The sequence below is a fragment of the Cannabis sativa genome, chromosome 6 (genome assembly GCF_029168945.1).
Source record: "Cannabis sativa cultivar Pink pepper isolate KNU-18-1 chromosome 6, ASM2916894v1, whole genome shotgun sequence".
NCBI classification, from domain to species: domain Eukaryota; kingdom Viridiplantae; phylum Streptophyta; class Magnoliopsida; order Rosales; family Cannabaceae; genus Cannabis; species Cannabis sativa.
In genome coordinates, this window is record NC_083606.1 from 31,615,937 (window position 1) to 31,688,025 (window position 72,089).

General features: G+C 31.8%; 1 protein-coding gene across 1 annotated transcript; it reads left to right on the forward strand.

Moving 5' to 3' along the window:
- Positions 1-2,497: 2,497 nt before the first annotated feature.
- LOC115725748 (plant UBX domain-containing protein 10-like) lies at positions 2,498-53,160 on the forward strand. Its single transcript, XM_061118075.1, has 3 exons — positions 2,498-2,518; positions 2,920-3,041; positions 50,889-53,160. The coding sequence occupies exons 1-3, from the start codon at positions 2,498-2,500 to the stop codon at positions 51,238-51,240; spliced, it is 495 nt and encodes a 164-aa protein (XP_060974058.1). The 3' UTR covers positions 51,241-53,160.
- The last annotated feature ends 18,929 nt before the right edge of the window (positions 53,161-72,089 follow it).

Genomic DNA, 72,089 nt, shown 5'->3' on the forward strand with positions numbered 1-72,089 from the left:
GATATTTTAAAAGTGATAACAATAATCTTATGAGATTTATTATCACCAAAAGAATTATGGATCATATGTGCATGAGGGGGAGACATATTCATGTTGCACTCTTTTTCCCTTAGCTCAGGTTTTGTCCCACTAGGTTTTCCTTGCAAGGTTTTTAACGAGGAAACTTGCAAATAGTTATCAATATGAAATATATATTGTACTCTTTTTTCCCTTAGCTCAGATTTTGTCCCACTGGGTTTTTCTGGCAAGGTTTTTAACGAGGCAACTATAAATCATGTTAACATACTTGCATTTTATGAAGCAAGTAGAGAATGTGTGTGAGTGAGATCATTGACATAGCATATTTGGGAAACATATGAATTGCACTCAATAAAGAAGTATCAACCCAAGTAATTCTCTATGGATAATACTGCTTGCATCGCTCAACTAAAAGGATGGTACATTGAAGGAGATAGAGTTAGAACACATTTCACGAAATTCTTCTTTATACGCTTCAAGAAAATACATATTGGTGTTCAACATATTTAATTAAGTGTCAATCTTGTAAACTTATTCACAAAGTTATTACCAACATCAATATTTGAGAAGACGGCAGATAAGATCGAAATTCGTCGATTAGAAGATCTCCACAAATGCTTAAATGAGGGGAGTTAGTTTACATTATACTCTTTTTCCTTTGATCAAGTTTTCAGCAAGATTTTTAATAAGGCAGTTATTATGGACATCCAAGGGGGAGTGTTATAAATATTAATAATTATGTGGATGTCCAAATCTTTTATTTATTACCATTAATTCTAATTAATATTCATCTTTTTCTTAGTTTCCCTTTTTCTTAGTTTCTTAATATCTCACTCTTGTATTTGTATAAATAGGGGTTCACCCCATTGCAATAAACAACTCAGAAATTCTCGTTCACTTTCTATTTCTCTTTCATCTTCTTCTTTCCTCTCATCTACTTTATATTATTTTATAACAGTAAAAGATTATTATTTTAAATTTCTGAACAAAATTATTAAAATGTGGGAACAACCCAAATTGGAGGTCGACTATTCATCTTGCTGAGTGCATCTGAATCTTCAATAAAATGTAATTTGAAACTATTAGTTTCAAGATCATATATACCTAAATCTGAAATCATATGAGGGGGCGGTGCAAAAAAACACATCCCGTCAAGATCATGGGTGAAATATATACAATTTGGTTGAATTCCATTAAACTTGGTAGCCAAAACGGATACAGAAGAATTATCACCGAGGAACAAGGCCATAATCCCTAAACTTCTAATATGAATCCACTTATTAGAGTCAAAAGTATACCTCCAAACTTTAAAGAACTTAGTTGTTCGACCCTTCTTGGTCACTTTGTGAAAATACTCCATACACCTTTCAATCATTATGATATTTCCACACAACTCCACCAAATATCTCTTAATAGATATATGTCCAAGTCCTTCGTACATCCATGGAAACTCATGACCAAGTTCTCTTATTGTTGAGTCGACGCAAGAGTCACTAAGATCAAAAGATCTCAATGTACCTTCTCTTGTTACAGCATAACATAAATCTTTATAAAACAAAATATCATCGGAATTAAAATACTCTGTTGGTTGTATTTTAGTCCAAGTTAGGTCATGGCCATTATTGTTTCCAATTCCAAGTCTAATAAAAGCTAACTCCTTCATATCGCTAAATATTACAACAAGCATGCATTCTTTATCTGGATTTGCTAGTGGATCGTCACTGAGTAAAGCCTTGTAAATACAGTAGCAATATACATTTTTTTGGATCAATAACCAAATCGAAGATGTCATCATCATCAGAATCATCCTCATACTCTAAAGAGAAGAAGGCAGGAAGTTGAATAATACATGTATGATTTGCATTATTATTGCCTTGAACCATAGAATAAGGCTTGTACAATGTTACTGTCCAATCTTTGTTTATAGTTATCACCCAACCTTTTGAAGAGCCACCAAAACGTTTATCATATGGTACGAAATTTATTGTTGGTAATATTATAAATATTCCATGAAAAATTATATAATGTTTTGTTTTGTTTAACTTGATTATCTTTCATTATGCAATGTCATTCTGAACAAACAGCTCCAAATCGCAAATAATCAATCGATGACTCTATTCTTTCCAAAATTAACACTAAGATATCTTTTGGTATGTTTACCCAATCAACCAACAACCATGGTAGAATGTATATGTAGTCGGTCTTTCTTTATTCTAAATTTATAATCCTAGCTTGCATGAATTAATAGAAGAGAGAGATAATTAGTGAAAAGAATAAGTGAAAGTATGAAAAAAAAATAAATCTAATCCTATTTCAATTCTTTTTTTTTCCTACTCCAATTCTAATTCTATAAAGTTTATAAATTTGAATTAAATTATTTAAAAATAATATTTATATAATAACACATCACAAATAATTGAAATTAGGATTTTTTTAGATTAATTATAAAATAGTCTAAAAAAATATGTGAGGAGATAAAATGTCGGGAGATTTTTTTTCAGTAAAAAATCTCAAGTACTATTTTATTTTGGAGAAAATTCTTTGTATGTTATATTATAAGGATCTAAAATCAAATTTTATAGTGAAAAACAAAAAAATTCAACACGTGAACTTTCAACAAATTTAAATTTTAAATGAATAATAAATAGATCAAAAACTTTGCCATTTTTTTTAAATAAAACTCTAAGATTATATTTATATTTGTTCAAGAAAAAGAGAAAAGAAAACAATACATAATAAAAGATAATTAAATTAATAATGTTCATTGTTCAAAAAAAAAAAAAAGAATTAAATTAAAGATTAATTGTATTTTGCAAAATATTTAAGGGAGTTTTCACTTTTGTATTTTTAATCTAATTTATTTTCAAAAATACGTTAATATTAAAAACTAACCACAATTAGATTATATTTTGCAAAACATACTTGGTTTGGCTTCTACTCTTCTGCTTTTTCCTTCTTCTCCAGAGTTCTCACAATAGGAAAAAAAATAAAGAGATCGAGCAAACCTCTGACACCGAGTTCAGGTAATTTTCTTTCCTTTCTCTGCATGTATTTTTTTTTTCGTTTCTTATTAATAGATTTGTGCTTTTGAAATGGGGATTGGGAAAGAGATAAGGTGCAACTCTTACTCTCGTTTCTCTTGTCTCAACAATAAATATGACATTTTTTAATATCTTCTTTCAATTTTTTTTTTTTAATTTGATTTATGAGTTTCAATTCCAATTTAGTCATGTATAGTTATTTTTAGTTTTAATTTCAAGGTAAAATAGATTAATTTAGGGCTGCAATTGTGGAGAATGTTAGGAGAATAAAGTTAATTCTACAAGGGTTTTGAACAATCCAAGTAGTGTTGTGGCTATGTCAACAATGTGGTTAATCCCAAAAAGCTTAGCTCAAGCTTTTACAAGGGTTTCTGAACACTATTTGAATGGCTTAGCTGAAGCTTTTACTGGAATTGGCCAAACAGAGTTTTACTATTCTGAAATTCCAAAAAGCATGTCAAGCATTGCAACTTCTCTTTTTGGATTAGGTCTGGCTCTGGCTAGTCTTTCTACGTATTGATGCTTAATTCATTTTTCTTAAATAGTCTTTTTGCAATAAGCCAAAAAATCATACATTGATGTGCTGTCCCTAAATGAGCATTCTGTGTTGCTTGTTGAGTTTGTTTGAGAATTTGATTGTAAAGCTGTGTGATTTAGTCATTGGTGCTAATATATAAGGATCTCAGTAAACAATCTTATGGTCATTGGTGCTTTAGCACAATGTTTTTGTGCCGAAGTTGAACTTCAGCAGGATATTTCCTAGTAATATAGTCACCATGAGTGAAGTGAGGCTAGTTTTGATGAGCTTAGTTTACCATTACTGTTAGAGTTGTTGTTTTATGATAAATATGGTCACTCTATGTCAAAGTAGGATGGCAGAAATCACTGAACAACCTTTCAGACCTCGTGAGAAGTTAATCGAGAAGTAAAAGTACTTTCAAAATCCACAAGTACACACACCTTAAAGGATCAATGGATAAGATCATGTCTGGCAATTCCAGTCGCAGTCTTGCTTTGGCAAGTACATTGTTGTATCTTATCGTAAGTTGTGTAATTTATGTGTAACGCCCTAATGCTAAGGCAGGCTACAGTACTTTGTCAATTATAGTGTTGTCTTTGCTAATCAAAGAATTTTCTTAAAAAACGTGTCAAATTAAAATTTTTATATTAATTAATAAAATTTATAATATACAAAACTCTTTACAAGTTCCGGGATCCCGTTTTCAAAATTTTAAAACTTAATATTCCATAATACATATTATCCAGGTCGCACAGCGACTACAAAATATAACCCCAGATGTCCCGAGACCGAACACTCCAGGTCGAGCTGCTTTGACATGTACAACCTCATCCAGCTCAGATTCACTCTTGTTCAGCTTTCGCCTTTCCTTTACCTACACATGGAAGCAAAACTGTCAGTCAACAGACTCAGTAAGAAAAGCATATAAAATATCATATAATTTATGACTTGTATTTAGGCGCCCATGCACCTATTTACAAGGCTCAACGGATGATTAAGAACGTTCAATACTAGGGTATAGCCACTATACCACATACACTACGTACCTCACCATACGAGTGTTGGTAGGGTTTGTTTAATACCCTGAGTACCACTGAGTGATATACCACACACACTCAGTACTTTCCTGTACTTGTGCTGGTTGTTGGAATTATTTTACTAGGATCTTAGATCTACTCACAAGTATGTTGATTAACAACCTAAATATGAACTTCTAAAACGAAATTAATTAAACACATATAAAGTATGAGAAACCTTACATTGGGTGCAGCGGAATAACATGTCTCCTCCCACTCAGATCTCTAACCCTTGATTCCTTTCTGTCGCAGAGTATAATCAAGATCTGAGCCCGAATGTCCTTCTTTGTTGACTCTGAATTCTACACAGCCTTCCTCACTATGATTGAGGTATTACTTGATGTGTGTGGGCACTACTCTATCACTTAGAGGGATTTCGAAAACAGAGAAGAAAAAGAGAGAGAGAGAGAGAGAGAGAGAGAGAGAGAGAGAGAGAGAGAGAGAGAGAGAGAGAGAGAAGATTGACCAGTGCTCATGGTGGCTCGTGGTCGCATGTCTGTCTTCAGACAAGAAGAGAGAGAGAGAGAGAGAGAGAGAGAGAGAGAGAGAGAGAGAGAGAGAGAGAGAGAGAGAGAGAGAGAGAGATGAATGACGGTGGTGCTCGTGGTCATGATCAACCGTGGTGGAGCTTGAACAGGCTTTCATCTATGGTGGAGCTCGTGAAAGAGAAAGCGAGAAAGAGAGAGCGAGAGATGAGAGACTAGTGGTGGAGCTCGTGGACCGTTGTCTATGTCAAAGAGAGAGGACAACGGGGAGCGGAGGTCGGAGAGAGAGAGAGAGAGAGAGAGAGAGAGAGAGAGAGAGAGAGAGAGAGAGAGAGAGAGAGAGAGAGAGAGAGAGAGAGAGAGAGAGAGAGAGAGAGAGAGAGAGAGAGTGGCGGCTCAGGAGTGTTTATGTGAAAGAAAAGAATGCAGTAATGTGTCTCTGAATCCTGGAGCGTTTACCTTCTATTTATAGAATACCACATAGGGTTAGGATTGAATTACTTGGCATTAAAAATTGAAAAAATAAATGATAAAAAGGGAAGTAAAGTGGCCGGCCATAGCAATGTGGAAACAAGCCTTTCACTTTTGCAACTTTCCTATTTTATCATTTCTAGTTTCCCATTCTCCAAAATTGCCAATTTTCTCATTCAATCACATAAATGTCAAATCTAATTATTTAATAACTATTATTAATTATTAAATAATATATTGTCATTTATTATATTTATTAATAAAACTAATTAAAGTTTTCTAATTAATAAATATACCCTATAAACTCTCTATTTACTGTTTTGCCTGTAATAAGTGATAAATTCACAAATTGACATAGTCTAACTTGAGAATTATAATTGATTAATTAAAACCAATTAAATAAGTCTTAAAAGTAATATTGTCTCAACTAGTGTGGGGACCATGGTTCTATATATCCGAGCTTCCAATAAGCAGATCAAGAATTTACATCTTAAATTCACTGACTTATTAATTTTTCGTTGAATCCACGCATAGAACTTAGAATTGCACTCTCAACTATATAGAACGCTCTATATGTTCCACCATATAGACACGTCATTAATTATCCATTGTTATAATCCTAATTTGATCAATGATCCTCTATATAGATGATTTACACTGCAAAGGGATTAAATTACGGTAACACCCTACAATGTATTTTATCCTTAAAACACTTAACCCTGTATAAATGATATTTCAGCTAAGTGAAATGAGTACTCCACCATTTATTTTCGTTTGGTTAAGCTCGAAGGAAATCATCCTTTACTTTCTATTCGCCAGATAGAAGCTATAGATTCCATATTTATGTTAGCGCTCCCACTCAATTGCACTACTGTGTTCCCAAAATGTACGTATTACCCTAATCCAAAAGTAGGCTTAACTAACAAATCAAAGAACACGAATAATACTCTTGAGATTGAACCTAATCATATCAGGATTAAGATCATTTGATCTAGGATCAACTAAGTGATATTGAATTGAATAGATATTACGGTAAGTTTAATAAATCTATATCAAAATCAATATCGGTCCATTCTAATGCATAATCCATGCATCCAACCCAAGCTTTACTTTAACCAATGCTCTGGAAAGAACATAGCATTTCTCTAAATGCAAGTAAACTCTGTTGTAGATTGTCATATCAGTAAAACCCTAGTGTTTTGATAAATCTAGGAATCTTTAATCACATAGTCATGTTTACTTTCCACTGTGTTGACAACACAATAAACATGATCAAGTATGTGAAAAGGGTTTGAATGAATTTATAAATCAAATAGATAAACAATTGATAAGGTGAACCAAAACATACACAAATGAATGAAAAATACTTCTGTTATTTTATTGTTATTGAATAATCTGGATTACATTGAAACAGAGTTTTATTTAGGGCATAAAACCCAACAATCTCCCACTTGCACTAATATAAAACTAATCAGTACATCTCAATTAATCCTAAATTCTGACGGTGTTTTTCAAATGCGGTCATTGCCAAGACTTTTGTGAATGGATCAGCTAAGTTGTCTTGTGTGTCCACTTTTTCCACTAGTACATCCACTCTTGCCACATATTCTCTAATAATGTGATATTTTCTTTCTATATGTTTGCTTCTCTTGTGGCTTCGAGGTTCCTTACTGTTGGCTATTGCTCTATTGTTATCACAAAGTAGGACTAGACGCTTTTCCATTCTAGACACTACACCGAGACTTGTGAAGAATTTTCTCAGCCAGACAACCTCTTTAGCAGCTTCTGCTACAGCTATGTATTCTGCCTCCATAGTAGAATCTGAAATCGCGGTCTGTTTTACACTTCTCCAAACCACTGCTCCACGCCAAGAGTAAACACCATCCCAGATGTAGATTTCCTATCTTCAAGACATGCCTAGAAATCTGAGTTTGTATAGCCTATGGGATTTAGAGCACCACCCTTATAGACTAACACGTAATCTCTTGTACTCTTCAAGTATTTTAGAATATACTTAACAGCATTCCAATGTTCCTATCCTGGATTTGATTGATACCTGCTCACGATTCCAATTGCATAGTAGATGTCAGGTCTAGTGCATAACATTGCATACATTTGACTTCCAACTGCAGAAGCATAAGAAACTTTTGCCATGTCCTCTATCTCTTGAGGATCAGTAGAACACTGTTCCTTAGATAGACGGATACCATATCTAGAAGGTGTAGGAATTTATTTTACCAGGATCTTAGATCTACTCACAAGTATGTTTATTAACATCCTAAATAAGAACTTTCTAAAACGATAAATTAAACACATATAAAGTTTAAGAAACCTTACATTGGTTGCAGCGGAATATAATGACTCCTTCCGTTCAGATATCTAGCCCTTGATTCCTTTCTGTAGCAGAGCATTATCAATATCTGAACCTGGATCTCTTTCTCTGAATCTTTGATGCTGAAACTCCTTTGCTGATGATCTTTCTTCACGATCTTCCTCACTATGATTGAGGTATCACTTGATGTGTGTGGGCACTACTCATACACTAAGGTAGTTCGAAATATTGAAGAAGAAGAGAGGGAGTGGTCAGCCAGATAGGGAGAGAGAAGGCTCAGTTTTTTCTGATTCAGAAAGTCTGAAGAAAAGTGTAATTTTCCTGAAGCCTTCACTATCTATTTATAGCATTTCACTAGGGTTAGATTTGAATTATATGGCATTAAAATAATGAAAAAATCAACTTGAAATAGCTACAAAGGTGGTCGGCCATACACTTAGTGGATTGGGCATTGCTTTTTTGCAATTTTGCAATTTTAACACCTTTTGTATCTGATTTTCTCAAAAATGCCAATTTCCTAATTCAACCATTTAAATGCCAATTCTAACTATTTAATAACTATAAATAATTATTAAATAATATTGTCATTTATCATATTTATTAATTGAACCATACAAAGTATCATAATTAACAAATATGCCCCTATAAACTCTTTCTTTACAATTTCGCCCTTACTTAGTGAAAATTTCACAAATAGACAGTCTAATTTGAGAATTATAATTGATTAATCAAAACCAATTACATGAGTCTTACAAGCAATATTATCTCAACTAGTGGGGGGACCATGGGTCTATATAACCGAGCTTCCAATAAGTAGATCAAGAATTTAGCACTAAAATTCACTAATTTATTAATTCTTCGTTGAATCCACGCATAGAACTTAGAATTGCACTCTCAGTATATAGAATGCTCTATATGTTCCACCATATAGACACATCATTAGTTATCCATTGTTACAATCCTAATTTGATCAATTATCCTCTATATGAATGATCTACACAGTAAAGGGATTAAATTACCGTAACACCCTACTATGTATTTTATCCTTAAAACACTTGACCCCGTATAAATGATATTTCAGCTTATGTGAAATGAGATCTCCACCATTTATTTTTGTTTGGTCAAGCTCGAAGGTGATCATCCTTTGCTTACTATTCGCCAGATAGAAGCTATAGATTCCATGTTTATGCTAGCGCTCCCACTCAATTGCACTACCGTGTTCCCAAAAAGTACGTATCACCCTGACCTAAAAGTAGGCTTAACTAACAATTCAAGGAACACGAATAGCCTTTCAAGATTGAGCCTAATCATAACAGGATTAAGATCATTTGATCTAGGATCAACTAGGCGATATTGACTTGAATAGATTTTACGGTAAGTTTAATTAAATCTAAGTCAAAGTTCAATATCGGTCCCTTCCGATGCATACTCCATGCATCCAACCTGAGCTTTACTTTAACCAATGTTCTGGAAAGAACATAGTATTTCTCCAAATACAAGTAAACTCTTGTTGTAGATTATCATATCAGTAAAACCCTGTGTCTGATAAATCTAGGAAACTTTATTCACATAGTCATGTTTACTTTCCAATGTGTTGACGGCACAATAAACAGGATCAAGTATGTGAAAAGGGTTTCAGATGAATTTATACATTATGTACATATAATCATGAAATAAATCATGTGAACCATGCAACATTAAATGTTATTTCTGATCTATATTAATAAGTAAATCTGATTATATTGAAATGAGTTTTATTTAGGGCATAAAACCCAACAAACTCCCACTTGCACTAATATAAAACAAAAAGTGCGTTTCAAATAATCTCAATACCTTGATATACAAATCAAGTGTAGTAGTAGTAAACTCCTCGTAATAGGATCTGAAAGGTTGAATTAAACACAACCTTTTCTCCACCATTACTCTTCCTTTAATCACAAAATCATTGATAATGTGAAATTCCTCTCTATATGTCTACTCTCTTGGGAAACTGGATTCTATATCTTTGGCAACTACTTTTGGTTAATCAAAAAATTAACACTAGTAGTTTAAGGCAATTTGGAATGATGCCAAAGATGTATAGAACTTTCCTTAGACTGAATAAGTATATTTCCTGCAACCTTAACATTCAGTCCCTCTCTGGTAGACCTAGAGACTTCAGATAGGTTTTTACACTTCTCCAAAATCACTATTCCACCCCCAGAGTAACAACCATCTTATCAGAAATATTTACTAGCACATAGGCAAATTTTGAAATCTTATATGGTGTAGTCTAAGAGTTTTAAACACACTCTTATAGACTAACATATAGTTCCTCTTCTTAATCTTAGGATTTACTTGATTGTCTTCCAATGTTCTTCTCCTGGATTAATCTGATACCTACTCATTACTCCCACTCAACAGCAGGTGTCTGGTCTAAGGCATACAAAAGCATATCTAAGACCTCTCACTGTTGATATAAGAAATTCTTTCATGGCTTTATCTTTTCTGGAATAGTTAAGACTTTTCCTTAGATAAATAAAATCTATACCTAAGAAGTTGTGAAGCTTCTATAGATTGCCATTAGAAAGAAAATGCTTCAGCATCTTACTAAAGTAAGTTGCTTGCATTAGAGTAAGTAATTACCAGGTATACCACAAGCCATAGGTTTAGATAAACTCAAACCTATAATACTAGGAACAGGAAGTTTGTTAAGTCCATAGAATAGACTTATTAACTAAAATTTCCTTTTATGTCCTTGTAATAGAAAACTTTAGGTTACTCCATGTAAATGGATTAAACCATAGTTCTATTGGCTTTCTTCTTAGTTTCTTATCTTGACAATCCATTACTTGTTTAAACTCACAATGGATTTTAATCACTAGTGTCTCCCAAGTCATAAGAAGGTGAGTTCCTAGAAACTCTCCCACTACGACAAGGCACCGTGAATTATGTCTAAGAAAACTAAATGGTATTGATCTCTTCGGTTGTGACAAGACAACAGAGGCAGTGGGATCATCATATGTTATATAAGATGATAGAACACTTTTGGAATCAAGAATTAAATATCTCATTTATTTGCTACTTGTTTTTCAGACTTAGTCATTTTCTTAGAAAAGTAGTATTTGTTTGAACAAACACATTCTTATCTATTGACAATGGGATGGTCCACCCCTAATCACTTAGAATAGCTAACAAACCATGGTTAACAGTTCTAGCTTTTCTTAAGATTTTGATTAGGTCATCCATGAATCTAGTAATGATTTACATTAAGTATACAACCATTACATCAATCTGAAATTGTATTACCATAGAAGGAATTAGGCAACGACTAGTAACTAATCATCAACATGCAACTCGAAATTTCTGGGGAGGTAAGTTAGGATATAATTTAAAAATCAATTTAATGATCTTTGAACTGCATATCTACTAACTATTTCTCCACCCCTATCAGTTCGCAAGATCTTTAACCACTTACCTTAATGGTTTTAACCATTGCTAGAAATTAATGAAATTTTTCAAACATTTCAAATTTCTTTGCTAAAAGGTATAATCTAGAGTTATCGTTTTAAGAATACAACGAAAAAACTCATATCCACCCCTGAATGTACATCCATCTGCGAATGAGATGAACTACTTTCAGTGGATATAAGCATATTAACTCTTTGCAGAGATTGATCTTGTCAAATCCACTATGAACAAGATACAAATGCCATAGATTAAAAGAATGGTAGTGTCTATTGATGACATAGGTTTAGTTACATCAAAGAGTTCTTAGAATACTGCAAGTGGATCCTGGTCACAGAATACCTAACTCATATTCCATACAGTTTTAATCCATTAATAGAAGATAGATATTAAACACTTGAGAAAGTGTAACTGTATTGTATCTGGAATTAGAAATATAAGAAAATTTCTGTTTGGATTCTAAAATTAAAGTCAAAGACTTAAATTCAACCAAATATAATGAGTAATTCTTTCTTGGACCACCACTACTAATACAAACTCTAAGTCAGATTTACCCATACAAGTAGGAGATTTCTAAGATTGAGGATTTATATCAATTGGGAATAGAATTTCGGGATTATAATCATATGTGTCATTTAATTTCTTAAGAGAAAATATAATGACATGAAATGATTTATAGACCATTCATCCAATGATATGTTTTTAAAGCTAATTCGAAATGAATAAGCTAAGAGGAATTAGGATAATATCGTTTATAAATAAGAATCCAACGATGCTTCGATTAGCGAAAGTCAAAGTAATCTTATTTATACAATCTTCTTGTTTCATATCGTAAAAATACTAGTCTAAGGTGTCATCAATTGATGAACAGCTAGATGTCGCATATACAATATTTATCTTTCGAGATCTTACACTGTTATGTATGTCTAATGGTGAAAATCCATTAGGGATTTATCTCATTAGAAAAACAAATATGTTAGACCAACAATGAAGATTCGAAATTAAACTACAACTTAATAACAGAAAATAACATGGTTCAATATAAATTCATACACAATTCAGAAATTATAAACATATAGCAAGTAGGAATGACAAGTGAAAATACTAAAACTTACAATCCTAAATAATTTCCAAGGTTTTTCAACAAACTGATACAGTGTCCCGTTTAGGCGAGAGTCAAAGCATCATCCATTGAATAGAGTTGTCAGCTCATCTAAAATGATAACCATTCTAGCAACCTTTTATTCGATCAAGATTGGAATTCAGCGTTGTCCCGTTTAGGCGAGAGTTAAGGCGATTCTATCTTATGAGCTTCCACCATTGTTTCATAATTTGCAAGTCAAGTATGGTCGCCACCATTAGGGTGATCCATACCATACAAAACACTTACAAACTACTTATCATGCGAGGTTAAACGGTGCGAAATTGCTAATGAACGTTCCTCCATTAGGGAGGATTACTCACTAAAACAAACGCGGTGTAAAACCCACAATGGAGATCGAATATCTTAATAATAATCAAGCTCATTATTTAAAGTGAGTTGTATTTTCTTTGATTCTCTTTATTTAATTTATTTATTTTAAATATATATTTATTTAATTAAAATTTCCAATTTAGAATGTAAAATTCTAAATATAAATTTTAATTTAATATTTAAATTTTACTTAGATGGATATGAAAATAACATGAATTATTTCCATCTTAGTAATAATTTCCAATAAATATTTAGAAAAATATTCAATTTAAGTTGTTACAAAATTAATATAAATTAATTTACAACTCAAATTTAATTTTCTATAAATATATATTGCATTTCGAAAAATTAAAGTATTTAAGAATACAATTTTCGAAAATGCATGTAAAATAAAAAATTAATCCTGGAAAAATTATTCTAATTTAATGTTGGCCCAAAATTAATTAATAAAATTAATTTACAACAAAAAATATAATTTTCCTATTTAATTAAATATATAAGAAAAATTTCAAATATTTAAATATGATGATGAAAATCAACTTAAATATTAATTTTCTATTTAATTAAATAATTCAAGCAAAAATATCATCTATCTAGATTTTCCTTTGACTAATTAATTCAATTTCTAATAATATACTTTAATTCAATTTATTTTAAATTAATCAATAAATGAAAAAACCATTGATTTAAGTTGATCCAAGAATTAATTAAAATAAATAATTAATTTACAACTTAATCTATTTTTCAAGATAAAATTCGAAATTCTAGCATTTAAGAAATGCAATTTCGAAAATTGATTAATAAAATAAAGAAAAAATATATTTTGAAAATTATTTAAATTTAGTTGAAAAAATGAATTTCAACTAAAAATAATTTTCTATTTAATTAAATGTCATGAAAAAGAAATATTTAAGTATGATCATAAAAATCAACTTAGATATTTAATTTTCAAATTAATTAAATGTATTAAATTCAAGAAATAAATAATTAAGTGTAGAGAAGGCTTAATTATTAGTCTCTAGTTTAATACTAGGAAAAATATACTCAAAATAAATTGTACCAAAATTAATTATTTAAATAATTAATTTCACAATTTATAATATTTTCCTATTTAATATTAGAAATAATAAGTAGTCTAGAAATAACTATCTAGAAAATATCTTATTCAACTAAGTATCTTTTCCACAAAATTTGAAAAAATATCTAATTTAAGTTGTATTAGAAAAAATCTAGAACTTAAATATTTTTCAAATTTAAATTTAATTAAATATCAAAAATTAAGTTGTAACCACTTAATTTGAAAATATTCCATTTTAAGTTAATATTCGAAAAGATATTAACTTAAAAAATATCTAAAGAATCTTAATAACCAATGACTAAAATTCCTCAACTTAATTTTGAAATTTGAAATTCAAAAGATATTCAGATTTAAGTTGGTTAGTTGTAGATAACTAAATATAACTTAAATAAGAATATTTAATGAAAAATTTAAATTAAGTTCCAGAAAGAATCTAGATGGTTATAATTCTATATTTAATTAAATACAAGAAAATACATATAGTTTAGCTTAGAATAAAAAATTCTTTAAACTATAATTTTTCTTAAATTAATTTCAAAATAAATGAAATTAATTATGTTGCTAATCAATTTTATTAGGTTAAACTAGTGTAATTAACCTAGTACAGTTGTTCAAATCAGGCAAATGGGCCTTCCCAATTGGGGTGGTTCATGTGAGGGGGTGCTGGGTTCAGTATGTCGTACCCACTTCTATGGCTCCCAACTCTCACACAACGCCCAAAAGAGAGGAATTTAACCTTAATAAGAACAACTGTTATTAATTGAATAAGCCCAATAACTAAATGGGCCTAAATAAATTCTATCAAGAACTATGATAATTTATTTTAGCAACAACAACCTATATGCATCTATAATAAAATTAAACATATAGGCTCACACAGGCACACTTTGGATGAGTCCTATCATGTTGCTAGGTCATACACAGATGAAAGAAGATTGTAAATATACCTGTTACAAATTATTATCTTGACCAAGGTAGCCATCAGATCATTAGATCTGGAAAAAAGTAACCATGACTATTTGCAATCAAGTAATAATAGGTTTTGAAAACTTACAAACAAGCTAAAACACGTACTCCTGCAACAAGGTTAGCTGGATAGTTGGATGTAGGGTTTATTTAATTTAAAATTAAATAATTAATTAAAAAAAAATTTCGAAAATTTTAAAAAAAAATTGAAAAATTCGAAATTAAAAAAAAAATTTAAATTTAAAATTAAACCTACAATTTTGAAAAATTAGGTTTCAACCAACCTAAATATCATTTCAAAATTTGCTAACTACTTTTAAAAATTTAAATGTTATTTTATAAATAAAAATTAGAAAAGATAAGTTAAATATCTTTTTTCAAATTTTAAATTTAATTTAAATAAATAGAATAACAAAATTTAAAAGTTAGCAAAATATCTTACATCTATTTAAAATTACATGATTATAATTATCTTATTTTAAATTTAAATAAGGTCAAAATATCTAAAAAAGATTTAATTTAAAAATATATATAAAATCTGACCTTAAATTTAAAAATAAGATAAGATATAATCAAATTTAAAAATAAGATAGATTTTTAAGCAAGAAGATAGATACTAATTCTATTCAAATTCAAGTTACACTAATATCTTGAATTAAATTTAAAAAATATTAAATTAATTCACAATGATAATTAGAATTGAATTAGGAATAGTAATAGTATAAATACAAAACTATACCAAAAATCGGAAGTTAATTCCATGAAAAATCGAAGAAAAACGAAAAAATTGTGAACTCAGATTTACGTATTTGCGATCGCAGGAAAATTTCAGCACAACCCCGATTTTTTCAAATCTTCAAAAATTCATAACTAATTCAAATAAAATCGAAATTGAGTTCTGTAAAAGGCTAACTTGCTTAATTTTTCCCATACTATCCAATAAAAATAATTCCAGAAACAAAATCGCAATTAGTTTTCACGAAAATTTACAAACATCAATCAATCATCAAATAACACTCAATACAACATGATACCATCCAAAGAACATACAAACAATCGTTTTAAAGTCCAAATTTCTTGCAAGTAAATCAATTACCATGGCTCTGAGGCCAGTTGTAGAAATTTATTTTACGAGGATCTTAGATCTACTCACAAGTATGTTTATTAACATCCTAAATAAGAACTTTCTAAAACGATAAATTAAACACATATAAAGTTTAAGAAACCTTACATTGGTTGCAGCGGAATATAATGACTCCTTCCGTTCAGATATCTAGCCCTTGATTCCTTTCTGTAGCAGAGCATTATCAATATCTGAACCTGGATCTCTTTCTCTGAATCTTTGATGCTGAAACTCCTTTGCTGATGATCTTTCTTCACGATCTTCCTCACTATGATTGAGGTATCACTTGATGTGTGTGGGCACTACTCATACACTAAGGTAGTTCGAAATATTGAAGAAGAAGAGAGGGAGTGGTCAGCCAGATAGGGAGAGAGAAGGCTCAGTTTTTTCTGATTCAGAAAGTCTGAAGAAAAGTGTAATTTTCCTGAAGCCTTCACTATCTATTTATAGCATTTCACTAGGGTTAGATTTGAATTATATGGCATTAAAATAATGAAAAAATCAACTTGAAATAGCTACAAAGGTGGCCGGCCATACACTTAGTGGATTGGGCATTGCTTTTTGCAATTTTGCAATTTTAACACCTTTTGTATCTGATTTTCTCAAAAATGCCAATTTCCTAATTCAACCATTTAAATGCCAATTCTAACTATTTAATAACTATAAATAATTATTAAATAATATTGTCATTTATCATATTTATTAATTGAACCATACAAAGTATCATAATTAACAAATATGCCCCTATAAACTCTTTCTTTACAATTTCGCCCTTACTTAGTTAAAATTTCACAAATAGACATAGTCTAATTTGAGAATTATAATTGATTAATCAAAACAAATTACATGAGTCTTACAAGCAATATTATCTCAACTAGTGGGGGGACCATGGGTCTATATAACCGAGCTTCCAATAAGTAGATCAAGAATTTAGCACTAAAATTCACTAATTTATTAATTTTTCGTTGAATCCACGCATAGAACTTAGAATTGCACTCTCAGTATATAGAATGCTCTATATGTTCCACCATATAGACACATCATTAGTTATCCATTGTTACAATCCTAATTTGATCAATTATCCTCTATATGAATGATCTACACAGTAAAGGGATTAAATTACCGTAACACCCTACTATGTATTTTATCCTTAAAACACTTGACCCCGTATAAATGATATTTCAGCTTATGTGAAATGAGATCTCCACCATTTATTTTCGTTTGGTCAAGCTCGAAGGTAATCATCCTTTGCTTACTATTCGCCAAATAGAAGCTATAGATTCCATGTTTATGCTAGCGCTCCCACTCAATTGCACTACCGTGTTCCCAAAAAGTACGTATCACCCTGACCTAAAAGTAGGCTTAACTAACAATTCAAGGAACACGAATAGCCTTTCAAGATTGAGCCTAATCATAACAGGATTAAGATCATTTGATCTAGGATCAACTAGGCGATATTGACTTGAATAGATTTTACGGTAAGTTTAATTAAATCTAAGTCAAAGTTCAATATCGGTCCCTTCCGATGCATACTCCATGCATCCAACCTGTGCTTTACTTTAACCAATGTTCTGGAAAGAACATAGTATTTCTCCAAATACAAGTAAACTCTTGTTGTAGATTATCATATCAGTAAAACCCTGTGTCTGATAAATCTAGGAAACTTTATTCACATAGTCATGTTTACTTTCCAATGTGTTGACGGCACAATAAACAGGATCAAGTATGTGAAAAGGGTTTCAGATGAATTTATACATTATGTACATATAATCATGAAATAAACCATGTGAACCATGCAACATTAAATGTTATTTCTGATCTATATTAATAAGTAAATCTGATTATATTGAAATGAGTTTTATTTAGGGCATAAAACCCAACAGAAGGCATATTTTCCCCGTTGGTGTTGGTCGTGGAGAATCTCTCTAAAACTTTGTCAATGTAAGTTGTTTGAGAGAGAGAGTAAGGGATCTGTTCTTCCAGTTTCTGATAATCTGAATACCGAGAACATAGGCAGCCTCACCCAAATCTTTCATATCGAATTGAGTGTCTAGCCATTCCTTGATGTGAGTCATTTTCTTGATATTGTTGCCAATGATCAAAATGTCGTCAACATAAAGGACCAGGAATACTACTACTTGGTCTTCCTTGAGTTGGTAAACACAAGGTTCATCTTCATTTTGATGAAAGTCGTAGGTTTTTATGATTTCATCAAACCTTTTATTCCATGATCGAGAAGCTTGCTTAAGTCCATGTTGGAAATTATTTTACCAGGATCTTAGATCTACTCACAAGTATGTTGTTTAACACCCTAAATATGAACTTTCTAAAACGATAAAATAAACACATATAAAGTTAAGAAAACCTTACATTGATGCAGCGGAATTAATGTCTCTTTCCACTCAGATATCTAACCTTTGTATCCTTTCTGTCGCAGAGTATTATCAAGATCTGAGCCAGAATGTCCTTTTCTTGTATGTGATCCTTCACAGTCTTCCAATCTATGATTGAGTTACCACTTGCTGTGTGTGGGCACTTACTCTATCACTAAGGTTCGAAATTTATGAAGAGAAAAGAGAGAGAGAGGTTCGGCCAAGGAATAGAAAAGGGAAGGCTCAGTTTTGTGAAGAGAGAAGTTTCTGTCAGAAGATGTTGTGAAAAGCATTGTATTTTAACTGAGCCATCACTTTCTATTTATAGGCAACTATTAGGTTTAGGTTAGGAATTATTTGGCATTAAAATAATGAAAATATCAATTTGAAAATCCACATAAAGTGGCTGACCATGGTGTGTGTAATGGGCCCCACTTGGTTTTGCAGTTTTCACAAATTTTATTTCTATTTTCTCAAAAACGCCAATTTTCCTATTCTAACCATTTAAATGCCAAAACTAATTATTTAATAACTAAAATAGATTATTAAATAATATTGTCATTTAATTTAATTATTAATTAGACATATAAAGTCCATTAATAAATAAATAAACCTAGAATGTCTTTTCTTTACAATTTCGCCCCTGCTTAGTGAAAAATCACAAATTAGACATAGTCTAACTTTAGAATTATAATTGATTAATCACAAATCAATTATTGAGTCTTACAAGCAGTATGTTCTCAACTAGAATGGGGACCATGGATTTATATGCTGAGCTTCCAATAAGTGAACCGAATTTACTAAGTAAATTCCTACTTATTAATTCTTCGTTGAATCCACTCTTAGAACTTAGAATTACACTCTCAGACTAATATAGACCATATTATATGTTCCATGATATAGATATGCTATCTCATTTAACCATTGTTATAATCTTATTGTGATTAAAGATCCTCTATATAGATGATTTACATCGAGATGGGATAATTTTACCATTCTCACCCCTCAATGTATTTTGCCCCTTAAAACACTTAGCTACCTGTAAATGGTGTTTAGTGATCTAAGAATTAGTCACTTAAACAAGAGCTCATCCATTTACTTTTATTTGCTAAGCTCGAAGGGAATCATCACTTGACTTTTATACACCAGTAGAAGCTATAGATTCCATATTTATGTTCAGCACTCCCACTCAATCATACTATCGTGTTCCCAAAATATACGTATCACCCTGACCCAAAAGTAGGCTTAACTAATAAATCAAAGAACATGAATAGTACTCCTGAGTTGAGCCTAAGCATATTAGGATTTAGATTCTTTTAATCTTAAGATCAACTACTGATATTGACTTGGAAAGATATAACAGTAAGTTTATAATATCTTAACTAAGTTGCAATATCGGTCCAGTCCAATGTATATTCCATACATTCGAAACTAGTATACTTTACTAATGTCTTGGAAAGAACATAACACTTACTCCAAGTGTAAGTACATATCATCGCTGATTATCACATTAGTGTAAATCCAAAACACTGATGAAACAGAGACTTAGTCTTTTGATTCATATGATCACAATCACATTCCACTGTGTTGACGATACTGTAATTGTGAGTAAACATATGATCTGTAATTAACTGATTTTGTGTGTAAATGTAATAAACATATTAAACCATTAGCATAAAAAATTCATGCAAACATAAATCACTTCAAATTTCTTATATTGATAACTAATCAGATTGTTAAGGGTTTTATTTAGGGCACAAAAACCAACAAACTCCCACTTGCACTAACATAAAACAAACTGCGCAAATAAGTTAATATGATGTCTTGATCATAAGATCAAGTGTAGTATATTTGAATCCACCAAAACTTTTGGAAACTAGTTCATAAATACATTTATGAAACATCCTTTACTATATGCTTTACTCATCAAGGGATACTGAAATCTTTACTGTTTCAAAGTACATCTGAATGAACAGAAGACATATCTCTCATATTTTAAAATATGGAATTGAGATAATACAGCGTAGACTTTTCTTCAGTATTATAACTTTCTGGTAATTTCGAATTTACAAAGTTATAATTCTTCTCTGGTAGAGCTTGAATTATTATACAATAATTCCTCCACCCCCAAAGTAACCACCATCTCATAGTTTTCGAATGAGTTGGTGAGATACAAGGATGACTGATATACATTTACTCAATATCTAACATATAGATCACTTTCATAAATCTTTCTTGAATATCTTCTAATGTTCCTTGTTTGATTACACCTCAGATAGCTCCCACTCAATAGCAGATGTCTGGTTAAATGATACTTTTAACCTCTTTATTGTTTGAAGAGTTATCTAGTTGTGACTTATTAGTCTGAAACTTTAAGTTAAGACTAAGTCATCAACATAGCAGACTAGTATTTGAAGTGAAAAATACATGCCAGAGATTAAGTAATCAAAATTAAGATACCATAAAATGTTATGAGAATTAAGAATTCTTGGTTCAAGTCATTCGAATAGACTGAACTAGAGTTCTATTATCTAATTCTCATAATTCTGATAAGTTATATCTATCCACATGAATGATTAGATTTGCTTTTCAGTAGTGTTCTTAAGTTCCTATCACAAGTATCAACCTAATGAAGATGGGTAAAGAATTTTAAAATTCTCCCACTCAATTAAGGTAGTGTGAAACATTATCAAAGAACTTTTATAGGTATCAATTTTTACTACAACAGTAAAACAAATTGGAACATACAATCAAGATCAAGGATTTATAATGATAATAGGTAAGTCATTATATTACTTCCATGTTTAAAGAAACTATGTGTTACATATGGTATTATGGAGTAAACTCCACCCCTAAGTATATACATATAGGGTATTGTGGATAAATTCCACCCCTAAGTATATAGAGATTATGATCCACCCCTAAAGGTTGTAAATATCATGATTCTCTAAGTGTAATAGAGTTTATGTGGAGTTGAATACTATCCAGAGTTCATTAGATATAAAAGATCGTTGAACTGCATAGTTTTCTTAACTTTTCTCCACCCCTATCAGATCAAAAGATCCTTTTATTAAACAAATTCTTAATAATTGTATTAGAATTAACAATTATTAATAAACATAGAAATAATTTCTAGTGTTTATTTAATATAACTCTATGAAGAGTTGTAAATATTATAGAATTTGCATCAATAATAAAAAAACTTACACATACAAACATATAAATATAATGTGGTAATTGTTGTTTAAGATCAAGTAAATGAAGCTCCATCTCATAAATTGCAATGGTTTGAATTCGAAAATAATATAAACTTTATTAATAAAAATGTATTGCAACAATATGAGAAAAACAGGGATAAATATCCCTAACTAAAATTCGAAATCCAAATTGTCTTTAAACTAAAACAATTAATTCAAAAATAGATAAAAGAGCTTCATCTTCATCTTGGACGACTTCACCCTTTGTCCAGCTTTCCGATCCAACTCTTTTGAGTTCAAGTAGCTTGACCTATAAGAAGAAGAAACAAATAAACAAAGTTAGTCTAGAATCATAAATCCAAGTGGATAATAATTCACTAAAACTCTTAAAGTTTATAGAAAGAAATACCTTGTTTCTTTGCAAGAAGTTTAGGACATTGGGGTTTCCAATGACCTTTCTCATTGCAGTACAAACACTTTCCTTTGAGTGTAGCATCACCAGAAGCAACAACCTTTTTGTTTTTCATGGCTTTTGCACGCTTCTTGGTGTTCTTCCACTTCTTCTTCGATTTGGGTTTTGAAGCAGAGGCAACATTTGCTTCAGGTTTGATCGTCCCATTACCATTCCTAGAATTTTGAGGCTTAGTCCCTTTTTTCTTGGGTCCTCCAATCAAATTTTCATAAGTCTGAAGGTCATTGACTAACTCATGAAAGTCTATGTCCTTCTTATTCATGACATAATTTGATGTGTATGGTAGAAATACTGGAGTCAAACTATTCAAGATAAGACTTACTTGAGTAGTGTGATCCATTTCAGCACCATAATACTGGGCTTCTTGGAAATAACTTGCCACGAGGAGAACATGATCACGCACGTTTTGATGGGGTTCCATCCGTGCATTGATATATTTCTTAGTCGCGTCGAAGCGAGACTGAAGAGATGCCTTACCGAATAGCTCAGTTAACTTCGTCATTACTTCAGCAGCCTTTTCGATTATAGAAAACTGAGTTTTAAGGGTGTCAACCATGCTGGAAAGCATAAAGTATAGAGCTTTGTCATTTGCATTCTGCCAACGCTCATACTTTTCTTTCACAGCTTTGGATGCATTATCCCTAGGCACTTCAGGAGACAGCTTAGTTAACACAAACAAGGCACTTTCTCCTATGAGAGCAATATTAATGTTCTCATTCCATTTAGGAAAGTTAGATCTATTTAGCTTATTTCCAGTCAACAGTGATAACATGGAATTCATCATGGTTATACAAGATACTACAAAATAATAAATATAAATCAATAATGGTTTAACACAAAATCAATTCAAAAATTATAAGCACATAGCATGTAGGAATGATAAGAGAAAATACTAAAAAAAATACAATCCTAAATAATTTCTAAGGTTTTCAACGAACTGATATCAGTGTCCTGTTTAGGCGAGAGTCAAAGCTACCATCCATTGAATAGAGTTGTCAGCTCATCTAAAATGTTAAACATTCTAGCAACCTTTTATTCGATCAAGATTGGAATCCAGCGTTGTCCCGTTTAGGCAAGAGTCAAGGTTGTTCTATCTTATGAGCTTCTACCATTGTTTCATAATTTGCAAGTCAAATATGGTCGCTACCATTAGGGTGATCCATACCATATAAAACACTTACAAACTACTTATCTTTCGAGATTAAACGATGCGAAATTGCTAATGAACGTTCCTCCATTAGGGAGGATTACTCACTAAAACAAACGCGATGTAAAACCAACAATGGAGATCTAATATCTTAATAATAATAAAGCTCATTCTTTAAAATGTATTTTCTTTATTATTCTAATAAATATATTCATTAAATATTGAATGTAGAATTAAAATTCTGAATAAGAATTTAATTTAATATTTATAAAATTATACTTAGATAGTGATTGAAATAAAATGAATCATTTTCATCTTAGTAGTAATTTTGAATATAAATATTAAGAAAATTAATTTAAGTTGTATTAATTTAAATTAATTAGCAACTTAAAATAAATTTTCATAAGAATATATTTATTGTATTTTGAAAAATAAAGTATAAAACTATACTAAATTTTCGAAAATACTAAAAATAATAAATACTTAGAAAAAATACTTCAAGCAAAAATATCACCTATCTAGATTTTCTTTTGACTAGTTAATTCAATTTCTAATAATATATTTTATCATTTATTTTAAATTAATCAATAAATGAAAAAATCATTGATTTAAGTTGGTCCAAGAATTAATTAAAATAAATAATTAATTTACAACTTAATCTATTTTTCAAGATAAATTCAAAATCATATTGCATAAATAAAATGCAATTTCGAAATTGATTAATAAAATAAAAAATATATATTTTGAAAATTATTTAAATTTAAGTTGAAAAACTAAATTTCAACCTAAAAATAATTTTCTATTTAATTAAGTATCATGAAAAATAAATATTTAAGTATCATGATGAGAATCAACTTAGATATTTAAATTTTCAATTTAATTAAATGTATTAAATTCAAGAAATGAATAATTAAGTGTAGAGAAAGCTTAATTATTAATTTCTAGTTTAATACTAGGAAAAAATATGCTTAAAATAAATTGTACCAAAATTAATTATTTAAATAATTAATTTCACAATGTATAATATTTTTCCTATTTAAATATTAGAAATAATAAGTAGTCTAGAAATAACTATCTAGAAAATATCTTATTTGACTAAGTATCTTTTCAACAAAAATTTGAAAAAATATCTTATTTAAGTTGTTATAGGAAAAATCCAAAACTTAAATATTTTCAAATTTAAATTTAATTAAATATCAAAAATTAAGTTGTAACCACTTAATTTGAAAAATATTCCATTTTAAGTTTAAAACTAACTTAAAAAATATCTTAAGAATCTTTAATAACTAATGTCTAGAATTCTTTAACTTAATTTTAAATTTAAATAAAATATTCAAATTTAAGTTAGACAAGAAAAAAATCAGTTGATAAAACTAATTTATAGTTTAAATAGGAATATTTAATTAAATAAGCTCCAGAAAGAATCTAGTTAGTTAAAATTCTTTATTTAATTAAATACAAGAAAAATACAAATAGTTTGTCTAGAAAAAATATCTAAAACTAAAAGTGTTTTTCTTAAAATTAACTTTAAAATATTAAAATGAAAATAAATTTTCATATATTTTAAAAGTTAATTATGTTGCTAATTCAATTTTATTAGGTTAAACTAATTTAATTAACCTAGCACAGTTATTCAAATCAGGCAAATGGGTCTTCACAATTGGGGTAGTTCATGTGAGGGGGTGCTGGGTTCAGTATGTCGTACCCACTTCTATGACTCCCAACTCTCACACAAGGCCCAAAAGAGAGGAATTTAACCTTAAAATAAATAACTGTTATTAATTGAATAGGTCCAAATACTAAATGGACCTAAATAAAATCTATCAGGGTGTGACATTTTATTTAGCAACAACCTATATGCATCTATATAATAAAATAAACATATAGGCTCACACAGACACACATTTGGATGAATCCTATCATGTTGCTAGGTCATACACAGATGAAAGAAGATTGTAAATTTTACCTGTTACAAATTATTTACTTGACCAAGGGAGTCATGAGTTAAAATCAGATCATTGGATCTGTCAACAAGTTAACCATGACTATTTGCAATCAAGCAATAATAGGTTTTGAAAACTTACAAACAAACTAAAATCACATACTCCTGCAACAAGGTTAGCTGGATAGTTGGATGTAGGATTTATTTAATTTTAAATAAATAAATTTCGAAAATCAAATAATTAAATAATAAATAAAAAATATATATTTATTTTCGAAAAATAAAAAAAATATATACATTTCGAAATTTATTTAAAATTAAACATACAATTTTAAAAAATTAAGTTTCAACTAACCTAAATATCATTTCAAAATTTGCTAACTACTTTTTAAAAATTAAATGTTATTTTATAAATAAAAACTAAATAAAAAAATAAAAAAAAATAAATATCTTTTTAAGATTTTAGATTTAATTTAAATAAATAAAATAACAAAATTTAAAAGTTAGCAAATATCTTAAATCTATTTAAAATATCATGATTATAGTTATCTTATTTTTTTAAATTTAAATAAGGTCAAATTATTTAAAAAAAATATTTAATTTAAAAAATTTAATATCTGACCTTAAATTTAAAAATAAGATAAGATATAATCAAATTTAAAAATAAGATAGATAATTAAGCAAAAAAGATAGACATTTACTATTTTCAAATTCAAATTTCACTAATATCATGAATTAAATTAAAAAGAATACTAATTAATTTAATTATGATAATTAGAATTGAAATGGGAATAGTAAATGTTTAAATACAAAACTACACAAAAAATCGGAAGTTAAATCCATGAAAAAGCATGAAAAATCGAAGAAAAACGAAAAAAATGCGAGCTGTACGGACGGTATGCTGTGCACAGAGGACGGACCCAATTGTTTTAATGTGGGGGCTATAGCCCCCACTAACAAAAATATTGCCTTTTAAAAAATTAAATTATTTTTTTTTTAATTTGATAATTATAGACTAAAATAATGGAAAAGCCCCCACAAAATTAAATAAATATAGTAAAAATGATTATAATATATGTATAAATATTTTTTAATAATAAAAAGCCCCCACAAAGAAAAATTTATGGGTCCGTCACTGGCTGTGCATACACGTCCGCGCGCGCATGAGAGGTTGCCTGCCGAGAAACCTCGGTGCAGGGAGGAATGTGCAGGATTTTCGCGCGCGTAAGGGGCTTTAGACAGGCGCTCGTCGAGCTGCTTGTCTGAATGCTTGCTGTCCGCGCGCGTGGGTGAGTGCAGCATCCCTGATTTTTTTCGAATCTTCAAAAAATCATAACTAATTCAAATTAAATCGAAATTGAGTTCTGTAAAAAAGTAAATTGCTTAATTTTTTCCATACTATCCAATAAAAATAATTCCAGAAACAAAATTACAATTATTTTTCACGAAATTCACAAACATCAATCAATCATCAAATAACACTCAATACAACATGAAACCATCCAAATAACAAACAATCGTTTTAAAGTTCAAATTTCTTGCAAGAAAATCAATTACCATGGTTCTGATACCAGTTGTTGGAAATTATTTTACCAGGATCTTAGATCTACTCACAAGTATGTTGTTTAACACCCTAAATATGAACTTTCTAAAACGATAAAATAAACACATATAAAGTTAAGAAAACCTTACATTGATGCAGCGGAATTAATGTCTCCTTCCACTCAGATCTCTAACCCTTGTATCCTTTCTGTCGCAGAGTATTATCAAGATCTGAGCCCGAATGTCCTTCTCTTTGTATGTGATCCATCACAGTCTTCCAATCTATGATTGAGTTACCACTTGCTGTGTGTGGGCACTTACTCTATCACTAAGGTTCAAAATTTATGAAGAGAAAAGGGAGAGAGAGAGGTTCGGCCAAGGAATAGAAAAGGGAAGGCTCAGTTTTCTGAAGAGAGAATTTTCTGTCAGAAGATGTTGTGAAAAGCATTGTATTTTAACTGAGCCATCACTTTCTATTTATAGGCAACTACTAGGTTTAAATTAGAAATTATTTGACATTAAAATAACAAAAATATCAATTTGAAAATCCATATAAAGTGGCCGGCCATGGTGTGTGTAATGGGCTCCACTTGGTTTTGCAGTTTTCACAAATTTCATTTGTATTTTCTCAAAAACACCAATTTTCTAATTGTAACCATTTAAATGTCAAAACTAATTATTTAGTAACTAAAATAGATTATTAAATAATATTGTCATTTAATTTAATTATTAATTAGACATATAAAGTCCATTAATAAATAAATAAACCTAGAATCTCTTTTCTTTACAATTTCGCCCCTGCTTAGTGAAAAATCACAAATTAGACATAGTCTAACTTTAGAATTATAATTGATTAATCACAAATCAATTATTGAGTCTTACAAGGAGTATGTTCTCAACTAGAATGGGGACCATGGATTTATATGCTGAGCTTCCAATAAGTGAACCGAATTTACTAAGTAAATTCCTACTTATTAATTCTTCGTTGAATCCACTCTTAGAACTTAGAATTGCACTCTCAGACTTATATAGAGCATATTATATGTTCCACGATATAGATATGCCATCTCATTTAACCATTGTTATAATCTTATTGTGATTAAAGATCCTCTATATAGATGATTTATATCGAGATGGGATAACCGTTCTCACCCCTCAATGTATTTTGCCCCTTAAAACACTTAGCTACCTGTAAATGGTGTTTAGTGATCTAAGAATTAGTCACTTAAACAAGAGCTCATCCATTTACTTCCATTTGCTAAGCTCGAACGGAATCATCACTTGACTTCTGTACACCAGTAGAAGCTATAGATTCCATATTTATGTCCAGCACTCCCACTCAATCATACTATCATGTTCTCAAAATATACGTATCACCCTGACCCAAAAGTAGGCTTAACTAATAAATCAAAGAACATGAATAGTACTCCTGAGTTGAGCCTAAGCATATCAGGATTTAGATTCTTTTAATCTTAAGATCAACTACTAATATTGACTTGGAAAGATATAACAGTAAGTTTATAATATCTTAACTAAGTTGCAATATCGGTCCAGTCCAATGTATACTCCATACATTCGAAACTAGTATACTTTACTAATGTCCTTGAAAGAACATAACTCTTACTCCAAGTGTAAGTACACATCATCGCTGATTATCACATTAGTGTAAATCCAAAACACTGATGAAATAGGGACTTAGTCTTTTGATTCATATGATCACAATCACATTCCACTGTGTTGATGAAACTGTAATTGTGAATAAACATATGATCTGGATTTAACTGATTTTGTGTGTAAATGTAATAAACATATTAAACCATTAGCATGAAAAATTCATGCAAAAATAAATCACTTCAAATTTCTTATATTGATAACTAATCAGATTGTAAATGGTTTTATTTAGGGCACAAAAACCAACAGTCCATAAAATAGACCTATTTAATTTGCAAACTTTATTTTCTTACCCTGGAAGAACATAGCCTTCTGGTTGCTCCATGTAGATGGTTTCTTCAAGAAGCCCATTAAGGAAGGTTGTCTTGACAACCATTTGCCAAATTTCATAGTCGAAAGCGGTTGCGATGGAGAGAAGAATTCGGATGGATTTGAGCATGGCGACAGGACTAAAAGTTTCCTCATAGCCCACATGTAACACCCTAACTAACTTAGGCGTATTACGTGATTTTTAAACATGCTGTGCAGCTCGTTGCTAATCAACGAGGTTTATGGAAAACGTGATTAATTAAAATTTTTGCTTTTTAATTAAACTTATAAAATAATATTACAAAAGACTCGGGATCCCGATTACAAAATCATTTACAAAAAGATTTAACTGTTTATACAAAATAATGTCGCCTAGCGACTAGTTACAAAATCAGCCTCGCTGTCCCGATGATCGTACGCTCCAGGCCTAACCGCCCCGACATGTACAATCTTCACAAGCTCGTTCACGGTCCATCAGCTTTAGCCTTGCCTTTACCTACACATAAACGTAGAACTGTGAGTCGACAGACTCAGTAAGAAAAGCATAATAATACTCATACATAAATCCCGGTCATGATCAGACGTCCATACCCCTGATCACAACCCTAACAGTCGTGTCCAACACGATACTGAGTCCCGCTACTGCCGTGTCCCACACGGTACTGAGCCACTACTGCCGTGTCCAACACGATACTGAGTTCTGAACGTTCATAGGGATGGTACTATTGACACGTAACAGCCTGATCGGTCGAACCGGTCATACTCCGGCTGCTGGTCATACTCCAGCCTGTACCGACGTGTTACTATATCCACATGATCGGTCGAACCGGTCATACTCCGGCTGCTGGTCATACTCTAGCCTGTACCGACGGGATACGTCAATAGTACGGAACCACCAACCAAGTGTCAGCCTGATCGGTCAAACCGGTCATAGTCCGTCATTGTCATACTCTCCACTCGTACCGACGTGACAGGGTTGGATGGTTCGAAGCCAACACACATATCTAATGTAATCTAACAGGCTTCCTACATGCTCGCTAAACATGTAATCTACATATGCATACTGTTATACTAATCTTATCTGGATTCCGAATTCAGGTGTGCCGGTCAACCTGACTGGAACTTTAACTGCGCGGCGGATTACAGGCTCCTAAACCATAAAAATCACAACACTATAAGTGACACGCTAAATCACTTCCCGGGGATTTAAACTAGGAACTAAAAGTTTCCCTATCGATAAAAAGCAAGGCAATACCCCCTAAAACATAAAAACGAGGAAAACTAGGGTCCCTGAATTTTCCCCAACCGGAATTCCGGTTCTGGGAAAATTCAGAACCCTCATCCGGAATTCCGGATGCACAACCGGAATTTCGGTTCCTCGCAGGCAGCAACAATCAAAAATTCATATCTTGCTCAAATCAACTCCAAATCAACTCAAACCTTCCAGACCTATTCCATATGACCCAAAGAACATTTCTAAGGCACCAAAACCACCCAGATTGCACCAAAGCAAAAAGTGCCATTAAAGCTCAAGCTTTGAGTTCTAAACTCAAACTTGAGTAAAATCACCTAACATGCATACAAACCAACTCAAATCCTCTGAAACAAGCATGATATAACCTCTGAAAATGAAATCTACTAACTACAGCAAGCAATTTACAGATCCACACATTTCTTCAAAAATTCATGTTCTTGAGCTAAAAACTTCAAAACTTGAATCCAAGCAACTATCATGCATACACTAACTCTGAACCACTTAAAATAGCAAGATTAAACCATTGAGAACAACAACAAAACACAGCAGCAAGTATCACAACAATTCACATGCAACAATCATCTTTTAAACATTTTCTTCATAAAATACAAGAGGAAGAGATTAAAGACCTTACCAAAGCTTGAAGAATACTTAGATTGGAAGAGAAATGGCTTGAAAATCAAAGGAAAAATCTAGCTTCATGCACCCACATACCCAGCCGAAAGAGAGAGGAAAAGAGAGAGTGGGTTTTTGAAAATTTTCTTTATTTTTTTCTAAGTGTTGATTTTTGTAAAAAATGAATTAAAGCCACTTAACATATAACAATTCATTTTAGCCAAATAAAGTATAAATAAACATTTATTTTTCAATTACTAAACTCACTAAAAGACAAAATACTAATGGGGCAAAAAGACCATTTTGCCCCTCCACACTAAAACCACATAAATCACACTAAAGGGTATTTTTGGGAAATTCCAAATTCCCGGCCATTCCCGACATTCCCAATGTCTAATAACCCGTCCCAAACTACTAACATACTAAGTTGTGATTTCTACTGAGCCAAACGCCGGGTTCCAAAATACCGGGCACCGGAAATGCAAAATATGAAAACTACTGAATGACATAGCAATGCATTTCTGAATTCAATATATAACAGTATAATAAATTATTTAAATGGCTATAAATAATTTCATAATTAAACATAATTAACTGCTAATTTCCAAATTAAACTAAGCGGGCTTTACAACTATCCCCCCCTTAAAAGGATTTCGTCCCCGAAATCTAACCTGAATAACTCTGGATATTGAGCTCTCATATCTGACTCTAGCTCCCAGGTGGCTTCCTCCACCTTGCTGTTTCTCCAGAGAACCTTGACCAATGCTATGGTCTTATTTCGAAGGACTTTATCCTTTCTATCCAGGATCTGCACTGGCTGTTCCTCATAAGTCATGTCTGGCTGCAGTTCTAGGCTCTAATAACTGAGTATATGAGAGGGATCTGAAACGTATTTTCTCAACATCGAGACATGGAATACGTTGTGAACTGCTGATAAAGCCGGAGGCAACGCTAACCGGTATGCCACTTGACCTATCTTCTCGAGAATCTCGAAAGGTCCTGTAAATCTAGGGCATAACTTGCCTCTTTTCCCGAAACGTTTGATCCCCTTCATCGGAGATACCCGTAAAAACACATGGTCCCCTACTTGGAACTCAACATCTCTGCGTTTCGGATCTGCGTAACTCTTCTGTCTGCTCTGTGAGGCAAGCATTCTAGCTTTTATCTTCTCTATTGCCTCATTGGTCCGCTGCACTGACTCTGGACCTAAGTATTTCCTCTCCCCTGTCTCATCCCAGTGGATGGGAGATCTACACTCATTACCGTATAACAGTTCATAGGGAGCCATCCCTATCGTACTCTGATAACTGTTGTTGTAAGAAAATTCTATCAACGGTAGGTACTTATTCCATGAGCCTTCAAAGTCCATAACACAGGCTCGCAACATGTCCTCCAATATCTGAATTATCCTTTCGGACTGACCATCTGTCTGAGGATGGAATGCTGTACTGAATTTCAGCTTTGTACCCATTGCTCGCTGCAAACTCTGCCAAATTTTGGAGGTGAACTTCGGATCCCTGTCCGAAACTATAGACTTCGGTACTCCGTGAAGTCTTACTATCTCTCTGACATACAACTCTGCCAACTGATCCACTGTAAACGTTGTTCTAACTGGCAGAAAATGAGCAGATTTCGTAAATCGATCTACCACTACCCAGATGGAATCAAATAAACCCGTGGTCCTAGGTAACCCGACCACAAAAAACCATCGTGATATCTTCCCATTTCCATTCTGGTAGGGTTAGAGGCTGCAACAATCCTGCTGGTCTCTGATGTTCAGCCTTAATCTGCTGACAAGTGAGGCATCTCGATACGAATTCTACCAAATTCTTCTTCATACCGCTCCACCAGAAGTACGGTTTCAAATCTTGGTACATCTTAGTGGTGCCGGGATGCAGAGAATACGGGGTAGAATGAGCCTCCTCAAAGATCTCATTCCTAAGTTCCACACTATTTGGAACACAAACCCTAGCTTTATACAAAAGCATCCCGCTGTCTGACACTAAAAAGTCTTTGGCTTGACCAACCAACACCTTATCTCTGATCTTCACTAACTCTGGATCTGCCATCTGAGCGACTTTTATTCTTTCCAACAGGTCAGATTGCAGCGTTAAGTTGTGAAGCTGACCTACCATAAACTCAATGCTGGATCTTACCATATCCTCTGCTAGCTGAGGTGAGATCTGAACTATACTAGCTACTTGCCCGGGACCCTTTCTGCTCAGGGCATCGGCCACTACCTTGGCTTTTCCGGGGTGATAGAGGATCTCACAGTCGTAATCTTTCACTAATTCCAACCAACGCCTTTGTCTCATATTTAAATCTTTCTGAGTAAAGAAATACTTGAGACTTTTATGGTCGGTATAGATCTCACACTTTTCCCCTTAAAGGTAATGCCGCCAAATCTTCAATGCAAAAACCACTGCGGCCAACTCTAGATCATGAGTCGGGTATCGCAGTTCATAATCCTTTAACTGACGGGAGGCATAAGCGATGACCCGATCGGCTCGCATCAATACACACCCCAAACCCTGTTTGGATGCGTCCCAATAAACTACGAACTTCTCCTTGTCTGAAGGCAAAGCTAGCACTGGAGCGGTAATTAACCTTTGTTTTAGCTCCTGAAAACTAGCTTCGCACTTATCTGACCAAATAAATCGCTGATTTTTCTTTGTAAGCTCGGTTAGGGGCATTGAAATTTTAGAGAACCCTTCGACGAACCTACGGTAGTACCCAGCTAAACCCAAGAAGCTTCTGATCTCTGTCATTGTCTTCGGTCTCGGCCAATCCCTGAAGGATTCAATCTTCCCGGGATCCACCTTGATCCCATCTTTGCTCACAATGTGCCCTAGGAAGGTCACCTGAGATAGCCAGAACTCACATTTCTTGAACTTGGCATAAAGCTCATGTTCTCGAAGTCGTTGCAGTACCATCTGACGATGTAACTCATGCTCCTCTTCTGCTTGAGAGTACACGAGGATGTCGTCGATAAACACAATCACACAGATATCGAGGAAATCCTTGAATACTCTATTCATCAAGTCCATGAATGCTGCAGGAGCATTGGTTAGTCCGAATGACATAACCAGGAATTCGTAATGTCCATACCTAGTGCGGAAAGCCGTCTTTGGAATGTCCTCCTCTCGGATTCTCAACTGATGATAACCCGAACGGAGATCAATCTTAGAAAAGACTATCTTCCCCTGAAGCTGATCGAACAAATCATCGATCCTAGGTAATGGATATTTATTCTTCACCGTCAGCTTGTTCAATTCCCTGTAGTCGATGCACATCCTCATAGACCCATCCTTCTTCTTGACGAATAAAACTGGGGCTCCCCAGGGTGACACACTGGGCCGAAGAAACCCTTTGTCAAGCAGCCCTTGGAGCTGAATCTTTAATTCCTTAAGTTCAGCTGGAGCCATTCTATACGGGCTTTGGAAACCGGTTCCACCCGTGGTGCCAAGTCTATCACGAAGTCAATCTCTCGCTGAGGTGGTAACCCTGGAAGTTCTTCGGGAAAAACATCCAAAAATTTCCGAACCACTTTGATGTCTTCTGGCCGAATGGTATCTGACCGAGTGGTGTCCACCACCACGGCCAGAAACCCTAAACAACCGCCATGCAATAAATCTCTAGCTGACATGGCCGAATTCACCGGGATCCGGGATCCCTGAACTGAACCAACAAACACAAATGGTTCTTCACTTTCCGGTTGGAAGATCACCATCTTCCTTTTACAATCAATGCTCGCCGAATATTTAGATAGGAAATCCATTCCTAAAATAATGTCGAACTCTACTAAACTCATCTCTATCATCTATCCTGATTGGCATAGACCTAATCCACCTGTTAGAGATAACCAACTCTCCGCCAGGTAAAAGGGTTCCAAACCCTAATTTATAACTATCATACGGCCTACCCAATTTACTAAAGATTCTGGCAGCCACACAAAAAGAACCTTGACCCAAGCACTCACCCGGAGGATGCCTCTTACTAATGAGACACTCCAGTAAGAATAACGGGTCTCCACACTACCTTGACGACCACCTTGATTCTGGTTCCCCCGGAACCTCTTGTTCTGCCCTGAGCCACCAGATGCAGTGGATGATTTCCTCCTCTAGTCCATGGCCGAACCACTACCTCCCCTGCTGAAACCTGACGCAGGAGGGGTAGGAGCCCCGCCACATACTGGAGTCCTAACTGACTCCACATACATCTAATTGCGTCCTCAGCTTGCACTGCCTTCTCCACTATCACAGCACAGGTGGTCTTGTCGTCGGTAGTAACCATAAGGTCATACTTGATCTTCACATTAAATCCATCCAGATATTTTTCTTTCTTACTGAAATTGGTCGGCACAATTTCCGAGGCTAACCTCGCCAACCGATCAAACTGAGTAGTATATTCCGTCACGCTCACGTTCTCACACTAGGTCAGGTGAGCGAACTCTTTCCTCTTGGCGCTTCTGACCGCCTCATTATAGTATTTGGCGTTGAAGAGTTCCTGAGACCTTTCCCAGGCCATGGTGGTGACGTCGTGAATCTAAGACACCATGTCCCACCAGACCAGAGCGTCTTCTTGAAACTGGAAAGTGGCACTCACCACTCTGTCGTTCCCGGTGACACCCATAAAGTTCAAGATCTTGGTGATCACCGTCAGCCACTGTTCGGCCTTCAACACGTCCGGACTTCCCAAGAAAACCGGAGGTGCTTGCTCCCGGAACCGTTCATACAAGGGTTCCATTCACCTTGCCGCTACCACTACCTCGGCCTGAGCAGCAGGGGCGGGTGCCACTGGAACTTCTGGCACCGGCTCTGCAGAAGCACCCTGCTGCCTCAATCTCTGAATCTCATTATCTTGCTCCTCTATTCTGGCTTGCATTTCAGCAAACCAAACTTCTCAATTCTGGGCTTCCTGATTGACCTGGGCAGCCTGTGGCGAGTTGACGTCACCCCAACCACGAGCCCTGCCCCTGGGACCTCTACCTCGGCCCATAACACTTGGGGGAAGAACTGAGCTCCTTGACCTTGATCTGACCCGACTGAGATGCCCTGACTCCTAATATTTCGTCTGGCGTCCATCTAATCTGAACCGCCTCGAAATCCCGAGTTGGCAATTCAGGTCACAATCATCAAGAGCTTACTAATGTCGCTTAATTTGGAAATTAAAAACGAAACATGCGCCTATTCTACTATCAAGCTACTAACATGCTTCCTAACAGGCTTTTCTTTTTCATAACTGAATAAAATAAACTACTAAAGCAATAAAGGCTTACTGAACCGTGAAACAAGCTAACTGCTGATGATGATTGTACATGTTGTGACGATCTTCGGAAGACAACCTGGCGGCTCTGATACCAAATTGTAACACCCTAACTAACTTAGGCGTATTACGTGATTTTTAAACATGCTGTGCAGCTCGTTGCTAATCAACGAGGTTTATGGAAAACGTGATTAATAAAAATTTTTGCTTTTTAATTAACTGTTTATACAAAATAATGTCGCCTAGCGACTAGTTACAAAATCAGCCTCGCTGTCCCGATGATCGTACGCTCCAGGCCTAACCGCCCCGATGATCGTACGCTCCAGGCCTAACCGCCCCGACATGTACAATCTTCACAAGCTCGTTCACGGTCCATCAGCTTTAGCCTTGCCTTTACCTACACATAAACGTAGAACTCTGAGTCGACAGACTCAGTAAGAAAAGCATAATAATACTCATACATAAATCTCGGTCATGATTAGACGCCCATACCCCTGATCATAACCCTAACTGCCGTGTCCAACACGATACTGAGTCCCGCTACTACCGTGTCCAACACGGTATCGAGCCACTACTGCCGTGTCCAACACGGTACTGAGTTCTGAACGTTCATAGGGACGGTACTATTGACACGTAATGTACTGATCGGCCGAACCTGGCCATATACTCCGCCGGTCATACTCTAGCTCGTATCGACGTGTTACTATATCCACTGATCGGTCGAACCGGCCATACTCCGCCGTCGGTCATACTCCAAATTGTACCGACGGGATACATCAATAGTACGGAACCACCAACCAAGTGTCACTGATCGGTCAAACCGGCCATACTCCGCCATTGGTCATACTCCAGCCTGTACCAACGTGACAGGGTTGGATGGTTCGAAGCCAACATACATATCTAATGTAATCTAACAGGCTTCCTACATGCTCGCTAAACATGTAATCTACATATGCATACTGTTATACTAATCTTACCTGGATTTCGAATTCAGGTGTGCCGGTCAACCTGACTGGAACTTTAACTGCGCGGCGGACATGTGCTCCTAAACCATAAAAATCACAACACTATAAGTGACACGCTAAATCACTTCCTGGGGACTTAAACTAGGAACTAAAAGTTTCCCTATCGATAAAAAGCATGGCAATACCCCCTAAAACATAAAAACGAGGAAAACTAGGGTCCCTGAATTTTCCCCAACCCAGACCGGCTGCCCAACCGAATTCCGGTTCCGGGAAAATTCGAACCCTCATCCGAATTCCGATGCACAACCGAATTCCTCCTCGCAGCAAGAACAATCAAAAATTCATATCTTGCTCAAATCAACTCCAAATCAACTCAAACCTTCCAGACCTATTCCATATGACCCAAAGAACATTTCTAAGGCACCAAAACTACCCAGATTGCACCAAAGCAAAAAGTGCCATTAAAGCTCAAGCTTTGAGTTCTAAACTCAAACTTGAGTAAAATCACCTAACATGCATACAAACCAACTCAAATCCTCTTAAACAAGCATGATATAACCTCTGAAAATGAAATCTACTAACTACAGCAAGCAATTTACAGATCCACACATTTCTTCAAAAATTCATGTTCTTGAGCTAAAAACTTCAAAACTTAAATCCAAGCAACTATCATGCGTACACTAACTCTAAACCACTTAAAATAGCAGGATTAAACCATTGAGAACAACAACAAAACACAGCAGCAAGTATCACAATAATTCACATGCAACAATCATCTTTTAAATATTTTCTTCATAAAATACAAGAGGAAGAGATTAAAGACCTTACCAAAGCTTGAAGAATACTTAGATTGGAAGAGAAATGGCTTGAAAATCAAAGGAAAAATCTAGCTTCATGCACCCACATACCCAACCGAAAGAGAGAGGAAAAGAGAGAGTGGGTTTTTGAAAATTTTCTTTATTTTTTTCTAAGTGTTGATTTTTGTAAAAAATGAATTAAAGCCACTTAACATATAACAATTCATTTCAGCCAAATAAAGCATAAATAAACATTTATTTTTTAATTACTAAACTCACTAAAAGACAAAATACTAATGGGGCAAAAAGACCATTTTGCCCCTCCACACTAAAACCACATAAATCACACTAAAGGGTATTTTTGGGAAATTCCAAATTCCCGGCCATTCCCGACATTCCCAATGTCTAATAACCCGTCCCAAACTACTAACATACTAAGTTGTGATTTTTACTGAGCCAAACGCCGGGTTCTAAAATACCGGGCACCGGAAATGCAAAATATGAAAACTACTGAATGACATAGCAATGCATTTCTGAATTCAATAAATAACAGTATAATAAATTATTTAAATGGCTATAAATAATTTCATAATTAAACATAATTAACTGCTAATTTCCAAATTAAACTAAGCGGGCTTTACACCACACCTTCTCTTTGGGTATAACCCTTGGCGACCAGTCTAGCTTTAAAAGTTTCGACTTCGCCTCCAGTGCCTCTTTTCTTCTTGTAGACCCATTTGCATCCGATTGGACGATAGTCATCGGGTGGATCTACATATTCCCAGACTTTGTTCTTTTTCATGGAATCCATTTCTGAATCCATGCTGGCTGACCATCGCTTCCGTTGCGGAGTTGCCATTCCCTGTTTATAGGTTAATGGGCCGTCTTCAATACCGTCACCAATGACCTTATTGATTTCACCATCCAAGCCATAACAAGACGGTTTTGTAGAAACCCTTCCACTGCGACGAGGAGCAGTGATCTTCTGAACAGGAGCTTTCGTAGTAGTTTTCTTAGTTGCTACAACTGAGGGAGTGGGATTATCCTCTTCTAGAGTGGAAGAGGATGGAATATTGGAAGGAACTATATCTGTAAGCATTTCTTCTAATACAACTTTACTTTTTAGTTTGTTGTCTTTAATATAGTTATCTTCAAGAAAAGTAGCATTTGTAGAAACAAACACTTTGTTATCCTTGTGACTATAAAATAGTCCACCCCTAGTCTCTTTAGAATTTTCGACAAACATGCAAACTTCATTTCGCGATTCCAGTTTGCCTTCTTTCTTTCTCAAGACGTGAGCAGGGCACCCCCAAATCCTATAATGGCGTAAACTAGGTGTTCGATCATTCCATAGTTTGACGGGTGTCTTAGGGACTGCTTTAGATGGAACAATATTTAAAATGTCGTTTGCCATCTGAATAGCATATCCCCAGAAGGACGTAGACAGAGTTGAATAACTCAGCATGGACCTAACCATTTCCAAGAGAGTGCGATTTCTTCTTTCTGCATATCCATATATTCTCCACCCCTATCCGTTCGTAAGATCTTTAATGTTTTACGTAATTGGTTTTGAGCCAGAGCATGAAATTCCTGAAACTTTTCAAACTTTTCAAACATTTCAGATTTCTTTTGCATTAGGTAAAGAAAACTGTATCTAGAGAAATCGTCAATGAAAGTGACGAAATACTCATAACCACCTCTGGCTTTTACATTCAGAGGTCTGCAAACATCTGAATGCACAAACCCTAGGGGTTGTTTGGCACGCTCTCCCTTTGCAGAGAAAGAACGTTTGGTCATTTTTCCTTCTAGGCATGACTCGCATACTGGCAGTTGACCTAAGACGACATTTTTCAATGGACCGTCCTTGGTTAGCCTATTGAGTCTATCAAAACCTATATGACCTAAACGTAAATGCCATAGATAAGTTTGATCATCATTATCAATCTCTTTTCTCTTAAGGCTTCTAGGTTTAGCTACCTTGAAATCTTCAGTATTTAGTGAGATTTGCGTATCAGGTCTTAGAACATAAAGCCCTTGTTCCATGTTAGCAACACATATATGAAATCCATTACGAGAAATTCAACAATTTGAACTTGAAAAATTCAATATATAAAATTGTGTTTGTAAACATGAAACACTAATCAAGTTTCTACTAAAGTTTGGAATATATAAAATATTTTGTAAAAGTAAAAATCTTTTTGTATGAAACTTGATACGGGCCGTTCCTCGAGCTTTAACTGATACTAACTCCCCATTTCCAACTTTCAGCTTTAACTCATCTGGGTAAAGATTCTCCCAAGTTTCAAGCAGCTGCAGTGAAGAACATACATGGTTAGTAGATCCAGAATCAACAATCCAAGTGGATTTGTCATTCTCTAATACACATGATTCAAAGACAAAAGCATCACCTTCGTTTGAATTGTTTAGAAGCCTGGGACATTGTTCTTCTTGATGTCCATTTCCATTACAATTCGCACATAGAACATGATGTCTGATAATTGTATTTGAAGAAACAGCTTTGTTAGAGCCTTCATGTTAAAATCTCTTCCTCTGATTAAAGTTTGCAATACTAGGAGGTCCCATTGCAATCAAATTCCGTTCATGGGCTCGTAATTCAGCTTTGATTTTGTCCATGTTGGAGGAATGAGGATTGTTGATCATGTAAGATAAAACAAAACCATTATACTCTGGAGGAAGACTATTAAGAATGAGTCATACCCATTGTTCCTTTGATAATTCAATTCCAAGTAGATTTGCCTTCTGGAATTTCAGATTCATCAACAATAGGTGCGAGTTAATGCAACTACCAGGATGCATTTTCACACTATTGAGTTCTTTTGCTAAGATATTAACTAGGAGTGGATCGGGTGAGGGTTATTTATTTTGGCACTACAATATATCAATAAACAGAACTAAGGTCTTGGTTCTATAAATTCATACACAAGTTTAAAAAATAACAAATAATCACATATGTTATAAAAATACTAAATCTAACATAATTTATTTTTCAAGGTTTCCAACAAACTGATACAGTGTCCCGTTTAGGCGAGAGTCAAAGCATCATCCATTGAATAGAGTTGTTAATTCATCTAAAATGATAAATATTATAGCAACCTTTTATTCGATCAAGATTGGAATCCAGCGTTGTCCCATTTAGGCGAGAGTCAAGGCTATTCGATCTTATGAGCTTCCACCATTGTTTCATACTCTTGTAAGTCTTATACAGTCGCCACCATTAGGGTGATCAATACTAATATAAAAAACTTACAAGAATACTTATCTTTCGAGATTAAACGACGCTAACTTGCTAATGGACGTTCCTCCAATAGGGAGGATTACTCACTAAAACAATAACTATGTAAAACCAACAATGGAGATCGAATGTCTCTTTATTAAAGCTCATTATTTAAAATATGTATTTTATTTAATCATTTATTTTATTCCATATTTTAATAATGAAACATTACAAATTAAAGTTGGTTTAGTTAAAAAAAATTATATATATAAAAAAAAATTCAACTTTAATTAAATTTTAAAAAAAAATTGGAATAAAAATTGAAAAATATATTTTTTAAGTTGTTTAGATAAATCTAAAAAATCCAACTTAAATATTCTTCAATCAATTACTTAATTAAATATTAACAATAAAGTTGTAACCACTTAATTTAGAAGATATTCCATTTTAAGTTTTTTCATATTTAAAAAAAAAATATCAACTTAAAAATATCCAAAGAATCTTAATAACCAATTCCTAAAATTCCTCAACTTAATTTTATTATTGGAAATTCAAAAGATATTAACATCTAAGTTGATTTGTTAGAAATAACAAATTTTCAACTTAAATATGAATATTTAATGAAATAAAGAAATTAAGCTTGAGAAAGAATCTAGTTGGTTATAATTCTATACATAATTAAATACAAGAAAATACATATAGTTTTTCTAGAATATTATTCATCAAACTATGTTTTTCTTAAATTAATTTCAAGGAAAAATAAAATTAATTATGTGGCTAATCAATTTTATTAGGTTAAACTAATTTAATTAACCTAGCACAGTTATCCAAATTAGGCAAATGAGCCTTCACAATTGGAGTTGTTCATGTGAGGGGGGGCTGGGTTCAGTATGTCGTACCCACTTCTATGGCTCCCATCTCTCACACAAGGCCCAAAAGAGAGGAATTTGACCTTAAAATGAACAACTGTTATTAATTGAATAGGCCTATTAACTAAATGAGCCTAAATAAAATCTATCAAGATATGACATTTTATTTAGCAACAACAACCTATATGTGTCTATAACAGAAATTAAACATATAGGCTCACACAGGCACACAGATTTGGATGGATCCTATCATGTTATTAGGTCATACACAGATGAAAGAAGAATGTAAAATTTACTTGTTACAAATTATTTACTTGACCTATTGACAATTGAACTATGGGTTAAAATCAGATCATTGGATCTGTCAACAAGTTAACCATGACAATTTAGATCAAGCAATAATAGGTTTTAGAAAAACTTACAAACAATCTAAAACACATACTCCTGCAACAAGTTAGATTTGGGTAGTTGGATGTAGGATTTATTTAATTTAAAATATTGATTTGGAAAATGGTAAAAAAAAAAAATAGGATTTTAAAAAAAAATAATATTTAAAATTAAAATTACAATTTTGAAAAATTAGGTTTCAAGTAACCTAAATATCATTTCAAAAAAAAATTGCTAACTTACCTTTTAAATTTCATGTTATTTTAAAAAATTAAATATCCAATAAAATTAAAAAAAAAAAAAAGATAAATAAATACCCTTTTTCTGATTTTATAATTTAATTTAAGTAAAAATAACAAAATTTAAAAGTTAACAAAAATATCTTATTTTCCTTTTTGAAATTTCATGATTATGGTATCTTATTTAAATCAAAATAAGGTCAAAATACTTAAAAAAATATATTTTATAAAAAGAATTTAATATCTGACCTTAGATCTTAAAAATAAGATTAAAATAATCAAATTTTAAAGAAAATAAGAAAAGAGATAAGCAAAAATAATTTTTACCTATTTTCAAATTCAAATTCCACTAATATCGAAAATTAATTTAAAAACAAATAAATTAATTTATTCCTTATAATTAGATTTGAAATATAAAAATTAAAAATCAAAATACAAAACTACACAAAAAATCGAAAGTTAATTCCATGAAATAGCATGAAAAATTGAAGAAAACTAAAAAAATGATGAACAGTACGGATGGTATGCATAGCATACCATTCCGCGCGCGCATCTAAAGGGCTGACCGAGTTTCCACGGTGCTGGGAGGCTGTAAGCAGCCATTCCACGCGAGTGGGAAAAGTGCTCACCACCCTGATTTTTTCCGATTTTCAAAAATTCATAACTAATTCAAATTAAATCAAAATCGAGTTCTGTAAAAAGTAAATTGCTTAATTTTTTTCATACTATCCAATAAAAATAATTCCAGAAATAGAAAATCAATTATTTTTCCCAGAAATTCACAAACAACAATCAAACATCAATATGACATACAAAGCAACATGATACCATCCAAATCACAAACAAATCATTTTAAGTCCAAATTTCTTGCAAGCAAATCAATTACCATGGCTCTAATACCAGTTGTTGGAATTATTTTACCAGGATCTTAGATCTACTCACAAGTATGTTGATTAACAACCTAAATATGAACTTCTAAAACGAAATTAATTAAACACATATAAAGTATGAGAAACCTTACACTGGGTGCAGCGGAATAATATGTCTCCTCCCACTCAGATCTCTAACCCTTGATTCCTTTCTGTCGCAGAGTATAATCAAGATCTGAGCCCGAATGTCCTTCTTTGTTGACTCTGAATTCTACACAGCCTTCCTCACTATGATTGAGGTATTACTTGATGTGTGTGGGGACTACTCTATCACTTAGAGGGATTTTGAAAACAGAGAGGAAAAAGAGAGAGAGAGAGAGAGAGAGAGAGAGAGAGAGAGAGAGAGAGAGAGAGAGAGAGAGAGAGAGAGAGATAGTGGCGGCTCAGGAGTGTTTGTGTGAAAGAAAAGAATGCAGTAATGTGTCTCTGAATCCTGGAGCCTTTACCTTCTATTTATAGAATACCACATAGGGTTAGGATTGAATTACTTGGCATTAAAAATTGAAAAAATAAATGATAAAAAGGGAAGTAAAGTGGCCGGCCATAGCAATGTGGAAACAAGCCTTTCACTTTTGCAACTTTCCTATTTTATCATTTCTAGTTTCCCATTCTCCAAAATTGTCAATTTTCTCATTCAACCACATAAATGTCAAATCTAATTATTTAATAACTATAATTAATTATTAAATAATATATTGTCATTTATTATATTTATTAATAAAACTAATCAAAGTTTCCTAATTAATAAATATACCCTATAAACTCTCTATTTACTGTTTTGCCTTTAATAAGTGATAAATTCACAAATATACCCTATAATTGATTAATTAAAACCAATTAAATGAGTCTTACAAGTAATATTGTCTCAACTAGTGTGGGGACCATGGGTCTATATATCCGAGCTTCCAATAAGCAGATCAAGAATTTACATCTTAAATTCACTGACTTATTAATTCTTCGTTGAATCCACGCATAGAACTTAGAATTGCACTCTCAGCTATATAGAACGCTCTATATGTTCCACCATATAGACAGGTCATTAATTATCCATTGTTATAATCCTAATTTGATCAATGATCCTCTATATAGATGATTTACACTGCAAAGGGATTAAATTACTGTAACACCCTACAATGTATTTTATCCTTAAAACACTTAACCCGTTATAAATGATATTTTAGCTAAGTGAAATGAGTACTCCACTATTTATTTTTTGTTTGGTTAAGCTTGAAGGAAATCATCCTTTACTTTCTATTCGCCAGATAGAAGCTATAGATTCCATATTTATGTTAGCGCTCCCACTTAATTGCACTACCGTGTTCCCAAAATGTACGTTTCACCCTGACCCAAAAGTAGGCTTAACTAACAAATCAAAGAACACGAATAATACTCTTGAGATTGAACCTAATCATATAAGGATTAAGATCATTTGATCTAGGATCAACTAGAGTGATATTGAATTGAATAGATATTACGGTAAGTTTAATAAATTTATATCAAAATCAATATCGGTCCATTCCAATGCATACTCCATGCATCCAAGCCAAGCTTTACTTTAACCAATGCTCTGGAAAGAACATAGCATTTCTCTAAATGCAAGTAAACTCTATTGTAGATTGTCATATCAGTAAAACCCTAGTGTTCTGATAAATCTAGGAATCTTTAATCACATAGTCATGTTTACTTTCCGCTGTGTTGACAACACAATAAACATGATCAAGTATGTGAAAAGGGTTTGAATGAATTTATAAATCAAATAGATAAACAATTGATAATGTGAACCAAAACATACACAAATGAATGAAAAATACTTTTGTTATTTTATTGATATTGAATAATCTTGATTACATTGAAACAGAGTTTTATTTAGAGCATAAAACCCAACACTGGTATCACCGTAATCTCTCAAATAACATTCACTATACCAATGCACTCTATACCTTAACTGTACAAGTATTGGTAGTGCAACTAACACTTTAAGCATGCATATACACATAACATATACATACACTCAGATATTGATATCACACATCATACACAGTTCTTACCTTCTTTCTGAATTCTAGTGTGCTGGCCGACCTGAACGGAAAGTCTCACACTAGATGGATGCCCTAATCACATTATGGAACCGGGTAAGTTACATGATTAAAACCCTAATCCTGGGAAACCCGAACCCACAACTCGAGGTGCTGTTATACATCCTAGGGGTTACACAAATTCTAGAAATAGGAAAGCACCCAACCACGGCACTGAAATGGACAAAAATCGAGAAAACGAAGCATTTTTTGCACGTACGTGTAAAACCGGTTACTCGGTTTGCACCAGTTCACACCAAAATTTTCATTTCTTGCTCAATCCTCCACCAAATGCAACCAAACCTTCCAGAGTACCTAATTAGGGTATACACAATATAATCCAGCCAATAAACCACAGAAAAAACCACTGAATCAAAACATGCCATTAGAGATCAAAGTAAGGTTTCTATGCTCAAACTTGCACAAAACCTAAAACAAACATCAAAACCAGCTGCAAGAAGCTTAAACCAACTCAAATGAACCTAAAAATCTGAACTACAACTCAACCTAACCCTAACAGCCACTAATTCTCAAAATCATAAACTCAAACCAAGTAAAAACTTAAAAACTAAGGAAGGGTGCTACTAGGGCTTACCTTAGCTTGATTCTCCCAAGATTTCCTTGCTGAAACCACCAAAAATCAGCAGCAATCCTCCTTGTTCTTTCTGGTTTCAAAGAGAGAGAGAAGGAAAGAGAGAGCTTCTCTTGATTTTTTTGGTATTTTCTTTTAATTCACTAAATGAAATGAAGATTCGGGAAAATCCATTTCCCTTGCTGAAATTAGCTTGCTAGGTGTCACTTTCCTAGGGCAGCCACCTATCCTTCACTAAAGAAAATGACTTAAATGCCCTCCAAGTCATAGCCTAGGTGTTTCTCAAAACTAGGGGTAAATTGGTCAATTTTCATAACCCCGTTTAACCTCGATATTTTATTTTCTCTAAAATATTTCCCACTAAGAAATAAGATTCTAAACTTACCCATGTGATCAAACTAGCCATCCATCGTATTTTTCTTTGTCGCCGAGCAAAAATTATAAAAATTGCATTATTCACATACAGGACAAATAATACCCCTAGAGTTTAATAAAATCTCCGGAATTGAGAAATTATAACTCTAATACTCACTTATAATAATGGGGCCCACAAATAATAAAATTCATAAATAATTAGAAAAATAACAGAAATTAGTGCTAATTGTCTTTACTAATCCAAAATTACTAAAGCGGTCATTACAATATGAGTTTGAATTATGATGGTTTATTAATGTGGATTACAATTAAGTGTAATGAATGAATATGTGTGTGTTTTTTAGGGTCTAGGGATCTACAACATGTCACATGGGATTGGAAAGAATGAATGAGGCAGAGTCTATGGCTAAGAATTTATGTTTGAAAACTTGATTAGCTACATAAGGTTTTGAAGCATATTATTGTTCATCCAAGCTGCTGGGAATGAGAGTCTGGAGTTGTTATTGATTTTTGACTTTTTTTTTTGTTTGTTAATAATTTTCTTAAAGAGCATAATCCTATCCTATTCTTTGGTCTCAATGGAAATTTAATGTGGATATTAGTTTGTGTCTACCTTATAATTGTTCCACACTTACAGTAGTATTAATTAGTCATTTGACATGTTCGTTATGAAAGTGAGAATAGAAAATAAAGATATTCTTTTAGTTTAAATGCAAAAAAATATTTACTGTTTTTGTATAAGGAAACAGATAGCTGAAACTTAGCGTTTTAAGGAGATAGAATGGAAGAGCTAAATTTTGAGTATTGATACTTTTGAGGAAGTTCATTCATGACCCAACAAAACCCGACACTCCAATTGTATTTTATGCAACCTCTTCTCTACAAATTTTATGTGATATATATATATATACTAGATTAAATTTATTAGTTATATACTTAATTTTTTTTTTAAATAATGTCATACATTATTTAATTGAGTGAGACAAATATTCTCTTCTTATGATTTTAATGGTAATTTTTGCTAGGGGAACTCAAATACATTTTATAAATATTACATTGGCCTAAGGAAAAAAGCATTCCACGTAAAACTTTCAGATTAAGTCAAAGTAAAACATGAGATATTAATTTTTTGAACCTTTCTTTGTGAATCAAATTATGGAAATAACCTAGCCTTTCTAAGACTTATATACTCAATGTAAATTAAACAACATTATCCATTCTCTCTGAAAAGGTTAAATTTAATATACTCTCCAAGCTAAGGTAAATTATAGCATCTATATATGTAAACTATCTTACATCACATATAATGAAAAATGATTTTAGCTATCATTTTTTTGGAGCATAAAATACTTGCTCAAGCGAACCCATAATCCCAAACTCCAAAATTTAACATTAGTTAAGGCTTCACAATCACATCTTTGCAAGATAAAAAACAGAACAAGCTTCTATTTTTTTTTTCTGTTCTTACTAACAAACACGTGGGAAGAAAACTGGTATACCTCCCCTTATAACTTTTGATGTTTTCTGAATTGTCTGTGACGAAAAGTCAAATAATGTAACTGGACTATTGAAAATAAAATACAGATTTAATAATTTGTTCTCTTATTCCTAATGAGAGGTGATTGTGATGATAACTCTTCATGTCTTACTGTAATCCATATTCTTATGGAGATTTTTCAAAAAAATTAAAAAATTTATTAATGATTCTTGCCGCTTGAAAAGCTTACCTTGGAATATAAGCATGACAATCATTTATCATAACCCCAACAAAAGATACAGTCCCTATATTATATATAGGTGTTAATTATGATTTCCTTAATATATTTCGTTCTTATTAAAACAGAAAAAAAAGACTACCAAATTCATAATTAAAATAAAAAACAAAAGGACATTAATTGAACACAAGATTAACCTCAACAGAGTACCTACTTGAATCTGTCAAAATGGTAATGAAAACCCTTCAATTTATCTCGAGTATGCATTACTCCAGGAAGATCAATTGGAAAACTCTTCATCCATACAATTGAACTATTTGAAACCCCATAGCATAAGATAAATCTTCTACCAGTATTCATGTGAAGAAAATAAATTAAACAAACAAGTATATTAATAAAAGTAACTTTGCAATATTCTTAGTTCCGAGATACTATAGACACTTTTACAATGCATACTTTAATTTAACTTCATAAACATTAAAAAATAAATAAATTCTTGGAAAAACAGAATAAGAGAAGCAATTTGAGATACCTTAAAATCACAACCAGAGTATGGCTGAGTTGTAGAAGCTAATGTATCGAACTCAGAACAATGTTTTAAATTCTCTTATCAAACAAAGATATTAATATACATGATTAACAACTCTACATTCAATAAAATAAATCTAAGTGAAAACTTCACAAAACCCACAAAATTTTTTAGCTAATACATCAAATTTAATCACAAAAAATACTTATTACTAAATATAAACCAGAAACTTCAATCAATATTAATTTTATGCTAGTTGCCGGAGGAAGATCCTCCTCTTCCTCTTCCTCCGGTTTTGAATTTCCTGAATCTTCGGTGAGAGTCCATGGTCAACCTAGTTTGGCTTAATTGCTTTACCGATTGGGAAATTTACATGTGCAGTCCTTTTTTACATCTTATTATCGGTAATATTGTACAGCATTTAATTAATAATTTTACCGTGTGTTTTATACCGTTTTTATTTTAATTGTATTACCAAAACATGAATGCATGATATACTAAGCTGATGCCTTTCTTTCTTTCTTTCTTTATTTTTTTTTCTTTTTTCCTTTTGTTTATTTATTTATTTGTATAACATGTGGAATTAAGCATAGATAGATCCAGTTTATATTTACCATCTTCCCCTCTCTTTATCTTTTTCTCTTTCCTTCTTTCTCTCTCTTATCTTTAAATTTTAAAAAGGATTGATGGTCACGTTGTTACTCAATTGAACCTTAAAAATATATTATTGTGATCTACGCTTCAATGTGAACATTGTAAGATGAGGGAAACATTTTTTCGTTATTTCGAAAATCAAAAAAACCATTAAATTACTCATAATACTAATCATATACTAATTAGTTAGTTTTTTTTCTTAATCTTAGTCAATATTTATTTTAGAATTTAGTTAACTTCATTATTATACTATGATAGCTAATTAGTTTTTACAATAAATTAAAATTACAAAAAATGTATCTTAAATAATATTAAGATATGGTAATATACCTTTAAAATAACTAATTAGTAATTAATTTAGATAACTAATTAATTTTCAATCGATGGTTAGCTGATTGTGTGGTTAAGTATAATGAAAATTTGTGTTAATATGCCAAAAGTATGAGTATAGGCATAGTATAGCCATATATGCTAAATAAACTTATGAACAAGACATTTCATGTGAGCAATGCATTTCATATTCAAATCTTTGACAAGTGTATATATCGTTATCCAGGTTTACTATGTAAGACATGTTACAGTCATGTACTTTGTATACAGCCAAATTTGATGTCTAGACTTGAAAAAAAAAAGACCAATTAGTTTATTATTTTATAGCACACATTGTCTTTGAAATAAAAAAATAAATTGTTGTTCCATTATACGAAGATAGACTAATAGATTTATTGGCGTATATCATTATGTTTGATTATAGTTTACTCTATATTGAAAAATATAAAATGTTGTTCCATCAAACAGAAACTAATAAGTTTATTGACATATATATTGGTAGGCTATATGAAATAAAATAAATTATTGTTCCAATATACGAAAAGAAAAATAAAAATTTGTTTCATCATGCCCAAATAAACCAATAGATTTATTAGCATATACGATGGTAGGCTATACGAAAAATATAAACAAAGAATGAAAATTTGTTTCAATATGCCAAAATAAACCAATAAGTTTATTTGGCATATATGAGTATGTGCATATCTGATTATAGAATATTTGGTCTAATCATCATCTTTTTATTTTAAAATTGATAATTTTATCAAAAGTAACAAATTGGTATCTTATCGAAATCATAACTAATTGCTCTAAAAATGTCTCTTATTAGTAATAATTTAAAAGTTATTTGTAACTTCATTCCTTATTTAACTAATCAAAATGTATATATCAATTTATATTTAAAAAATTATGGGTGACTTAAACATTTATGATATATATTTTTTTTAAATATAATTTACTAAAATGGTAGTTTACTGGATGACAACTCATTATTTTCGAAAATAAACTTGAAAGTTACTCAAATGTATTAATATAACCTAAATAATTTTATACATATAAGTTTTAGAGGTAACCAAAATGTATCTCAAATTATATGATATAAAAGTGATACTTTTTATGAAAAAGTTACTTATTAGTTTCTTATCAACATCATAAGTAACCAAAATATTACTTTTGAAACGCAAGAAAACTTTTAAAAAAAAAAAAGTAATTTCGGGAATAGTTTCATTTCAGGCATATTATTTTGAAATTAAGGTATTTTTTAATGACGTGGCAAGATATTATTGTAATTGAGATTTGTTAGGTTATTTTTGTAATTATTTTGTATTTTATGTATATTTTTAAAAAAATCCCTTACCGATTTCTGTTACTTCTAGTAGTCTAAGGTTAATCTCTGGTGCGATTGGGCTCGGATTGTGGGCTGCCGGTGGTGTTTTGTTGTATTCGTTGGGTGTTGTCAGATTAGGTCATGGAAGGAATGGGGATTCTTCAACGTCTACAACGTCGTTGGTTTCGGTTTCGGCTGCTGCATCTGAAGCTATGGAATTTGTTGTTGGTTTTGAGAGGGATTATGGGTTGAGAAGACCCAATTTCGTTAGTGAAGGGTTTATGGATGCTTTACAGAGATTGAAGAACGAGTTTAAGCTTTTGTTTGTGTATTTACACTCACCTGATCATACTCCTTTGTTCTGTGAAAGAACACTCTGTTCGTTGGTGTTGGTGGCTTTGTGAATGAAAATTTCGTGTCTTGGGGTGCGAGTATTCGAGCTAGACATGTTTATGGCCTTTCAGGATTTGCATCCATTACTTTGATTCCTAAGATGTCTTTGATGGCTCTTGTTGTCGAGTCTTCTCTTCTGTATTTGCAGTATCCAATATAGTTTTCGTTAACACTCCTCCTTCAAAAGCGTTGTTGTTGAACCATTTCTCGAATTCATTTTCGATTTTTATTCTCTCTTTTTTTTTTTTGAGAAATAGAACTGTTATTATAAAACTAGAGAGTCTTTTACAACAACAGAGTGAATAGCTGAGGGAAAATCCTCAAGCCATGTACAAACATTATCCAACACTAGAGCATGTTTAGCCAAACCGTGAGCGGCTTGGTTACCATCACGATAAACATGATGAACACAAACAGTAGGGAGATAGGATAATTGAGCTTGAACATCAAAAATTAAATCTTAAAAAAAAGATCTATTTGATGTTGATTGCGGAGGGCATCAACAAGGATCAAGGAGTCCGTGTTTCCACCTTATCAACCTTTAAATTGAGATGTCTAGCCCATTTGAGGCTATAAAACAGCCCCTTGGCTTCCATTCCTGTGGTCGACAGCAACTAGCAATTGGGTGAGACATTGCAGCCAGTACCTTGCCTGTGGAGTCTCTGATTATAGCACCAAATCCAATTCTGTTTCTAGCTTCATCAAAGGCTGTATCTACATTCAATTTTAGCAAAGTAGGAGGAGGAGGAGTCCAAGTTTTGCTAGTGTTTGGAGTGTCGGCTGGTGCCAAACCAGCATGGAGAGATAGTTGCTGAGCCGCTTGGTAATTATTTAGAAAAGTGTGTGCTTTAGCATAGATAACCAGTGGTTGTTGAGGAAGTTTACCATGAATGATATTGTTACGATCAGACCAAATAGACTACATAGTGCAAAAAATCATTTCCAACTCAGATTTGGTATAGCTTTCTGATATCTGAAACAAATAATCTTCAATTTTCATGGAAACAACCGCTCTGTTATTGAATGAAAAACCAACAACTTTCCAAACGTGTCTAGCATGTTTACAAGAGAACATTGCATGCCCCACAGATTCCCAAGCATTGAGGCACAAACTACATGAGGCAAAAGTGAGCGATTTCCTCTTGAAAAGCTCTGAAGCAACCGGCAAAGCATTGTGAATAGCTTTCCAAGCAAAAATCTTCACTTTAGGAGGTAGTTTGAGTTGCCAAAAAGACTTCCACCAAGAAACATGTGGGCTGGACACAGAGGCGAAAGTATCATCAGCTAACAAACAAGCAACATGGTAACCAGATTTTACCTCATACTGTCCACCAGTAGCATGCCAAACCCAATAATCAGAAGTAGCATGATGAGACAAAGGTAATGAAAGAATTCTCTCGACATCAACTGAAGAAAAATCAGCAGTCAATTTGCTCACATTCCACTCTTTTTCTGGTGTGATATAGTCAGCAACGGTATTAGTTGGATCTCCAGTAAAAAATACAGGAGTGAGAATGGAGTTACCAGGGATCCAAGGGTCAGTTGCACAGGCAATTCCAAAACCATTCCCCACTTGCAAACGAATTCCCTTCTTCAGCAACTCTCGGCCCCAGCAAATTCCTTGCCAAGTGAGAGAAGAAACACCACAAGTTGCAGCAGAGAGGAAATCTATTCTTGAGAAATATCTTCCTTTGAGAACACGATATAGTAGAGATTCAGGATTTTGAAATAACCTCCAAGCTTGTTTAGCCAAAAGAGCTTGATTGAAGTGGATAAAATTTTGGAAACCGAGACCACCTTCCAATTTTGATTTACAAAGAAACTTCCATTGTTTCCAATGAATTTTCTTTTTGTCCGAAGTAGAGCCCCACCAAAAGTTAGACATCAAACTCTCAATTTCATGACAAAATTTAACAGGAAGTTTAAAGCAACTCATAGCATAAGTGGGAATAGATTGTATGACAGCCTTGAGAAGAACCTCCTTACCACCAACTGAGAAAATCTTATCAGTCCATGCATTTAACAACTTCCAAATGCGCTCCTTAATTTGATTGAACAATTGTTTCTTATCCCGTTCAGAATAAGCAGGAAGGCCAAGGTATGACTCATGACACTCACAAATGGGCATGCCAAGAATATTTCGAAAGGATTGTTTAGAAGCCTCAGAAGTATTTGGTGAAAAAGACATAACTGATTTATCAGTGTTGAGCTGTTGACCAGAGGCTTTGTGATATGTATCCAAGACTCTTTTAATTGCACCACAAGATCGATCGTCAGCTTCACAAAACAACAAACTGTCATCAGCAAAAAGTAGATGTGATACAGATGGTGAGTGCCTAGAAACAGCTAATCCTTTTAAACATCCAATGGACTCTTCATATTGCAACAATCGAGACAAGCCTTCTGAACAGATTAAAAATAAGTAAGGAGATAAAGGATCTCCTTGTCTAAGGCCTCGTTGAGGTTTCACATTGCCTGAAATTGCACCATTGATAATAAATGAAAGCTGAGTAGTTTGTAAAAAATTCAAGATAAGGGTGATCCAACGAATACTGAACCCCATCTTGCCCATTACGGCCGCTATAAAAGACCACTCCACTCCATCAAATGCCTTACTCATGTCGAGTTTGAGAGCTGAAAAACCTTTCTTGCCCCGTGTCTTGTGTTTTAGGTAGTGAACCAACTCAAAAGCTACCAAGATGTTATCTGTAATGAGTCTATTAGGCAAGAAAGCACTTTGTGTCTCCGAGATTACATGTGGAAGGACTGTTTTGAGCCGAATAACCAAAGACTTGGAGATGAGTTTGTAGTCTTTGGAATGAGAGTAATCAGTGTTTTGTTGAGAGCTTCAGGACTTCCCCCCTCATTTAGGACATAAAGGACAGTACGTAACTAAGTCACCAACAATATGCCAATTATGTTGGTAAAATAGAGCAGACATGTTAGAATTTATTTTACCAGGATCTTAGATCTACTCACAAGTATGTTGATTAACACCCTAAATATGAACTTTCTAAAACGATGAAATAAACACATATAAAATTTAGGAAACCTTACATTGGGTGCAGCAGAATATGATGACTCCTTCCGTTCAGATATCTAGCCCTTGATTCCTTTCTGTAGCAGAGCATTATCAATATCTGAACCTGGATCTCTTTCTCTGAATCTTTGATGCTGAAACCTCCTTCTTGCTGAAAGTCTTTCTTCACGATCTTCCTCACTATGATTGAGGTATCACTTGCTGTGTGTAGGCACTACTCATACACAAAGGATTTTTGAAATTGAAGGAAGAAGAAAGAGAAAGTGGGTTCGGCCAAAGATAGGGAGAGAGAGAGGCTCAGTTTTTTCTGAATCAGAAGTGTCAGAAGAAAAGTGTAGAAATTTAGTGTAAATTTCCTGAAGCCTTCACTATCTATTTATAGCATTCCACTAGGGTTAGGTTTGAATTATTTGGCATTAAAATAATGAAAATATCAGAGGGAAAACCCTACAAAAGTGGCCGGCCCTACATCGTGGATTTGGGCCTCACTTTTTGCAATTTTGCAGTTTTATCTTTTCTGCATCTGATTTTCTCAAAAATGCCAATTTTCTAATTCAACCATTTAAATGCCAATTCTAACCATTTAACAACTATAAATGATTATTAAATAATATTGTCATTTATCATATTTATTAATTGAACCATACAAAGTATCATAATTAACAAATATGCCCCTATAACTCTTTCTTTACAATTTCGCCCTTACTTAGTGAAAAATTCACAAATAGACATAGTCTAATTTGAGAATTATAATTGATTAATCAAAACCAATCACATGAGTCTTACAAGCAATATTATCTCAACTAGTGCGGGGACCATGGGTCTATATAACCGAGCTTCCAATAAGTAGATCAAGAATTTATTACTAAAATTCACTAACTTATTAATTCTTCGTTGAATCCACGCATAGAACTTAGAATTGCACTCTCAGTATAATAGAATGATCTATATGTTCCACCATATAGACGCATCATTAGTTATCCATTGTTATAATCCTAATGTGATCACTGATCCTCTATATGAATGATCTACACTGTAAAGGGATTAAATTACCGTTACACCCTACAATGTATTTATTCCTTAAAATACTTGACCCCGTATAAATGATATTTCAGCTTATGTGAAATGAGTACTCCACCATTTATGTTCGTTTGGTCAAGCTCGAAGGAGATCATCCTTTGCTTACTATTCGCCAGATAGAAGCTATAGATTCCATGTTTATGCTAGCGCTCCCACTCAATTGCACTACCGTGTTCCTAAAATGTACGTATCACCCTGACCTAAAAGTAGGCTTAACTAACAAATCAAAGAACACGAATAGCCTTTCAAGATTGAGCCTAATCATAACAGGATTAAGAACATTTGATCTTGGATCAACTTGGCGATATTGACTTGAATAGATTTTACGGTAAGTTTAATTAAATCTAAGTCAAAGTTCAATATCGGTCCCTTCCGATGCATACTCCATGCATCCAACCTGAGCTTTACTTTAACCAATGCTCTGGAAAGAACATAACACTTCTCCAAATGCAAGTAAACTCTGTTGTAGATTATGATATCAGTAAAACCCTGTGTCTGATAAATCTAGGAAACTTTATTCACATAGTCATGTTTACTTTCCAATGTGTTGACAGCACAATAAACAGGATCAAGTATGTGAAAAGGGTTTCAGATGAATTTATACATTATGTACATATAATCATGAAATAAATCATGTGAACCATGCAACATTCAATGTTATTTGTGATCTATATTAATAAGTAAATCTGATTATACTGAAATGAGTTTTATTTAGGGCATAAAACCCAACAAACTCCCACTTGCACTAATATAAAACAAAAAAGTGTGTTTCAAATAATCTCAACACCTTGATATACAAATCAAGTGTAGTAGTAGTAAACTCCTCGTAATAGGATCTGAAAGGTTGAATTAAACACAACCTTTTCTCCACCATTACTCTTCCTTTAATCACAAAATCATTGATAATGTGAAATTCCTCTCTATATGTCTACTCTCTTGGGATACTGGATTCTATACCTTTGGCAACTACTTTTGGTTAATCAGGAAATTAACACTAGTAGTTTAAGGCAATTTGGAATGGTGCCAAAGATGTATAGAACTTTCCTTAGACCGAATAAGTACCTTTCCTGCAGCTTTAACATTAAGTCCCTTTCTTGTAGACCTAGAGACTTCAGATAGGTTTTTTACACTTCTCCAAAATCACTATTCCACCCCCAGAGTAATCACCATCTTATCAGAAAGATTTACTCGCACAAAGGCAAATTTCGAAATTTTATATGGTGTATTCTAAGAGTTTTAAACACACCCTTATAGACTAACATATAGTTCCTCTTGTTTATCTTAGGATTTACTTGATTGTCTTCCAATGTTCTTCTCCTGGATTAATCTGATACCTACTCATTACTCCCACTCAACAGCAGGTGTCTGGTCTAAGGCATACAAAAGCATATCTAAGACCTCTCACTGTTGATATAAGAAATTCTTTCATGGCTTTATCTTTTCTGGAATAGTTGAGACTTTTCCTTAGATAAATAAAATCTATGTCTAAGAAGTTGTGAAGCTTCTATAGATTGCCATTAAAAAGAAAATGCTTCAGCATCTTACTAAAGTAAGTTGCTTGCATTAGAGTAAGTAATTACCAGGTACACCACAAGCCATAGGTTTAGATAAACTCAAACCTATAATACTAGGAACAGAAAGTTTTGTTAAGTCCATTGAACAGACTTATAAACGAAAATTTCCCTTTATGTCCTTGTAATAGAAAACTTTAGGTTATTCCATGTGAATGGATTAAACCATAGTTCTATTGGCTTTTCTTCTTAGTTTCTTATCTTGACAATCCATTACTTGTTTAAACTCACAATGGATTTTAATCACTAGTGTCTCCCAAGTCATAAGAAGGTGAGTTCCTAGAAACTCTCCCACTACGACAAGGTACCGTGAATTATGTCGAAGAAAACTAAATGGTATTAATCTCTTCGGTTGTGACAAGACAACAGAGGCAGTGGGATCATCATATGTTAAATAAGATGATAGAACACTTTTGGAATCAAGAAATAAATATCTCCTTTATTTGCTACTTGATTTTCAGACTTAGTCATTATCTTAGAAAAGTAGTATTTGTTTGAACAAACACTTTCTTATCTATTGACAATGGGATGGTCCACCCCTAATCACTTAGAACAGCTAACAAACCATGGTTAACAGTTCTAGCTTTTCTAAAGATTTTGATTAGGTCATCCATGAATCTAGTAATGATTTACATTAAGTACCCAACCATTACATCATTCTGAAATTGTATTACCATAGAAGGATTTAGGCAACGACTAGTAACTAATCATCAATATGCAACTCGAAATTTCTGGGGAGGTAAGTTTGGATATAATTCAAAAATCAATTTAATGATCTTTGAACTGCATATCTACTAACTATTTCTCCACACCTATCAGTTCGCAAGATCTTTAACCACTTACCTTAATGGTTTTAACCATTGTTAAAAATTAATGAAATTTTTCAAACATTTCAAATTTCTTTGCATAAGGTATAATCTAGAGTGATCGTTTTAAGAATACAACAAAAAACTCATATCCACCCCTGAATGTATATCCATCTGCGAATGAGATGAACAACTTTCAGTGGATATAGGCATATTAACTCTTTGCAGAGATTGATCTTGTCAAATCCACTATGAACAAGATACAAATGCCATAGATTAAAAAATGTGGTAGTGTCTTTTGATGACTTAGGCTTAGTTACATCAAAGAGTTCTTAGAACACTGCAAGTGGATCCTGGTCACAGAATACCTAACTCATATTCCATACAGTTTGAATCCATTAATAGAAGATGGATATTAAACACTTGAGAAAGTGTAACTGTATTGTATTCTGGAATTAAAAATATAAGAAAATTTCTGTTTGGAATCTAAAATTAAGTCAAAGACTTAAATTTATACCAAATATAATGAGTAATTCTTTCTTGGACCAGCACTACTAATACAAACTCTAAGTCAGATTTGCCCATACAAGTAGGAGATTTCTAAGATTGAAGATTTATATCAATTGGGAATAGAATTTCAGGATTATAATCATATGCGTCATTTAATTTCTTAAGAGAAAATATAGAATGACATGAAATGATTTATAGACCATTCATCCAATGATATGTGATTGAGCTAATTCGAAATGAATAAGCTACGAGGAATGATAATTTCGTTTAAAATAAGAATCCAACGATGCTTCGATTAGCGAAAGTCAAAGTAATCTTATTTATACAATCTTCTTGTTTCATATCGTAAAAATACTAGTCTAAGGTGTCATCTATTGATGAACAGCTAGATGTCGCATATACAATATTTATCTTTCGAGATCTAACACTATTATGTATGTCTAATGGTGAAAATCCACTAGGGATTTATCTCATTAGATAAACAAGCCAAGTTAGACCAACAATGAAGATTCGAAATTAAACTACAACTTAATAACAGAAAATAACATGGTTCAATATAAATTTATACACAATTCAGAAATTATAAACATATAGCAAGTAGGAATGACAAGTGAAAATACTAAAACTTACAATCCTAGATAATTTCCAAGGTTTTTCAACAAACTGATATCAGTGTCCCGTTTAGGCGAGAGTCAAAGCTACCATTCATTGAATAGAGTTGTCAGCTCATCTAAAATGTTAAACATTCTAGCAACCTTTTATTCGATCAAGATTGGAATTCAGCGTTGTCCCGTTTAGGCGAGAGTCAAGGAAATTCTATCTTATGAGCTTCCACCATTGTTTCGCAATTTGCAAGTCAAGTATGGTCGCCACCATTAGGGTGATTCATACCATACAAAACACTTACAAACTACTTATCATTCGAGATTAAACGGTGCGAAATTGCTAATGAACGTTCCTCCATTAGGGAGGATTACTCACTAAAACAAACGCGGTGTAAAACCCACAATGGAGATCGAATGTCTTAATAATAAAGCTCATTATTTAAAGAGAGTTGTATTTTCTTTGATTCTCTTTATTTAATCTATTTATTTTAAATATATATATTTATTAAAATTTCTAATTTAGAATGAAAAATTCTAAATATAAATTTTAATTTAATATTTATAAATTTTACTTAGATGGATATGAAAATAACATGAATTATTTCCATCTTAGTAATAATTTTCAATAAATATTTAGAAAAATATTCAATTTAAGTTGTTACAAAATTAATTTAAATTAATTTACAACTCAAATTTAATTTTCTATAAATATATATTGCATTTCGAAAAATTAAAGTATTCAAGGACACAATTTTCGAAAATGCATGTTAAAATAAAAAAATAATCCTGCAAAAATTATTCTAATTTAATGTTGGCCCAAAATTAATTAATAAAATTAATTTACAACAAGAAATATAATTTTCCTATTTAATTAAATATAAAAGAAAATTTTCAAATATTTAAGTATGATGATGAAAATCAACTTAAATATTAATTTTCTATTTAATTAAATACACTAGAAAAATACTTCAAGCAAAAATATCATCTATCTAGATTTTCCTTTGACTAATTAATTCAATTTCTAATAATATACTTTAATTCAATTTATTTTAAATTAATCAACAAATGAAAAAATCATTGATTTAAGTTGGTCCAAAATTAAAATAAATAATTTACAACTTTAATCTATTTTTCAAATAAAATTCGAAATTCTAACATTTAAGAAATGCAATTTCGAAATTTGATTAATAAAATAAAGAAAAATATATTTTACTTCATTTATTTTAATTAATCATTAAATGAAAAAATCATTGATTTAAGTTGGTCCCAAATTAAAATAAATAATTTACAACTTTAATCTATTTTTCAAATAAAATTCGAAATTCCAGCATTTAAGAAATGCAATTTTGAAATTTGATTAATAAAATAAAGAAAAAAAAAGATATTTTGAAAATTATTTAAATTTAGTTGAAAGAATAAATTTCAACTAAAAATAATTTTCTATTTAATTAAGTGTCATGAAAAAGAAATATTTAAGTATCATGATGAAAATCAACTTAGATATTTAATTTTTGAATTAATTAAATGTATTAAATTCAAGAAATAAATAATTAAGTGTAGAGAAGGCTTAATTATTAATCTCTCGTTTAATACTAGGAAAAAATATACTTAAAATAAATTGTACCAAAATTAATTATTTAAATAATTAATTTCACAATGTATAATATTTTCCTATTTAATATTAGAAATAATAAGTAGTCTAGAAATAACTATCTAGAAAATATCTTATTTGACGAAGTATCTTTTCCACAAAATTTGAAAAAATATCTAATTTAAGTTGTATTAGAAAAAATCTAGAACTTAAATATTTTCAAATTTAAATTTAATTAAATATCAAAAATTAAGTTGTAACCACTTAATTTAAAAATATTCCATTTTAAGTTAATATTCGAAAAGATATTAACCTAAAAAAAATATCTAAAATATTCCATTTTAAGTTAATATTCGAAAAAATATTAACTTAAAAAATATCTAAAGAATCTTAATAACTAATGCCTAAAATTCCTCAACTTAATTTTGAAATTTTAAATCCAAAAGATATTCAGATTTAAGTTGGTTAGTTGTAGATAACTAAATATCGACTTAAATCGGAATATTTAATGAAAAATTTAAATTAAGCTTCAGAAAGAATCTAGATGGTTATAATTCTATATTTAATTAAATACAAGAAAATACATATAGTTTAGCTTAGAATAAAAAATTCTTTAAACTATAATTTTCTTAAATTAATTTCAAAATAAATGAAATTAATTATGTTGCTAATCAATTTTATTAGCTTAAACTAGTTTAATTAACCTAGTACAGTTATTCAAATCAGGCAAATGGGCCTTCACAATTGGGGTGGTTCATGTGAGGGGGTGCTGGGTTCAGTATGTCGTACCCACTACTATGGCTCCCAACTCTCACACAAGGCCCAAAAGAGAGGAATTTAACCTTAATAAGAACAAATGTTATTAATTGAATAGGCCCAAAAACTAAATGGGACTAAATAAATTCTATCAAGAACTATGATAATTTATTTTAGCAACAACAACCTATATGCATCTATAATAAAATTAAACACATAGGCTCACACAGGCACACTTTGGATGGGTCCTATCATGTTGCTAGGTCATACACAGATGAAAGAAGTTTGTAAATATACCTGTTACAAATTATTATCTTGACCAAGGGAGCCATCAGATCATTAGATCTGGCAAAAAGTAACCATGGCTATTTGCAATCAAGTAATAATAGGTTTTGAAAACTTACAAACAAGCTAAAACACATACTCCTGCAACAAGGTTAGCTCGATAGTTGGATGTAGGATTTATTTAATTTTAAATAAATAATTTCGAAAAATAATTAATTAAATAAATAAAAATTTATTTTCGTAAAAAAAAATTTCGAAATTTAAAAAAAATGTAAAATTAAACCTACAATTTTGAAACATTAAGTTTCAACCAACCTAAATATCATTTCAAAATTTGCTAACTACTTTTAAAATTTGAATATTATTTTATAAATAAAAATTAAATAAAAAATTAAAAAAGATAAATGAATATCTTTTTCAGATTTTAAATGTAATTTAAATAAATAAAATAACAAAATTTAAAAGTTAGCAAAATATCTTATATCTATTTAAAATTACATGATTATAGTTATCTTATTTTAAATTTAAATAAGGTCAAATTATTTAAAAAAATGATAAATTTAAAATATTTAAAATCTGACCTTAAATTTAAAAATAAGATAAGATATAATCAGATTTAAAAATAAGATAGATTATTAAGCAAATAAGATAGATACTAACTATTTTTTAATTCAAATTACACTAATATCTTGAATTAAATTTAAAAAATATTAAATTAATTCATAATGATAATTAGAATTGAATTAGGAATAGGAATAGTATAAATGTAGAACTACACAAAAAATCGGGAGTTAATTCCATGAAAAAGCATGAAAAATCGAAGAAAAACGAAAAAATTGCGAGCTGTACGGACAGTTTTCACGATCGCAGGAAAATTTCATCACAACTCTGATTTTTTCAAATCTTCAAAAAATCATAACTAATTCAAATTAAATCGAAATTGAGTTCTATAAAAAAGTAACTTGCTTAATTTTATCCATACTATCCAATAAAAATAATTCCAGAAACAGATATTCAATTATTTTTCACAAAAATTCAGAAACACCAATCAATCATCAAATAACAATCAATACAACATGATACCATCCAAAAACAAACAAACAATCGTTTTAAAGTCCAAATTTCTTGAAAGTAAATCAATTACCATGGCTCTGAGGCCAGTTGTTGGAATTTATTTTACCAGGATCTTAGATCTACTCACAAGTATGTTGATTAACACCCTAAATATGAACTTTCTAAAACGATGAAATAAACACATATAAAGTTTAGGAAACCTTACATTGGGTGCAGCGGAATATAATGACTCCTTCCGTTCAGATATCTAGCCCTTGATTCCTTTCTGTAGCAGAGCATTATCAATATCTGAACCTGGATCTCTTTCTCTGAATCTTTGATGCTGAAACCTCCTTCTTGCTGAAAGTCTTTCTTCACGATCTTCCTCACTATGATTGAGGTATCACTTGCTGTGTGTGGGCACTACTCATACACTAAGGATTTTTGAAATTGAAGGAAGAAGAAAGAGAAAGTGGGTTCGGCCAAAGATAGGGAGAGAGAGAGGCTCAGTTTTTTCTGAATCAGAAGTGTCAGAAGAAAAGTGTAGAAATTTAGTGTAAATTTCCTGAAGCCTTCACTATCTATTTATAGCATTCCACTAGGGTTAGGTTTGAATTATTTGGCATTAAAATAATGAAAATATCAGAGGGAAAACCCTACAAAAGTGGCCGGCCCTACATAGTGGATTTGGGCCTCACTTTTTGCAATTTTGCAGTTTTATCTTTTCTGCATCTGATTTTCTCAAAAATGCCAATTTTCTAATTCAACCATTTAAATGCCAATTCTAGCTATTTAATAACTATAAATAATTATTAAATAATATTGTCATTTATCATATTTATTAATTGAACCATACAAAGTATCATAATTAACAAATATGCCCCTATAACTCTTTCTTTACAATTTCGCCCTTACTTAGTGAAAAATTCACAAATAGACATAGTCTAATTTGAATCACATGAGTCTTACAAGCAATATTATCTCAACTAGTGCGGGGACCATGGGTCTATATAACCGAGCTTCCAATAAGTAGATCAAGAATTTATTACTAAAATTCACTAACTTATTAATTCTTCGTTGAATCCACGCATAGAACTTAGAATTGTACTCTCAGTATAATAGAATGCTCTATATGTTCCACCATATAGACGCATCATTAGTTCTCCATTGTTATAATCCTAATGTGATCACTGATCCTCTATATGAATGATCTACACTGTAAAGGGATTAAATTACCGTTACACCCTACAATGTATTTATTCCTTAAAATACTTGACCCCGTATAAATGATATTTCAGCTTATGTGAAATGAGTACTCCACCATTTATGTTCGTTTGGTCAAGCTCGAAGGAGATCATCCTTTGCTTACTATTCGCCAGATAGAAGCTATAGATTCCATGTTTTTGCTAGCGCTCCCACTCAATTGCACTACCGTGTTCCCAAACTGTACGTATCACCCTGACCTAAAAGTAGGCTTAACTAACAAATCAAAGAACACGAATAGCCTTTCAAGATTGAGCCTAATCATAACAGGATTAAGAACATTTGATCTAGGATCAACTTGGCGATATTGACTTGAATAGATTTTACGGTAAGTTTAATTAAATCTAAGTCAAAGTTCAATATCGGTCCCTTCCGATGCATACTCCATGCATCCCACCTGAGCTTTACTTTAACCAATGCTCTGGAAAGAACATAGCACTTCTCCAAATGCAAGTAAACTCTGTTGTAGATTATCATATCAGTAAAACCCTATGTCTGATAAATCTAGGAAACTTTATTCACATAGTCATGTTTACTTTCCAATGTGTTGACAGCACAATAAACAGGATCAAGTATGTGAAAAGGGTTTCAGATGAATTTATACATTATGTACATATAATCATGAAATAAATCATGTGAACCATGCAACATTCAATGTTATTTGTGATCTATATTAATAAGTAAATCTGATTATATTGAAATGAGTTTTATTTAGGGCATAAAACCCAACAAGACATTCCATCAATGCCTGGACTACCATCGCGATTCATGGTTTTTAGAGCCTCCAAAACATCTGCAGCAGTAAACTCTCGACAGAGGAATTCATTATGTTGAGCAGTAACAGTAGGTGGAATGACATTTAGGACATGTTGCAATGCCCAATGGTCCTCAGTTTGAGCTTGAAAAAGACTTTCAAAATATGCAGCAACCAAAGCAGATATTTCATGCTTTGACGTGTAGATAGTGCCATCTTCATCAGTTAAAAATTTAATCTTGTTGTTGGAAAATCTTGCAGAAGCTTTCGCATGAAAAAACTTTGTATTTCGATCTCCTGATTGCAAGATTTTTATTCTCTCTCAACAAACTAATTTTTTGGTGTTTATCATTTCATATTTTAAAACTTTAACGACGTTAAGTTCAGAAAAAAAAAATCGTTACTTTCCAAAGAAAAGTTTGAAAAAAAAAAACAAAAACGTTAAATCAAGAATTACCGTTAGATAGACACTTTTAATACATAAAGATAAAGATACAAAGATAAAAAAAAAATTAAAAAAAAAAAAAGAGAGAGACACACACAAAGAGAAATTAAAAAAATAAAAAAGAAAAATAGAGAAAGAGAAGAGAAAGAAAGAAAAAAAAAGTCAACAACTAACTTAAAAAAATAAAAAGGAAAAAGAGAGTCCAAATTGACTAAAAAATATATAAAAAAGACAAAAAAAAAAGATTTTTTTGAAGATTTAATAAGTAAAAAACAGTAAAAAAAAATTAAGAAAAGTATAAATGTAAATATTTTCTTGTCAAATTATAAATGTAATGTTTGAAAAAAAAAAGTTAGTATTTGGTGTAAATTTCCCAAATAGAAATAAATCTTAAAATGTAAATGTAAAATAAACTAAAGAAAAAAAAAATAAAACTAATTAAGCTAGAAACAAAAACATCAAATATGAGTTTGGATATTAGATTTATAAAAGGGCTATTTTCAAAAATATGAGAAAAATTATTAAGGTTATGATAAATATGGCATAAAAAGTAAATGCCACTAAATATGGCATTATCTAACCAATCAAACTAAAAATATGGTTTTTTTCCTAAAAAAAACCATATAAAACATTAAAAAAAATCTGAATTTAAAATTCATAAAAAATAAACACTTAATTAAATTACCATAAAAAATATAAAATTCCCTTCATAGTTATTTTTTTAAAAAAATAAAACAAATAAAACTATAGTGATTGCCGAAGTTGTCACTCGTGCCGGAAAAGTCACCGGAGTTTACTGTCGGCACCAGAAAAGTCGTCGGAGTAGCCGCAGGTGCCTGAAAAGTCGTCGGAGTTGCTGCCGGCACCGAAAAAGTCGTCAGAATTAGCATTGTCGCTGGAAAAATCACCAAGAAACTAGTTTCTTTAATGAAGAAATCGGTTTCTTGGTGATTTTTTCGGTAATTTTACCGGTGACAATGCCAAGTCCGACGACTATTCTGGAGTTTTATGTCGGTGCCAAAAAAGTTGCTGGAGTAGTTCTTGGTGTTGGAAAAATCACCGGAGTTATTGCCGGCGTAAAAAAAAGTCGTCAGAATTGGCATTGTCGCCAGTAAAATCATTAAAAAAATCACCAAGAAAGTGGTGTTTTCATCAAGAAACTGGTTTCTTCACTAAGAAAGTGGTTTCTTCATCAAGGAACTAATTTTGTTACACAACAATAATAAAGATTATGAAAACAAAACAAAAATGATATACACTGAAAAATAATTGAAACCAGTTTCATCAATCAACCAAATAGAGAAAAAAATACAAAAAAAAATTACCAAGAAACTGGTTTCTTCATCAAGAAATTGGTTTCTTGATGAAGAAAAAAAAAACCAGTTTTTTGGTGATTTTTTCGATTATTTTTCCGGCGACAATGCCAATTCTGACAAATTTCCTAGAGTTTACTGTCGGTACTAAAAAAGTCACCGGAGTAGCTGCCGGTGTATTAGTCATCAGAGTTGCTACCAACGCCAGAAAATTCGTTAGAATTGCCAATGTCGTCAGAAAAATTACCGGAAAAATTACCAAAAAACTGGTTTCTTCATCAAGAAACCAGAAACCAGTTTCTTGGTAATTTTTTCGGCGACTATGCCAATTCTGATGACTATTCTGAAGTTTACTGTCGGTGCCAGAAAAGTCGCCGGAGTAGCTGCTAGCGTCAGAAAAGTCGTCAGAATTGGCATTGTCAACGGAAAAATCATCAAGAGACCGGTTTCTTAGACTTCAAGAAACTGGTTTCTTGGTGATTTTTCAGTGATTTTTCCGGCGACAATGCCAATTCTGACGAATTTTCCGGCGCTGGCAGCAACTCCGACGACTTTTCCGGAACCGACAGTAAACTTCAGAATAGTCATCAGAATTGGCATAGTCGGCGGAAAAATTACCCCTGTGCCTCATACTTGTTTTCGTCATAACTTTTGATTCAAAAATCGTTTTTCATTGAAACAAAAGCCAATTTTTGGTAGAATTTTGTGTAGAATCTGAATTTTCAATTAAAAATCTAATTGTCAGAATAAAATTAATTTTTATTAATTTTTTAATTAATTAAAATTAGTTTATGATATTAGTAGGCTTTGAATTTTAAAAATTTGATTTCTCACAAAGCAGCCTTATGGTTATTTTTGAAATTTTAGATTATTTTATTTATTTTAATTATAAGATCAGATATTAGTTTAAATTTTAAATGATCTTACTTTGATATTAAAATATTATCTTTTAAAAATAATCTTGTTCAAATTTCAAAATTTCCTAACCATATCATATCTTTTTCAAATTTGTTATTTTCAAAATATATTTTATTAATTAAAATTATAAGATTAGGAATATGTTAGGTTTAACATTTTATCTTATTAGACATTTTTTTAATAAAATTATATTTTGGCAAAAATAACATGAAGATTTGAAAAATTGGTTCGTTTAGTTTGAATAGATATTTTAGGGTTTCAAACCATAAATTTTTCAAACTTATTATTTTATTATTTTTTAAAAAAAATTCTATCCATATAAAATATCTTATTTTTCAATTAGTTTATTTATGTAATATTTAAATTTATTTAATTATAAGACTCGGAATATAATAAAATATCTAAATTTAAAATTCAAGATATTATATTAAATTATCTTATTATAAATTTTAAGTAAATTTAAATTTTGAATAAACTTGATATTTGAAAAATTGGTTAGATATTTTTTATTTTTTGTTAGAATTTAAGAAATTTCGGAGTTTGTTGAATTTTAAATTTTTTCAAATATTCTCTAACAACCTAAATTTGAATTCTAGTTAACATATTTATTTTAAAATTTAATTTAATTTTAAATTTTAAAATTGAGATATTTTAGCTTACTTTTCAGATATTCCAGACCAGTTATTATTGTTTGTATTGTTTGATTATATTATTATGTATTCAAATTTTTTTTTACAAACTTATTATTTATTTGATCTAAATTGATATGATTAACTTGTTGACAGATGCAATGATCTGATTTTAATCATAGTCCAATTGTCAATAGATCTTATAAATAATTTGTAACACTAACATGATAGGGCCCATCCAAATCTTTTGACCTGTGTGAGCCTATATGTTTTCTATTAGGCTTAGATGCATATAGGAAGTCCATTTAAGTTTTACTAAGTAAATGGACTAGGTTGCTAAAATAAATTTTGACATAAGTAAATTTATTTAGGCCCAATTAGATTTGGGCTTATTCAATGAATAACAATTGTTTATTTAAATGTTAAATTACTCTCTTTTGGGCCTTGTGTGAGAGTTGGGGGCCAATTGAAGTGGGTACGACATACTGAACCCAGTTCCCCCTCACATGAACTACCCCAATTGTGAAGGCCCATTTGCCTTATTTAAATAATTGTATTAGGTTAATTATATTAGTCTAACCTAACTAAAATTGAATTAGCAACATAATTAACTTTTAAAATATATGAAATTTATTTTTTCATTTAATATTTTAAAGTTAATTTTAGAAAAACACTTAGTAAATGAAATTATTCTAGATAGTTATTTCTAGAAGTAGTTATTTTTTCTAATATTTAATTAGAAAAATATCATAGATTGTGAAAGTAATTTTTTAATAATTAATTTTGGTACAATCTAATTTAAGTATATTTTTCCTAGTATTAAACTAGAATTAATAATTAAGTCTTCTCTATACTTAATTATTTATTTCTTGAATTTAATACATTTAATTAAATTGAAAATTTAAATATTTAAGTTGATTTTCATCATGATACTTAAATATTATTATTTTCATGTTATTTAATTAAAATTAAAAATTATTTTAAGTTTGAAATCTTATTTCATATAACTTAAATTTGAATAATTTTCAAAATATATTTTATATTTTATTTTATTAATCTTTTTCCACAATTTCGAAATTGCATTTCTTAAATGCATTAATTTCGAATTTTATTTGAAAAATAGATTAAAGTTGTAAATTATTTATTTTAATTTTGGACCAACTTAAATCGATGATTTTTTCTGATTAATTAAAATAAATGAAGTAAAATATATTTAATTAGAAAATGAATTAATTAGTCAATGAAAGTCTAGATAGATATTATCTGTTTTGCTTGAAATATTTTTCTAGTGTATTTAATTAAATAGAAAATTAATATTTAAGTTGATTTTCATCATGATACTTAAATATTTGAAATTTTTCTTATATATTTAATTAAATAGGAAAATTATATTTTTTGTTGTAAATTAATTTTATTAATTAATTTTGGGCCAACATAAAATTAAGATAATTTTTCCAAGATTTATTTTATTTTATTTTAACAAGCAATTTCGAAAATTGTATTCTTAAATACTTTAATTTTTTGAAATGCAATATATATTTATAGAAAATTAAATTTGAGTTGTAAATTAATTTAAATTAATTTTGTAACAACTTAAATTGTATATTTTTCTAAATATTTATTGGAAATTATTACTAAGATGGAAATAATTCATTTTATTTCATATCCATCTAAGTATAATTTATAAATATTAAATTAAAATTTATATTTAGAATTTTTCATTCTAAATTAGAAATTTTAATTAAATAAATATATATTTAAAATAAATTGATTAAAATAAATATTAGAAGAAAATACATCTTTTTTAAAAATAATGAGCTTTATTATTATTAGGACATTCGATCTCCATTGTTGGTCTTACAATAGTTAAATGTTTTCAATATAACCTCGAGACGCTAGACTTCGTCCCCCTTATGGATGGTTATTCGTTGAACGCATTTAACACCGTAAGATCTCATTTGATAAGTGTTTTGTAAGTTTTCGTCTCTATTAGACTCTCCCCTACGGTGACTACTTAGAGATAAACTTATAAAACATGAAACAATGGTGGAAGCTCATAAAAGGAGAATAACCTTGACTCTCGCCTACCGGGACAACGTTGGATTCTTATTTTGATCGAATAAAAGGTTGCTAGAATGGTTTGCATTTTAGATGAGCTGACAACTCTATTCAATGAATGATACTTTGACTCTCGCCTACCGGGACACTGTATCAGTTTGTTGGAAACCTTAGAAATTATTTAAGATGTGCCTGTTTTGTATTTTCACATGTCTTTGTTATATGCTATATGTTTAATAATTTCTGAATTGTGTATGAATTTATATTGAACCATGTTATTTTCTGTCATTAAATTGTAGTTTAATTTCGAATCTTCATTGTTGGTCTAACATGTTTTGTTTATCTAATGAGATAAATCCCTAATGGATTTTCACCATTAGACATACATAATAGTGTTAGATCTCGAAAGATAAATATTGTATATGCAACATCTAGCTGTTCATCAATTGATGACACCTTAGACTAGTATTTTTACAATATAAAACAAGAAGATTGTATAAATAAGATTACTTTGACTCTCGCTAATCGAAGCATCGTTGGATTCTTATTTATAAACGAAATTGTCCTAATTCCTCTTAGCTTATTCATTTCGAATCAGCTCAATAACATATCATTGGATGAATGGTCTATAAATCATTTCGTGTCATTCTATTTTTTCTCTTCAGAAATTAAATGACGCATATGATTATAGTCCCGAAATTCTATTCCAAAATGATATAAATCCTCAATCTTAGAAATCTCCTACTTGTATGGGCAAATCTGACTTAGAGTTTAAATTAATAGTGGTGGTCCAAGAAAGAATTACTCATTATATTTGGTATAAATTTAAGTCTTTAACTTTAATTTTAGATTCCAAACAGAAATTTTCTTATAGTGCTAATTACAGAATACAATACAATTACACTTTCACAAGTGTTTAATAACCATTTTCTATCAATGGATTCAAACTGTATGGAATATGAGTTTAGTATTCTGTGACCAGGATACACTCGCACTATTCTAAGAACTCTTTGATGTAACTTACCTAAGTCATCGAAAGACTACAATTATATTTTTTAAATCTATGGCATTTGTATCTTGTTCATAGTGGTTTTGACAAGATCAATCTCTGCAAAGAGTTAATATGCCTATATCCACTGAAAGTAAATTCATCTCATTCGCAGATGGATGTACATTCAGGGGTGGATATGAGTTTTTCGTTGTAAATCTTAAAACGATCACTCTAGATTATACCTTATGCAAAGAAATTTGAAATGTTTGAAAAATTTCATGAATTTCTAGCAATGGTAAAAACCATTAAGGTAAGTGGTTAAAGATCTTGCGAACTGATAGGGGTGGAGAAACAGTTAGTAGATATGCAGTTCGAAGACCATTAAATTGATTTTTGAATTATATCCAAACTTACCTCCCCAGAAATTCGAGTTGCATATTAATGATTAGTTACTAGTCGTTGCCTAAGTCCTTCTATGGTAATACAATTTCAGAATGATGCAATGGTTGTATACTTAAAGTAAATCATTACTAGATTCATGGATGACCTAATCAAAATCTTAAGAAAAGCTAGAACTGTTAACCATGGTTCGCATGTTTGTTAGCTATTCTAAGTGATTAGGGGTGGACCATCCCATAGTCAATAGATAAGAAAGTATTTGTTTAAACAAATACTACTTTTCTAAGAAAATGAGTAAGTCTAAAAATATAGTAGAAAATAAAGGAGATATTTTTCTTGATTCCAAACGTGTTCTATCATCTTATTTGACATATGATGATCCCACTGCCTCTGTTGTCTTGTCACAACTGAAGAGATCAATACCATTTAGTTTTCTAAGGCATAATTCACGGTACCTTGTCGTAGTGGGAGAGTTTCAAGGAACTTCACTTCTTATGACTTGGAATACACTAGTGATTAAAATCCATTCTAAGTTTAAACAAGTAATGGATTGTCAAGATAAGAAACTAAGAAGAAAAGCCAATAGAACTATGGTTTGATCTATTCACATGGAATAACCTAAAATTTTCTATTACAAGGACATAAAAGGAAATTTTCGTTAATAAGTCTATTCAATGGACTTAACAAAACTTCCTGTTCCTAGCATTATAGGTTTGAGTTTATCTAAACCTATGGCTTATGGTATACCTGGTAATTACTTACTCTAATGCAAGCAACTTACTTTAGTAAGATG

Excerpts from the sequence above, each read along its gene's own strand:
- LOC115725748 (XM_061118075.1), top strand. The coding sequence starts at position 2,498 with ATGTCGGGAGATTTTTTTTCA. Across the intron at positions 2,519-2,919 it reads TGTCGGGAGATTTTTTTTCA|ATTATATTTTGCAAAACATA; the intron begins GTAAAAAATCTC and ends AACCACAATTAG. Across the intron at positions 3,042-50,888 it reads ACCTCTGACACCGAGTTCAG|TCTAAGGTTAATCTCTGGTG; the intron begins GTAATTTTCTTT and ends TACTTCTAGTAG.